The sequence below is a fragment of the Macaca mulatta genome, chromosome 11 (assembly GCF_049350105.2).
Source record: "Macaca mulatta isolate MMU2019108-1 chromosome 11, T2T-MMU8v2.0, whole genome shotgun sequence".
Classification (NCBI taxonomy): Eukaryota; Metazoa; Chordata; class Mammalia; order Primates; family Cercopithecidae; genus Macaca; species Macaca mulatta.
The window spans coordinates 54,126,536-54,198,624 of record NC_133416.1 but is presented as its reverse complement, the minus strand read 5'-3'; the positions used below and the strand labels follow the sequence as shown (position 1 = coordinate 54,198,624).

The 72,089-nt window shown below is 39.2% G+C and overlaps 2 protein-coding genes across 4 annotated transcripts; one reads left to right on the top strand and one right to left on the bottom strand.

Annotated features, from left to right (window-relative positions):
• Nucleotides 1–13,009: 13,009 nt before the first annotated feature.
• LOC144332655 (uncharacterized) lies at nt 13,010–44,238 on the bottom strand. Its single transcript, XM_077953092.1, has 4 exons — nt 44,214–44,238; nt 42,541–43,634; nt 19,229–19,311; nt 13,010–13,265 (listed from the first exon to the last, which is right to left on the bottom strand). The coding sequence occupies exons 1-2, from the start codon at nt 44,236–44,238 to the stop codon at nt 42,973–42,975; spliced, it is 687 nt and encodes a 228-aa protein (XP_077809218.1). The 3' UTR covers nt 13,010–13,265; nt 19,229–19,311; nt 42,541–42,972.
• Nucleotides 42,598–46,689, top strand: AMIGO2 (adhesion molecule with Ig like domain 2). 3 transcript variants are annotated; one of them, XM_015151531.3, is made up of 3 exons: nt 42,598–43,797; nt 43,994–44,100; nt 44,177–46,689. In XM_015151531.3, exon 3 carries the CDS (start codon nt 44,240–44,242, stop codon nt 45,803–45,805), a length of 1,566 nt encoding a protein of 521 aa, XP_015007017.2. In that variant the 5' UTR covers nt 42,598–43,797; nt 43,994–44,100; nt 44,177–44,239; the 3' UTR covers nt 45,806–46,689. The 3 variants fall into 3 exon arrangements, with proteins under 3 accessions (XP_015007017.2, XP_001093749.3, XP_077809317.1); XM_077953191.1 differs by having other exon boundaries at nt 42,821–42,958; nt 43,853–44,100; XM_001093749.5 differs by lacking the exon at nt 43,994–44,100 and having other exon boundaries at nt 42,757–43,797.
• Nucleotides 46,690–72,089: the final 25,400 nt, after the last annotated feature.

Below are 72,089 nucleotides of genomic sequence, written 5' to 3'. Positions count from 1 at the left end.
TCACATTAAGCTAGGAATAGAAGGAAAAGTCCTCAACCTGAAAAAATTTTTTTTTCTTTATAGAAAAGCCTTACAGTTACCATCATACCTAATTATGAAAGGCAGACTGAATGTTTTCTTTGTAAGATTGACAAGGCAAGAAAAGTCTACTCTTACCACTTCTATTCAACATTATACTAGAGTATCAAGCAATGCAATAAGAAAAAAAAATGTCATTTTTGAAAGAAATTTTTGAAATCATTGAAAAGGAAGAAATAAAATTGTCTTTATCTGCAGATGTCTTTATAAGTAGAAAATCCTTTGAAATATATTTTTAAAAATGACTTGAACTAGTAAATGAGTTAAGCAAAATTGTGGGATACAAGAACAAAATGTAAACTCAATTGTATTTCTATGCACTAGCAGTGAACAATCAGAAATTAAAATATAAAACATAATTCCATTTATAATAGCATCAAAAATATGAAATACTTAGGAATGAATCTGACAAAAACTATTCAAGACTTGTACACTGAAAACTACAAAACACTGCTGAGAAAAGTTAAAGATCTAAATAAGTGTAAAGATATACCATGTTTATGGCTCAGAAGACTCAATATTATTAAGATGTCAATTAAACTCAAATTGATGTATAGACTGAACACAATCTCAATCATGTACCCAACAGGCCTTTTGTCAAAGTTGACAAGCTAATCATAAACTTCATATGAAAATTCAAAAGACCTAAAGTAGTCAAGAAAAGCAAAAGAACAAAAGTGGAGGGCTAATACTACTTGACATTAAGATGTATTAAAAAGCAACAGTACTCAAAAGAGTATGGTATTGCCATCAGATAGACAAATAAATCAATAGAACAGAATAGTAACACCAGAAAGTCTAGATCTCCACACATATATAGTCAATTGGTTTTTTGCAGGGGTACAAAGGGAATTTACCAGACAAAGGGCAGTTTTTTCCAACAAATGGTAATGGAACAGTGTGCAATCAATACACAAACAAAAAAGGGAACCTCCATACCTTGGGCAGTGTAAGAAAATTAACAAAAAATGAATCATTGACCAAAATGTAAAACACAGGGATATAAAACTTCTAAAAGAAAACATGGGAGAAATGCTTTATGAACTTGAGTTAGGCAAAGATTTCTCAGGTTTGACACCAAAAATACCCTCCACACAACAAAACTTGGTATGTTGGACTTCACCAAAATTAAGAATATCTACTATTTAGAAGTCACTGTTAAAAGACTGAAAAGTCAAGCACAGATTGGGAGAGAATATTTGCTCATCACTTACCTGTTAAGAACCCATATTGAGAATATGTAAAGAACTCCCACAACTCTATCATACAAACCAATTCAATGTTTTAAAAAAGGGAAACAGATTTGGACAGACACATCACCAAAGACAAATACAGATGGCAAATAAGGATATGAAAGTTTGCTTATAATCATTAGTAAAATACAAATTAAAAACACAATATGATATTACCACACTCTGTTTAGAATGCCTAAATTTAAAGACTGATCATAACAAGTGTTGGTAAGCATGTGGAGCAACTGGAATGCTCATATACTGCTAATTTGTTTCTTAAAAAGTCATACAACTATCACATGACCCAGCCATTCCACTCCTAGTTATCTTCCCCAAAGAAATAAAAGCAGGATACAAGAACAAAGTGTAAACTCAATTGTATACCAAAAAAACTTCATGTATATACAGAGACTTGCATATGAATGTTTATAGGAACTTTATTTGTAACAGCAAAAAACTAGAAAAACACAAATGCTTGTCAACAGGTGAATGAATAAACACATTTTGGTATGTCCATGCAATGGAATAGTGTCAGCAATAAAAAGGAATAACTACTCATACATAAAACAACATGCATGAATCTCAAAGTAATTATGTTGAGTGAAAAAAATAGACACAAGAGTACATATTATGAGATTCCAATATGTAAAATTATAAAAAATTGAAACTAATCTATAGTGGTAAAAAGCAGCTAATGATTTCCTGGAGATGAGGGTGAAAAGCAAGGAGGGACTGTTAGGGACATGAGATAAGTTTTTGGGATGATAGATATGTGCATTATCATGATTGTAGTGATAGCCTTGTGGGCCGTACACATGTATGAAAACTTGTCAAGTTACACACTTTACGTGCAGTTGATTGTATGTCAATTATGCATCAGTGAAGTTGTTAAAAATGTAAGTACAAAAATGTTCATTCCACTGTTTTTATAGTAGCCCAAAATAGAAACAAAAGAATTTCTAAAAATAGAGAGTAGATAAGTAAATAATGAAATAAATATCAATTAGCCACTAAAGTTTTTTCAGAGGATACTCAATAACACGAGAGAAGGGTCAAGTTACAATGAAAATTTGAATGAAAGAGAGAATTCAAAATTGTAGATAAGCATGATACTGATTTTGTAAAATAAAATATAATAGATACAAAAAGAGAAGAAAAAAGTTACTTAAGGCTTGTGATGCCCTGGCTCTATCACCTGTGTTTAGAACACTCATTGTAACAATTATGTATATTCAACTTTTGTTCTTGCCTTCTTATATCCACTGAGTTTTTACTTGAATATAAAATACATTAAGTAAAGGGAAAATAAACTGTTATTAATTTTTTTGGTATACTGGTGGACTTACTATAGAATTTTGGTACATTGTTTTGTTGATTTTATGAAAGTGTATATGTCTTAACCATATATCAAATTTTTAAAGGAAAATGTCTGCGCAATCTCTATTCTCTATAGATAATTGATGTCATAAAAAATTGAGCACATCTGTTTGAACTCTGCATGGATAAAAGACAACTAACTATGCTTGGGTAGAGTTGGATTTATATGAGACTATGTTCACACACTGGCTAGAAGGGGCAATTAGAGCTCAAGTAATGTCTGTTATATCTTACAGAACAATTTTTAGTGTTCAGTAACGTGAAAGCACTTTTTTACGTAACAAAATTTGAAAGAAATGTTTTTTGACCACTAGTTGTAACTGAATGTGGATCTCTTCAACATAACTGCTATCAAAGATATTAATTACCTTGTTTTGTAACTAACATTATTTTATTTTGTCAAATAATCTCAGCTGTGACATAACCATGTAATTATGCTAGAAAGTAGAATTTCTACATTAAGCAGATGATAAATAATTCTGAATTCTAACCTAAAAGCCTTATTTTCTGCATTCTGCTTCCTACCCTATGGTACGCTTCCCATGAAACTCAGATATCTCTGCTACAATGAGAAAGTAGCAGAAGAAAATGAGATAATGGTTTTTGGTTTTGATTTAGAGGATTATAATCTCCAAGAGGTTGGTGACATTCTTTCATGAGTTCTCAAAAATAGATAGGACATTGCAGAGTGCTTAATAAATCTTTAATCATTGAACAGATTTTTGACAAGATTTGCACTGTATAGCCAAGCTCTGCACATGGGAGCGAGACACACTTGTAAATCACCTAGCATCAGTGCCAAGGTTTGTACCCATCTCCAATTTCTTATTTTCCAGATGTGAAAGACTCAACTATAGCCTACAGAAAAGATGCTCAATGCCTTGGGAAAATGTTGATTTTTTAGGAAAGAATGATAATGGCTAAGAGTAAAGAGTTGAAAGAAGAAAGCCTCCATTACTCTAGTTTTCGATACTAAATATCTTGAGTAAAAGATTAAGCAGCTGCAAGATATTTAATGATTTTCTATTACTGAGGACATAAGAAGACATTTGTTTTTCACACATAACAAAATACAGTTTGAGCAATTATGATGTAAGTCACATCCAGACAATGTGAAATACAAAGTTCTGGATGAAGGGAGTATATGGATCCAGTCGGCTTTCTGCCCATCTTTAGGGAGACACGCTGGCTGCAATGAGTGAAGCAAATTTTCTGTGGTGTAAACCTGTATGTCAGTGGTAAATCTGCTGTGGTGCTTAATAAAACAAAACAAAACAAAACAAAACAAAAAAAGCCAGAGTGAATCACTAGATTGTATACACATTCTCCAACAAAATGTGTAATTAGGCCAAGAGATGAATGCCTAATTTAAAATAACAATGGTAAGCATTTAGAGTGATTACTGTGTATTAAATGTGTCCATTTTATTATTTCAATTAATGTTTTTGATAACTTCATGAGGACCAAACTATAATTATATCAATTTTAGAGAAAAAGAAAGGGAAGTTGAGAGCATCTTTTTTTTTTTTTTCTGAGATGGAGTCTCGCTCTGTCACCTAGACTGGAGTGCAGTGGTATGATCTCAGCTCACTGCAACCTCTCTGGGTTTAAGCGATTGTCCTACCTCAGCCTCTCGAGTAGCTGGGATTACAGGCGCCCACCACCATGCCCAGCTAATTTTTGTATTTTTAGTAGTGACGGGGTTTCACCATGTTGGCCAGGCTGGTCTCGAACTCCTGACCTCAAGTGATCTGCCCACCTCGCCTCCCAAAGTGCTGGGATTACAGGTGTGAGCTCCACCACACCTGGCTCAGAGCATCTTTTGTCACTTATTTTGACAGAGCCAGGAAAGAAGCTTAATTCCATGGTACTCTTAATCACTTCTCTACTACTCCCATCAGCAGGAGCTTCCTAAGGCAGAGTAGCCAACTTAAGTCAACATCTAGAAAATTCTCTTTGGACATTTAATTAGATTAAATTATTGTTCTACTAAAAAATGTATTAGAACATGTTAAAGATGCATTCTTACTTCTACGCATTGGAGAAAAATAGCAAAGGAGATTTCTTTAAAAGCCTCCAACATTTTAAATTAATTAAAATACTTAGTTTGCTTTGGGCTTCATTTTAGTTTTCATTTTTTTAAGATCTGAAGTGGTTTGGTTCTGAATGAGTCAGTGTTTTTAGAGCAGACTCTCTTCTTCAGGGCAATGAGTACCCACTAACGATTCATAACTTTGTAGCAATAAAAGGAACCATGCAAAAACAAGGGAGAAACCCTTGCCTTCTGCCAAAGTCTCATTTATAAACTGTCCCTGACAATATATCACCGGGATTGTTTCTTTCCTAGTGTTTAAAGAATAAGATTTTTTTTCACTCATTTTTAATGCTTCATGGAGAAATAATTCACATAACATACAATTTATCCATTTAAAATGTACAGTTCAATGGTTTTTAGTATTTTCATAGATATGTGGAACCATCACCACAATTTTAGAACATTTTTCATCACCTCTGAAAGCAACCACATACCCTTTAGCTATGTCTCTTTTCCATACCCCCATTTTTCCACCCCTAGGCAGCCACAAATCTACCTTCTGTCTTCATAGATTTTCCTGTTATGAACATTTCACGTAAACTGAATCATATAATGTGTGATCTTTTATGACTGGCTTCTTCCACTTAGCATAATGTTTTCAAGCTTCAATCCATGTTGTAGCATGTATTGTACTTCATTATCATCATTATTATTATCATTATTTGAGATGGAATTTCACTCTGTCACCCAGACTGGAGTGCAGTGACATGATCTCTGCTCACTGCAACCTCTGCCTCCCGGGTTCAAGTGATTCTCCTGCCTCAGCCTCTCGAGTAGCTGGAATTACAGGCACTGGCCACCATGCCTAGCGAATTTTTGTATTTTTAGTAGAAACGGGGTTTCACCATGTTGGCCAAGCTGGCCTTGAACTCCTGACCCCAGGTGATCCGCCCACCTCGGCCTCCCAAAGTGCTGGGATTACAGGCATGAGCCACTGCGTCTGGCCTGTACTTCTTCTCTTTTATGGTCATAACATATTCCACTATATAGATATACCACAGTTTCTTAATCCATTCATCAGTTGATGGACATTTGAGTTGTTTCCACCTTTTTCTATTATAAATAATGCTGTTATAATCATTTGCATACAAAATTTTGTGTGGGCAAATGCTTTCACTTCTCTTGAGTATATACCTAGAAGTAGAATTGCTGGACCATATGGTTACTCCTTGTTTAACTGCTTGAAAAACAGACTATTTTCCAAAGTGGCTGCATCATTTTACATTTCCACTAGCAGCATAGGAGGATTCCAATTTCTCCACACCCATGTCAACATTTGTTATCTGAATTTTTGTTTTTAGCTATCTTAGTGGGTGTGAAGTGGTATCTCATTGTAGCTTTGATTTGCATTTCTCTGATGACTAATAACGTCGAGCATCTTTTCATGTACTTATTGACCATTTGTGTATCTTCCTTGGAGAAATGTCTATTAATATCATTTTTCTATTTTTTTAATTGGGCAATTAATCATTTTATTATTATTATTTTGGAGACAGAGTCTCACTCTGTCCCCCAGGCTGGAGTGCAGTGGTGTGATCTTGGCTCATGTAACCTCTGCCTCCTGGGTTCAAGCGATTCTCATGCCTCAGCCTCCCCTGAGTAGCTGGGATTACAGGCGCCTGCCACCATGCTTGGCTAATTTTTGTATTTTTAGTAGAGATGGGGTTTTGTCATACTTACCAGGCTGGTCTCAAACTTCTGACCTCAGATGATCCACACGCCTCGGCCTCCCAAAGTGCTGGGATTATAGGTGTGAGCCACCGTGCCTGTCCTAATCTTTTTATTATTGAGTTGTAGGAGTTCATATATATTCTGGACACAAGTCTCTTGCCAGATTGCAAATATTGTCTCCCATTTTATGGGTTGTCTTTTCACTTTCCTAATAGTGTTTTTTGAAGTACAAAAGTTTTCTCTCTTTTTTTTTTTTTTTAAGAGATAGGGTTTCACTATGTTGTCCAGGCTGGTCTTGAACTTCTGGGCTCAAGCAATCCTCTCAATTTAGCCTCCCAAAGTGTTGGGATTATAGGTGTGAGCCACCATGCCCAGCCAAAAAGCTTTTAGTTTTGATGAGGTCCAATTTATCTATTTTTTCTTTTGTTGCTTGTTGTCATACCTAACAAATTATTACCAAATCTAAGGTCACAAGTATTTATGATTCTGTTTTCTTCTAGGATTTTTATAGTTTTAGCTCTTAAGTTTAGGCCTTTGATCTATTTAGGATTAATTTTTATATTTGGTGTGAGGTAAATATATTTATTTACTTTATTCTTTTGCATGTGGTTATCCAGTTGTCCTAGCACTATTTGTTGAAAAGACTATTCTTCCCTCATTGAATGTTTTTGCAACACTGTTGAAAATCAGCTGGCTATAGACATGTGGGTTTATTTCTAGACTCTCAACTCTATTCCACTGATCTGTATGACTATCCTTATGCCAATACCAATACTGCTGTTTTGTAAAAATAAGGTTTTAAAAACACTCATGATTAACACTGTCCAGGATCTCACAACTTTGACATTTTCAATAAATGAATAATTAATAGATTGGCAAATAATTTGGCTCAAATGATCTAACTACCTATTAAAACCTTATGCTATACTAGTAATGAATTATTATAAAGTTGGGACAAAATGTGTATGACAAAAACTCATTTTCTTATCTGATGGTGATTTTTGAAAATTAAAATCTCAAAACAAAATATTCAATTTTGTGACTAGAAAACAACGCTATGCCAATCTATTTTTTTAGCAGATCAAAAAACAGACCTTCACTCTTTCCATAGTAACAATGTCACCTTTCCCATACTGTGACCTAGAAAGCATTTGCTCCATTAAATTTATTTGTGAACTAGAAATAATTCAGGTGCTTTGATAGACTATGTACCTTTCCAAAAGGAACAAATAATTATTGGTGAGGACAGAGCTTATCAACATCTTTTTTGTAGTCAAGGCTCATCACACTGAGGGTGTCTCTGCAAATATTTATATGAATTTTGTTTTTGCTTTCCAGTTACTTGACACCATGTAGATATGTTAATAGTAAAGGTCATTTTAAAATAGAAACATGTTGAGAAAGTAACCATCATATTTTGAAACAAAACATCAGTGTAATGTGCTAATAGAAATTATGAAACAATTGAATCAGGAATATTTTCTTGTTCTATATACCTTATTTATTTCAAGTTTTCATTATTCTAATTAGTATAGATTTCTATTGAGCTAATTTAAAGGAACATAGTTTCACTGATATGAAGCAAAGGCTAAAGTGCCCTTAGATGCCAAAAACCAATCCATACAATTTCTTTGGATCAGAGCCTGGCATAGCAGTTCACTTTGTTGTATACAATTCTTTTTCATTGTACATATTAAATGCTTTACACATAAAAGAATTATGGGAAGATGTAAGACATGTTAATTTTACAGGGTGCCTCCAATCTGCTGTAGACCATCATCATGTCATCACCTCGCTTAGAGAATAAATGTTTGTACATTAGGTGAACACAGAACTTAATCTCTAAGATAAGAAGACTACATTATCACCTTTTTAAAACAGCAAAGTAACAAATTATTTTCTAATCTGAAACATTTCTAGAATAAATAGGGGAAGAAGAAAAAGATGAGGGGAAGAAGAAGAGGGAGGAAGGCAAGGAGAATGGAGGGAGGGGAAGAGGTATCAAAGTGTTCATACTGCCTTCCTTTATTGAAGCAGTTTCCGGTTGTACCTCATGAGTGTGGCTACAGCTTTAAGACAAAAAAAAATGAGGGGTCCAGATAGTCCACAGACATTGGGGGAGGGGCAGGGGAGCAAGGAGGAAAGAAACTACACTAGCAGAAGTCAGAGCCCAGTGAAGATACCATGCAAAGGTGGTTTAATATCCTTTGGGCAGAGAATAAGGAGCAGCAGACACTTTCAACGGTTTGCCACCATAACTCCCCCACCCTTAGTATCAGGATTGAAAATTAGGCCTAACTCAAAGAAGGCTGTCACTCTTGGTTTTGGCAAGATCCTAAAATCACTATACATTTATTCATTTATATAAGCATTTACCGATAACCTGTGTGCCAGGCTTTAATATATACCTTTTTATATACTTAAACAGGTAATACCCTGTTTTACTCAGACCATACTGAGTAATTTGCTATATTTGTTATTTATTATTTTTGAAAAAGATACCAACTTTGGAGTAATTCAAACAAATTAAGACCTAATTATGGTTTTAATTTGCATATACTCTAACTTCCCAAATCTACTTCCCACCTGTATTTCCAGACTATGTTATTAAACCTTGTTTAACGGACAGCAGGAAAAATGAAAGTGTAATTTCCTAAAAATGTGCTGTGTCATGAAGCAAGATGATCACGATGGAAAGCCAGATGCTGCCATTAGCTAACTCTTCAAGGCTTACTCTGAGGCCTGTACCTTGTTGGCAGTCTCTGGTGTTGGGGACCTTCATTCCTGCTCCAGCTGGAGGGCTTGGTGCCAGCAACCTTAAGGCTTCTGGGCTAGGAACATCTGCTTTATCTTAAGAAAGCTCTACAGATCAAGCAGTAGCAGAAGTAGTGGGGAGGCAGCCACCTCTAAACCAGGGCAATGTAATTTTGAGCTAGAATTGAGGCATGTGCATATGTGCTAAGAGCCAGACACCGGGCTGTTCCCAGGGTTAACGTTCTCTGTCTCTGGTGCAGGGTGCTAAGGCGACATACCAGAGTGTAGAGAAAGCTGCATGTCCAGCTTTGACAGGCCAGATTTTAATGAAGTGAAAAGCCTCTTTCCAGACTTCAAATATTTCTGCTTTCAAGTCATAAGTTGGACTTGAGGCAGAGGGCCTGAGTTTGAATCTAAACTCTTATCACTTACTTTCTATATGGGCTCAGTTTCCTCATGTGTCAAATGGGAGAGATTAGCATCCAACTCGCAGGTTTGGTGTGAAGATAAAAGTGTAAAAGATAAGCCTCTGAGTGGCACATAGTGGATACTCATGAAGGTGTGCTGAATCTGAATTCTGATGGCTGCTCTCTGTACAAGTGTGCTCCTGTGTTATGGCTTTGCGCCTTTCCCCTATCCCAGTAAATCTGAAGTCAATTATCTAAGTCCTAGATTTCCAACTGGAATCACAAGAAGAAGAAAGAACTATGCAAACATACAAAGGGCTTCCCCACTGCGTGCCTCTAAATAAATTTTGTGATTTTTTTTTTTTAATGGAATCTTGCTCTGTCACTCAGGCTGGAGTGCAGGGGTGCAATCTCGGCTCACTACAAACTCCGCCTGCCACCATGCCCAGCTAATTTTTGTATTTTTAGTAGAGATGGGGTTTCGTCATGTTGGCCAGGCTGATTTCGAACTCCTGACCTCAGGTGATCCACCTGTCTTGGCCTCCCAAAGTGCTGGGATTATAGGCATGAGCCACCGTGCCAGGCCATGTGATTCTTAAAGTTACATCCTTTAAAAAAAAAATTGCATTTTTGCTACACTTTGGACATATATGTTTCTCTGCATACAGGTCCCACAGATTTCTGATGCAAACTAAAAGGCAGTACAAATCTGGTAAAATCTGATGTCTGAAGCCTCTCAATCTTTCTCCTCCTTTTGGGAGGTGAGGATAGAACAGGGGAATAGGATTTGAAGCAGGAGCGTCATCATTTATAATATCCTTTAGAACCAGAGACTGCCATACTGATGATAGTGTAGTCGTATGTGCGAGGGCTGACATGCCCAGGAAGCTGTTACTGCTCTCTGCAGGCTGAGGCTCTCTGCTGTAAAAATGGAACTTTAGTCTCTTAGCTGAAGGGAGGAAGCACTTGAATAATCCCAGTACTCCCTGGAGCCCAGGGAAGAACTGGAGAGTCTTCCAAAGGGCATAAGAGGAAGCCAGGTATCACGTCTATTACAAACACTGGCAAATAATGTGACCTTACAGAGTTTTTAAGAGACCACAACATTGGAAGGCATTATGGTAAAGTAATGTACCTTGGAAGTAGCTTTTTATGACAAACACTCAAATTTCTAATTACTGAGGTCCAACATATAGATTGTGATTAAAATCACAAATAAAGCTTCAGCTAAAATCACGGTTTTGTTAAATAGAAACAGCCAGGGAAATAGTGAGTGGAAGTGGTTGCTTCATTTCCTGCACTAACATCATGGAATATGGAGAGATATATTTTCCTCCAGGATAGAAACTTAATGAAGTATACAGAAATTTGCTGAGACTCTTATTAAAATGGATCTTACTTAAAATTCTAAAGCACAGCTTTTAGTCTTTAAACAATCAAGACTCTGTATTTGGAAGGCATTAGGAAATAAAGCCACTTTTCAGTGGACTGAGAGGAACACCCTGAAGCAAGTTTGGCAGAAGTTTCCCTTGGATAATAGAGAGGGAGTGTATCAAGTAATTCCAGGTTTTATGCTGTGCTTGGTGCAGTATTGGCCATAGAACAAGTGTTAAATAAAATAATAGCAACATATGACATGGAAAGCCTGATTGATTCTCCCATTCTTACTGCTAAACCCACATACCAGATGGTAATATACACCCATAATCAAGCACAGAGCTCGCGTGGGCTGGGGGTTGGCAGCTCTGAGTCAGGTGGGCTGCCTTGTCTCTGGACGTCTTGTGGTGGGGCTGCACAAGCCCCACCAACAGTTTACTAGGGGCAGTGCCGGTGCCTTTGAGCGCTCAGAGAACCCATGAATGGATAATCCATGAATGATACTGAATTCCTTCAAAGATGTACAAAATGACATCGGCTCCCTTTACCATGAGAAGAAGTGACTTTCTAATAAGATCTGTAAATAAACCGAGGCACCTCAGCTAGAACAAGCACAGTTAGTTGCTGATGAGACACTTGGAAGTATTTATTGGCTCTTTTAAAAAAACTTATCTCAAAGACATTATGCTGAGTGAAATAAGCCAACCAAAAGAACAAATACAGAATGATTCCACTTAAAAGGGGTATCTAGAGGAGACAAATTCACAGACAGAAAGTAGAAACGTGGTTGCCAGGGGTTGAGGGCAGGTTGCCAAGAATGGGGAGTTATTTTTTAATGTGTTTGGAGTTTAGGTTTTGCAAGATGGAAAGAGTCTTGTGGGTGGATGGTGGTGACAGTGGCACAGCAAAGTGAATGTACTTAAGGCCCCTAACTGTACATATAAGAATGGTTAAGATGGTAAATTTTATGTTATGTGTATTCTACCACAATTTCAAAATATATAAACAATATAGACATAAAAATCTAGTAAGTACTTATTTCTTCTGATGATCAGTAAAAACCATGGTGATCTTTCTCCCATCATAAAATAATAGCAGATGCATTTTGAAGCATTTAAAGGCAGGCTTCCAACACTCTAATATAGGTGTTGGTTCCCCTAGAAAGTGAGCTCATCTAGGGCAGAGTGATGTCGTCCTGATCTTTATGTCCTTGTGGCTTTGCAAAGGTCCTTGAAGCATGAGAGTCATAGCATCCCTGGGCTTCTATTATTAAGGCAACCCAAATGTTAAATAGACTCTTCAGTTGCACCAAAAATCAATTTTTCAGAAATCAGACCACTTACAAAGCAATTGAATTCAGTGGGAGGAGAAATGTATTTCTCTTTGAGATTTGAAGTTATATACATCAAACTTCAAAGAACACCAGAGCATTCTTTCATGCTGCATATGGTTTTTGAACTGAAGAGCTCAAACCTCTGGTGCTATGACCTCAAGTTTCCCTGCAACTGTGACCTGGGACATCAAACTTCATGTTGGACCAAGCCTTGTGTGTGTTTGTCATTGACTCAGCAGAGAAGAACCTGATCAATAACCACCTGAAAGAAGATACTAGTTACATCTAAAAATGAAGCTCATGTTTGCATGATCAAAGCAGCTTCTCAGGGAACCTCACTCCTTTCATAACCCTATTCAGATTATATTTCTGAATAGGGACACAGATGGCTCCCAAAACATTTCTCACTTGAAATTCTAGATGAGGTTGCTTCTCTTGCATTTATGGATTCCACCATGCAATTAAAGTTTTACGGAGTATCTTTGTGTATTAAGGGTTTTTGTCTCCCCAGTAATGTCTCCTAAGTCACTTTTGCAGTAAAAATGTCATATTTTGCTAGTAAATTTGGACTAGATCCTATGTTGAACACATTGTCTTTGTCAACCACAAACTGTTAGCAAACACTTCCTGGGTGAAATACGTTTGCAATTCATAATTAATTGATTGGCCGAATAGCTACGGATTGCGTAAAAAATTATTTATTGAAGTGGGTCTTATTATAACTGTATTGCATTTTCCTCTTTGTTGACAAAAGCTCACATTATGGCCTCCAAACACAGCATTTTTGTTTTTAACCTCAAAGTGGGGACAGAAGAAGTGGTTGCTGGCTGTCCTCTGGGTTAGTGATTTATAGGATTAATTGTCCATTCATTTTACACCCTCAGTTCATCCAGTTTTCAGCTCAACAAAAGCACATCTTGTTTCATTTAGAGACATGTTCACTATAGGAGGAGAGGAAAAAGCAAGAAGATTCATGAATGATTCTGGCCATTAACAAACATCTTCCAAGCCAACCATTCAGGCCAATTCTAAACTCCGTTGCTGTGTGTGGGAACATGAAGTAGAGTCTCCATTTTACTAACTTAAAAATCACTAAAGAGTTTGATATATTGCCCAAATTTCAACATGTTATAGAATCATAGAGGTGTTTACTACAAGGGATATCAGAGATCATCACGTTCAGTGATTCCCATTCTTGGTGTCATATGAAAATCACCTGAGGCACTTTTTAGCACTTTTAAAATGTGCTAATGCATAGATCCTACTCCCAGAGATTCTTATTTAACTGACCTTAGGATGCATTATTTAAAAGTTTTTTTATTTAATTTCTTAAATAGCCTTTAAAGAAGTTTTTCAGGTAATTCTATTGCATTCCCTTCTCTCCTTGCACAGGTCTGGCACATAATTAGTTTTCAATGAATATGTATTAAATGCATGACTGAATAGAGATAAATATGAGGCAACACATTATTTCCACATATGGAATTTTATAGAGATGGAATAAAATAAAGAGCCAGAAACAACCATGACAATTTTTGAAGTTTGAAAATTTCTGAAATTCCAGAAATTTCCCATTTTCTTCCTAAAATGTCAAATCTCCTCATCATCACTCTAAGTCTCTTTTTCCCAGAATCCTCAACTAAAACCACCAGGCAGGGTGTAAGATAGAGACAAGGAGGGATGGCTTTGCCTGTGAAGACTTTTAAAGACAATAATAAACCAACCAAAACTAACAACAACAACAAAAAAAGTTTTTCAAGTACTTGTACTATGTAGCCAGGGTTGAGAATCACTGATATAGCTCAACCTGCTGCCTGCCTCATTTACAGAGAGAGGAAGGAAAGTGATTTGCTGAAAGCTGCAAGGAGACTGGCAGCAGTATGCAAGCAGGGACTTCTACATCCTAAATCTAGTACTTGAATCTTCTTGAAAATTTCTTCTACAGTATTCTGCCTCCAATTCTGTTCTATAGAAAGTGCAAAAACACAAGTAGAGTACTGTCAAGTAGGTGATTTTCATTCAACCTAGAATAATTCCAAATTGGGATTAAAGGTCAACTAGCAAGTTTATTTTAGTTTTCATTTCAAGACCTGAATCATGATTAATCCAAAAAATGAAAAAATTCTATCTATGGTGAGGACTCTGCCAAAGGAAGACAAACAAAAGTCGGTGTGTGCCCTGAAGTATTATATACTCGTAAAATTATTATTATTATTTTTTGTAGAGACAGGGTCTCACTATATTGCCCAGACTGCTCTCAAGCAATCTTCTTGCCTCAGTTTCCCAAGGTGCTAGGAGTACAGATGTAAGCTGCCATGCCTAGCCATTAAAATTAAACAGATTAATCAGAGGCATGAAGTTTAAAGAAGAGAAGAAAACAAAATGAAATAATAGGAGTGGTTGTAATGAATGCTGGCCTTGGACTGATTCTAAAGATGATGCCCTTCTGTTGTAAAACTCAAGTAATGAAAGCTTAGGAGAAAATGTAAAGGGCCAATAAATATGTGAAAAGATGGTAGGTCTCACCAGTGGTCAGAAAAATAAAAATTAAATTGCAATTTAATAAAAAAGATTAAGAAAAAGTAAAAAGATGATCACACAAGCCTGGCGAAGATGTGGGGAAAAACACAATCTGATGTACATTTGGGAACTGTGTTGCTTCCAGAAAGAATCTGAACAACAGGAACGTGTAGGGTGCAAAAGATTCTGGGAGAGGAAGTCGTTGGGAAACATCTGTCATCAACTGTCATTGCCATTTAGATAGCTGAGCCAGCATATTTAGGTCCTTGTGTAGTGAGCATGGACATTTTCTAAAACAGCACCTGAGAAGCTCAGCAGCACTCGGGCTACGTTCCCTGTGTTTTGCCTCCTGCTCACATCCAGAGTCCACTCCAGCAGCAGATCTCAGGGTTATCCAACTGGAAAAAGCAATGCTTACTCAGCCGGGTCTATCTGGAAATCCTCATCATCTTGCAAGTCAACAAGCCCTACCCTCCTGGATAGCAGACTTCCCACCAGGTTGGTTGCTGCCTACTGTTTACTGAGGGCATAGTACTAGGTATAGCATTTCACTTGCTCATATTGTCATTTTGTCCTCCAACAATCCTACAAAATAATAATTGTTTACATCCTTATTTTATATACGAGAAAGCTGAGGTCCAGAAAGTTTAAATGTCTCTCCTAAGGATACCCAGCATGTAATTAGCAATAAAGATCCTCATTTTTCTGGTTTAGGAGTCTTACCCAGATGTAAATGAGTAGTTTGGGGAATTAAGGCGTATTTACTTTCCTACCACTTTCCTCCTTAGGCGGACATTGTATCTGAACAGATTCTTGTGGAACTGGCTAGTGGGTGGGAGGCTAGCCCAGGTCTAGTGACACCTGCACCTGAGCCTGAGTCCCCAGCTGGCATCCTCTTATCCCTGAGGCAGTGCATCCTTCCCTGCCAGGGTCACTGCCAGCCCCTTCTGCATGTTGGTGCCTGTGCCACCTCCACTGCCATTGCTGCCACCTGCTGGAGTCTGGCCTCTCTGTCCAAGTTGGTGTCGGGGGCCATACCAAGGCCCTTCTAGTGCTCTAACTTTGATGCATTATACCCTCTGCTTCTTCTGGGAAAATGGTCACAATTTCAACATGTTCACCCCACTTTACTCTCTTAAATTTGGGCCCTTAGGGCTGCCATCTATCAGTTCCCTCCCTGTGTCCCATGGAGAAGAAGAGAGAAGCTTTCCTCCTCCTATGGCAGAGTTTATGCTGTCCCTTCTCTCATAGACTTGCCAGGAGAGGCAATACAATAGTTCATGGATACAGGAGACACTTTGACCCCACCAAGATTCCCAGTCTCTTGATATGGATGTGGCACAGTGCACCTAGGCTTATGGTGCTTGGCCCGGGCATTCACCAATCAAACTTTAGGAGAATCTTTCATGAACATGAATCAACAGTGAAAAATATCAAGGTTGATACTGGCCCACCCCTAACTTTGAACAAAGAATCAGGGCACTTGGTATCATGAAGAATTGCTTCAAGGAGATTAACCAAGAAAATCAGAACTTCAGGACTTCCCACGCCTGAGCCCAGGCCAGGTAACTGGGATGGGGGTAGGGGACCATCCACAGGAGCCCTCTGACATTATTGGGGCATCCCCTGTCCAGAATGGGCTCCTAGGAGGCAGGAGAAGGTGCCACAAAGGGAAGGCTGCGGGCCCCGGAAGCAGAGGAAGCAAAGCCCTAATGTGTGTTTGCATGAGGTGGAGGAAAGCAAGTTCACCTGCACGAGAGGCAGAGGCTGAGAAATTAAAAAAAAAAGGTTGGAGGTAAAAGAAAAGGAACATGCTCTAACAGGAGAGATTTATTTTTTCTTTTAAACATTTTACAGAAAAGATAGAGAAGTGGGGAGGAGGGAGAACAGAGAAGTGAGGCCGATGGGTCCCTTGTGGGAAGGGGCCCCCTCCGAGGAGATGGGCACCCAGGGACCCTGTGAGGAGGCTCGACGCCTCCACTCTGGGGCCTGGGATGACGGTCATCATGGGCAAGGCAGGTTGAGAGGCACGTTTGCTGATGCTTTTCCGTGACTTCACCTTATCCTGAGCACCAGGTCAGAGGGCTGTTCCGAGGGAGCTGGGGAACGCCTAGAAGTCTGTACTTTCCCTTAGGCACCCACTTTTCTTCCCATTAAGCAACTTGCACCCCTAGGCTAAGGTGTCTTCAACACAAAGATTACCTCAAGGTTAATTATTTAATTCTACAAACAAGAAAATTACCGTAGTAAAGGGAAATGTGAATAATCTATCTGAGAAAACAGCTCTTGACTTTAAAAAGAGAAAATGGAAAACACCAAGTCTTACTTCAGCTATAAAAATGGCCCTTTTTTGATAAAATTTTGTATTTTGAAAAAGAAATAAATAAAATGGTCTTTGTGGACTCCTGTGGCCAAGCAGAAAGGGCACTGGACCAGGAGCAAAGCATTTACCTTCTGGCAATGGACCTGTCACACACCTGCTGGGTGACCGTGTGTAAGCTGTTTACTCTCTGGTCTTGTGAACTCCTCTGTAAAATGATGAAAGGATATTGAAGTTCCCCTCTGGATTTAACTTTCTATTTGTGTTATAAGTTTTTAAATTAAAAATTGTACAATGCTAATGGCATCATTATTAGAATATCTAGAAAGTATTTCCCAACATTGACAAGAAAATGAAGTGGCTGTAAGATTGCGTTTGTCATAATACGTGTTAATTCACCTGCATTCTTTTGAAAGCCACTGTCACTTTCCATCACTCCTTTGATCATGCACTGTATTCACTCTTTCTCCTGGTAACTTTTTCCTTCCACAAATAGCATTAAAGCTGCTTCTTACTAGAATCTTTTTAAAAGGGGCAAAATATTTTCTCCACAAAAATCCAACTAGGATCGACTATTTTGGGTAAAGCAATGACAAAACAAATTTTAAGATACAGTTTTGAGCAACAGTTTCCACCCCCTCTGCACATAATCATATAGTCACCCTCGTGCATTTTACTTTCCTTTGCATAGGTCTCCATGACCTCAGGCCTTAGTCCGCTAAGTAATTTTCCTCCCATCAAGCCCATTTCTACCAATGCTGCATGCACAGCATTACACACTTTTTCTTTTCTAAAACACTGCTTCCACCCTTCACCATCTGTATTTACGCAGAATAAAGTCCAATACCTTGATGAACCCTCAGACCTTTCTTTCCGCGCTGGTCTGTGTCTCTCTGAGCAGCTTGAGCAACCTGCACTCCCTTACACAGCTTGTTTCAGCCTCTCAGAAGATTCCCTGTTCTAGGCACATTCCAGACCCTCCCCACTTACTTGAAATATCTCCCCCACCCCGCCCCCCGTTCACTCTGTCAATCAAACCCTAGTCATCTTTCCAAACTCAGGGGAGACCCCCACTCCCCTCTGTATAGGAGCTTTCCCTGAACTCTGCATCTTGAAGGGTGCTATCTATCTCTGCTTTGTAAGGTCCACAGCCTGAAGCGGCAAAAGAAATGATCAAATTAGACTCAGCGATATTTCCCAATGGGGCTTGGATTTCCTTAGCAGGGTGAGTCCATTTTTAGTCGGCATGAGCATAAGGTCTGCCTAAAACATGGTCAGATGAGACAGGAGTCAGAGTACAAAAGGAGTCCCTGCCCAGTCTCCGCGGTACAGGGCTGGGGAAGCCTAGGGCAAGCCAGCTTCCTGGGAGTTGGAGAACGTGAGGAAGGGGCAGAGGCTGTGGGGCCTGGGATTGAAGGCAGGAATTCAGATTGCACGAGTGGAGGCTGCTGTGGGTGGCTTCACCTTCACTCACCAAGTGTGGTCATCTGGGTCCCAACTCTTGTGGCTTTCTACCTTCTACCACCTCCACCCTTCAAAAAATCTTTTTAGAGTAATTAGAAGAAGTCTGGTGAAAGCTGAATTCCCTAAGGCCCTAAAGGTATGGCTACTTGGGTTTTTTCCCTCCAGGGTACAACATAATTTACTCTTAATCCTTGTTCTAATAGGCAAAAGGGAGCTTTTTGACACTCTGCAAGTGGTTGTTTGGCTGAGGCCTGATACCCACAGCATTCAGGTGACTTGCCTGGGTGATAACGAAAATGATAATATAATTAACACATTACAGAGCTCTTACCATCTGGTAGACACTGTTGTAAGTACTGTCACTCATTCATGTTTTTAAAGCTCATAAACCTTCAATATAATGTTTACCATTATCATTCCAGTTATATAATTGAGAACACTTTTAGTGTCAAAAGATTAGCTGCTTTTCCCCAAGTCACACAGCTACTAAGTGTTAGAGTACAGCCCAATAACTAAGGTTTTCACTTTCTTTTGTTTCAACTTAGAGGAAGAGCCTTCGCCAAACCTTTTCTACCATGAAGCCAGGGGAGAGAAACTCACATATTTATAGGAAGCAGAGTCTTCAACACTCCCCTGACTTTTCCTCTTACGGCATCCTCTGGGATCTTAGGGCCTCTCATTACCTGAAATGCAAAAATGGCATGTTTAATTATTCATTTTCCATCTCTCTTAATGAGGGGATTAACTGTCTAGTGAAACAAAAGGAAATAATTCGACCTTCAGGCTGCATGGAAGTGATAATCACTAAAACCTCCACTCAGTTTAAGCAGACAAGTGAAAGGATTTTACTGATCTGGATGCCAAGGGGCCATCGGGGTCACTAACTGAAGTCACATAATGGAGCAATGACAATGAGAAAATAAACATGTGCTAAAAATAATATTTCCTTAATTATGTGCACAGGTGCTCTACAGGAGTTTTCAAAGCTCCTTTAACTTACCTGATGTCTTAGGGCTTTGAGCTTGGGTGGAGAAAGGGTAACAGGGCTGTGGCTTGCCGGGAGGACAGAGGAGGAGAGTCTGTGGGCATGGGGCAGGAGTCAATTCTGTCTCAGGTATGGAAGAGCATGAGGAAAGTAGAGGCTAATATAGAGATCTATTAATCACAACCTCAAGAACAACTGGTTCATTTTTCATTACTTGGTTGATTGGTTTGACCAAACGCTGCTGTGGGAATGATTCATGAACTATTCTGCTGCACGGCATGTAAACACAGCCTTCTGTTCTAGACCTTTGCTATTAAAATGGTCATAAATAGCTGTGAATTACTACTGTTGTGCAACTCGTGACTTCATCGTGGCTTCTGGCAGAGCAGATGGGAGCCACATTCCAGGCCCTGCTGCAGTGCCCGTCTTTCCCGTAATATTTAATGAGCACAGGGTGGTTGGTGCTGCACAGATGACAAAATGGCATCCTCCTTGCCCTGTTCTCTTCCAAGATAAGACATTTTTAAAAGGCCATAAAGCCTTGAAAGTCTCCCCACACAGATACTGCGTGACCTATAAATATGCATCTGCTCAAAATATGGCAAAATGCGTCACTATTAATAACTCCAAAGAGTCATGGGGATTCAGACAGTCCAATTCCTCTGCCAAAAGTTCAGAATGTTTGCTTAGTGCTTTGATTTTTTTCTTAAAACTCTGTTCTTGGTTTGCATCAGTACATTTTCTATTTAGATACTCCACCGAGTATGTGTCAAACTTTATCTGTGCCGTTACTAGGACATAAGAGAGCATACAAGACAGGAGTGGAAGGCCTTTAACGTTATTGGGGTTTTAAAAACTGTGCTTGCTTCACAAATATTTTCCATTTCTCTCTACCATAGCAACCATTACCTTCACCATATACGCAAGAATGGCTAAAGGGAAAGTGAGGAAACTCTTCTAAGTTACTTATACCGATAATTATATTGTATTATTACCTATTTCTTGAACAATAACTGTTTCCAGGCATGGTGCTCCTGTATGTCATTGCTAAGCCTCAATGTTAAGTTAATAATCAATCCTATGCACTAGGTGTTACTACCATTTCACACACCAAGACTCAGCAGTTAAGTGACTGGCCCATTGGACACACAAGTGACTCTCAGGACTGTAACCCAAACCCAAGGAAGGCTCTTTAGCTTGTGCCATATGAAACCACCAGTAGTCAATCATCCTGACAAAAAATGGCAATTTTATGGTTCAACCTAATACCAAAATATGTTGCCCTGGAAGGAAATCTAGACTCTCCTCCTGATGTCACAAAGACTATTTGTAGACTGCCACCATGTTGCAGGGAAAACTGTAGATACAGTACTGGGGGTAGAGGGATAGCAGAATGGGAATGTAGTTTATTATCTTTGCAGCAATTATTGTTATTATTACAAGTAAAGACATGATGTGAAACTGCAAAAAAGTGGCAAAGCCTGTCAATATATCTACATTTTTGGATACATGCTATCTGAAATATATTTACATTTTTAATATACTTCCTTTTTTGGATACATTCTATCTGAAAGTTTCCACATGTAATCATGCTCACCAGAGTTTTCTAAGCATTGAAATGACTTCTAGTATTTAAAAGCTAATGATGTTAAAATATAATTTTGGTAGGCCATGTGTTTTAATGAACAGGTAGTTGATGAGTCTATAACATGGATGTATTAAAAGGATAATTTGGTAAGAGCAATTTAGTTTCTTGGGAACTACTTGGGAGTCAATAGATAGAAGCTATTGTTTAGGACAAATGATTTTTCGAGTTCTCTCTTAGAAATAATACATAATAAATTCAAATCTTCCTCTTTTTTTTTTTTTGAGATGGAGTTTCGCTCTTGTTGCCCAGGCTGGAATGCAATGGCGCCATCTCGGCTCACTGCAACCTCCGCCTCCTGGGTCTAAACGATTCTCCTGCCTCAGCCTCCCGAGTAGCTGGGATTACAGGCATGCACTGCCACGCCCAGCTAATTTTGTATTTTTAGGAGAGACGAGGTTTCTCCATGTTGATCAGGCTGGCCTTGAGCTCCCAGCCTCAACTGATCTGCCTGTCTTGGCCTCCCAAAGTGCTGGGATTACAGGCGTGAGCCACCATGCCCAGACCAAATCTTCCTTTTAATTCAGTTTTTTCCATGTGATCCATATTATAGTTTTCCCTATATAATCTCCACATCGTCAGAATGGGAAAGGGGGCTCATGATAATAATTGTATGTAATATAGAATGGTTACTGAACAGTGGGTTGTTAAGTACGTAAAAATTGGGGAGACTTTGTGCTACAAGTTTTGGGGCAAAAGATAAACAATAGGAAAAGGCTCAGTCATTGAGTCTTAGAATGAGATTTCAGGCACTGAAGGAATCTCATTTTACTGAAAAAGAAACTAATGAACAAGAAAGCCCAATAAGTGACAGCTTCACTCACTGGTGGTATCACAGTGACTAGCATTTGGTTCTCTTGACTCCTGGACCAGTGCTCCTACCCACCGCCCAGCCCCACCCCAAACCATAGGTTGGCTCCAAGTAAACATGTCTTCTCCTTGAAACCATCTGGTATAGATAATAATAATAAAAGATGTGCCTAACAAATAATTATATTACAATACCAAGTATCCTAGGTGATATATTTAAGATGGAATGGAATAAAATAGATTCTTCATATTTGAAACAAGATGATCAAATAACTTTTTTTTTTCTTTTTTTGAGATGGATCTCACTGTCACCCAGGCTAGAGTCCAGTGGCGCGATCTCGGCTCACTGCAACCTCCACCTGCTGGGTTCAGGCGATTCTCCTGCCTCAACTTCCTGAATAGCTGGGATTATAAGGCATGTGCCACCAAGCCCGGCTAATTTTTTTTTATTTTTAGTAGACACGGGGTTTCACCGTGCTGGCCAGGCTGGTCTCAAAATCCTGACTTCAGATGATCTGCCCACCTCGGCCTCCCAAAGTACTGGGATGACAAGCGTGAGCCATCTTGCCTGGCCAATCAAATAACTTTTAAAGTCAACTTTTAAAGGCCAAGTGAAGAAGACATAGACTTATTACCACAATCCAGTCTGATTGGTCTTTCTTAGGGCCAGAAACTATGAAAATATTTCTTTTCTATACTACTTTTTCTAGACTTTATGTTTACCTCCTGTATGGAAGACATCAGATTTGAGATACTTAAGAGTACACTTGATTTCAGTTTCTGACTCAATATTTTGAATGGAAATCTGAACCAACACAAAGTTAATGATAGCTTTACTATATTACCTGTGAACCAAGCAAAATAAGTGAAAGGGAGAAGAAGTGCTTTAAATGCAAGAATTCCTAGTATCTTTTTTAGTATAATGATAAGCACATATAAGAAAAAAGAAGACAAGAATATTCATTGATGGATGGATGGATGATTCAGTTGGTTTCTACATTAGCAATGACTCATGCTGTAAAATTGGAATGTTTAGAAAATAAATCCTACAATTGTACCAGAAGAGACAAGAACATAATATGATAGAGATCCAAGCATGTCAAAAACATCATTTTATTTTCTTTCTGTATATGTCTTTTGAGTGCTCTGAATACTACCCTTGCCTTTAATGATATAGGAAAAGGAAATAAAACGTTAATCACAGTCTGCCAGGAACTGTGGTCCTTTCTGAATCAAAATAAATTCTTCTAAAACAGTATTTATGAATAGTCCTAGATTCAAGAATTTCTATTATCCTCATTGGCCTTAAATAGAATCTGTGAGAATGGCCCTTTTTCCAAGTAAGTGAACATTGTTCAGTGCAGCCACTTGGAGCCACTGAGTTTATATACCTGTACCTGCATTGATGCAAATGTGCTCTCTTCCTTCTGTGTCTTCATCGGAAAGTCAGCTTAATGAATGGCAAGGAATGGATTGGAGCCTGAGAAATTGTGGGCTGATGCTGGAGGTGCCCAGATGGAATGGGAAGCAGGGCTAAACTAGAAAGTCCTTTCCAATTGCTGATACTGGCTTCTTTAATCAACACTTTATGAATATGACGGAGCCATCTCTAAGTCTTTTTTTCCTGGACTAAGGAAAAGCTAATAGTAATTTCCTGTCTTCCTCATGCTCTTCAGTTTTAGGAGATCTCATAGAAGTGCAAGGACACACGGAAGTGCAGAGGGAGTGGCAAAAAGGAAAAGGAAGGTTTTTGAGGAGATGTTATCTGAATATTAGCCCCACAAGTTTTCAAAATATTCATTCTGAGAGAGGGAGAAGGAATATCCATTAAAATTATATGTAGAACGTGTATCCATTCAAATGAATGCTGTCACTGCTAGTGTGAGAGCAGTGAGTATAACATCACAGTGGAGACAATCCCCGCTTTCAAGGCATTTACAATGGACAGAAGAACTTATGTAGCATCTGGTGTATGGAGTGTGAGAGCAAGGAAAAGCTTTATGTGTGACGGTAAGTAGCCCTCAAAAAGGGGATAGTAAGTGATCTGCTACTGAGGTAATAGCAGATGTTCCGGTGCTCCTCCTGAAATAGATTACGACTGATGCCCAAAATGGTATCGTGAATTGTTATCCCTTGCTGTCTTATGTGGCCTTCTCACTGCTGTGCTCTTCTAAAGTGTTACTGGAAAAGTCAGCAAACTCAGTATTTGACAGTGTGAAAGTTTTTCAGATCCCATTCTTTCTTGATGGGAGAGAGAAGGGCCAAACTGAAGCACCTTGTTCCCAGGGGAGAAGGGGACGGGGAAGTTCATTGGTCAGAGATGATTGGTTGCTGGCAATCGAATCTCACTCAGATTAACTCAAATTAAAAACAGGAGTTAACTGGAAAGATTAAGCCAGCAATTTTGCAGACATCCACCAGCAGGAAACAAAGTCCAGCTAGACTTCCTAGCGACCAAAGCTGGGAAAGAGAGAGTCAGAAACTTAAGTCGATTGGTCTCTAGTCTCTGACTCTTTCTTTCTCTCCTTTGTTTTTTGACTCTTTCTCTTTTGACTCTCTTTGCTTTTAAAAAATATTATGGCCGGGTGCAGTGGCTCACGCCTGTAATCCCAGCACTTTGGGAGGCCGGGGTGGGTGGATCACAAGGTCAGGAGATCGAGACCATCCTGGCTAACATGGTAAAACCCTGTCTTTACTAAAAATACAAAAAAATTAGTCAGGCATGGTGACAGGCCCCTGTAGTCCCAGCAACTGGGGAGGCTGAGGGAGGAGAATGATGTGAACCCGGGGACGTGGAGCTTGCTGAGATTGCACCACTGCACTCCAGCCTGGGCGACAGAGCGAGACTCTGTCTCAAAAATAAAAAAATAAATAAAAAAAATTAAAAAATAAAATAAATAAATAAATAAAATTATTAATTTCCTGTGAGTGCTGCATACTCTTTGCTTTTTAAAAGCTGGTCTGATTTCCTTTGTCCACAGACTTTGGCTTCGTCTGTTTATTTAAAATCTTGCTCTTAAGTAGCTTTGGTTGTCCTTGGCATTGGCTTGCATTGGCACCAACCTCAGCCCTGGCTGGATGGGAGCTCTCAGCTGCAGTCCACAGTCACTGACTGTAGTTTCTGTAGCTTGGCTCAGAATCATAAGAGAGAGTCTGATTGCTGTGGTCCACGAGTCTACCCCTGGTCTCATCGGGGTGGGCAAGGCAGACATGGGGTGGGGACAGGGCCACTTAGGCCTGTCCTTTCCAGCAGTGACTGTGAATAGCAGGAATTCTCTGAGATGGGAGCTGGGGAGGCAGCATAAACTCCCCAAAGCATGTCAACTACTACCCAAAAGCAAATGCCTCCTGTTCACAGACTGGTATGGGGCAAGACTTACTTGGAAATGGCAATACCTTATTTGCTATGGCATAAAACCAAGGATAGTCTTTGGAGCATGGATAACAATTTGGAGCATGGGTGACAATTTGGTTTCTGGTTTTTCTTCTACAAATTGCACAGAAAATAAACTGCTGCTCTAATGGTGGCACAGCCATCACAGGTAATCTTTGGGTGAACTGAGGAGACAATGCTAGGGATTAAGGTACTTTTCATTCATTCATCCGATTAACTGTAGCAAGCACCTACTCTGTGCTTTGTGCTAGAAGAGCAGAAGAGTCGTATATCCTCCAAAAGTTTACTGTGCCAATTGCTCTTTGCAGTTTGTGTTTGTTGGCTCTTCACTGAACCACAATTTAGATTTCACCACTGAGAAGTTCCCAAAATACTCTTGGAATCCATTGTACATAAAAATTTCTAAAAGCGGAGTATTAACAAATTTAGATACACAAACAATGACAATTTCTGGCTCTGAAAACTAAGTTCAGTCCAGTGCCTGCAAACCAAAACTAAGCAGAAGGACTAAAATAAACAAAATATTATCAGCCCTGCCTTCCCTTCTTCCCTTAGGCGTGGCCTTAATGTGGGCTTCCAGTCATGAGGAAACTCCGTGTGTTTGCTCTAGGCAGATGTTTATATGTGTTTTGATTCTTTAAAATCTAGGGATAAGGAGCTGTAAGAAAAAGGAAGAGGGTGTTCATTTAAGAAGTTGTAATTAAATGTGTGTTTTGAGGGATGTATTTTCTACAGGTACATTTATCTTTATAGACATAAGAGTTATTTTAGGTATTTCTAGTTGATACAGATAGCGAATCAAATTAGGCCTCAGGAGACTTCAGTTCAAGTCCTGACTCTGCCAATATAAATGTAAATGTGGGTAAATCCCTTGCTGCCCGTGATCCTCTCCTTCTTTGCTTTTTTTGCCTAATTTACCAAGTTATTAAGGGAATCAACTGAGGGGCTAAATGTCAGGGCTTTTTGAAAGTTGCAAAATGTCATTTAGTAAGTGTTTGAATTTGACTGGGTATATTCAGTACTTAATTGAAAAAATCAATATTGCTGCCTGATCTTCTACTAAAGAAATCATATACAGTCTTACATATCTATTTTTGGTAATTATTTAATCAAATTCCATCTCAAATATATTTTGAACCAGCATAGTTAACTTACATAGTGGCACTATTCCAAGATTGTTTTCTAATATATATAATAGAAGCTAATTAAAGCATTCACATCTCCATTTGTTAAAAATACAAACACATCTCCAAAGCAGGTAATTATTAAACAAAGCAAGTAGTATCTGTAATATCTTTTTAATGAAAAGTCTACTTTTAAATATTGGCTTCTCTTAAAGCAATAGATAGATTTTGCAAGTGAATCCAATCCACAGACTTGCTAAGCTAAGCCCAGATTATGTTTATGAAAGGTATTGTGTTAGGTGCTGCAGAGTGACAAGATACAAGAAAACTGCCTCTGCCCTCAATGAGCTTAAGAGGACAGGATACAGGGGAAGCTAAATATAGTTGAATTAATTTATGTGAACAACTGTACACATTACATTATTATTATTATATCTATATATCTATATATAATATATACAATATATAACGTGTATTATATATAAAGAAGATAAGTAATCCTTTAGTCCTAAGATAAAGCTACATCAGTTTTAAAGATGAACAATTATTGAAATCAAAGTTTATCTAATTAGCTCAAATAACATTTATATTATCAGAGCATGTTTATCTAATGTGTAACATAAGATACAGATAATCTCTAAATAGCAATGACACTAAAATATTCCTAAAAATCTAAAAGTATGACTAACTATGGGATATGATGCTGTACAGAAATGGGTTTTTCATGGGGCTGGAACACTGAAGCACAGGCGTAGTGCTAGGAATGCTTAGACACCGACTCTCCTCGCTCTTCTCCCCAAGATGAGAATGTGGTCTTCTGATATAAAACTTGGTTCAGAAACAAGGAGAACTCGATTATTGTAAGCATTTTCTTAAACTGAATCATTAAATATAGAGAGTGTTTATATAAATGCTTCTCTGGCTAGGAATGTATACACTAAATATAAAGTATCTGAGACAGAGTGAAAAAACCAAGCTTCTCAGATCTGTCTGACCCACAAATGGGCCAAAAATTGGAGTTACCAGAACAAGAATTTATAATACTTATGATTAATACGAAAAATAAATAGTGAAATGATGAATAAAAAGGAAAAGTTCGCTAGAAAGTTGGAAACTGTGAAAAAATTACATATATATTTTAGAACTCTAAACATTGAAAAAATATTTGAAATTCGGAATTCAAATGGATAAGTTTACAGCAGATGACACACAGCATAATTAGTGAATAATGGGCTGGATCAGTGAGCTGGAACCTAGATAAATAGAAAGTATCTACTTTTGAAGCAGGAAGAGAAAAAAGAATGGAAACAATGGCAAGAACAAGATACATATGAAACTTTTCACATATATATGATTGGAGTTCCAAAAAGGAGAGAGAGAATAGAGGAGAAGCAATATTCAAAGAGATAATGCATAAGATTATCTATGTATTGATGTAAGAACAAGGAGCAAGATAAACAAAGAAAACTGTAGCTAACCACATCATAGTCAAACTGTTGAAAACCAAAGATGAAGAGAAAAATCAAAAAACAGCCAGAAGAAAAAAAAGAAATTAGCTTCAAAGAAGCAACAATAAGATTCACAGTTGATTTATCAACATGTAGATGTAAGAAGAAAATACTATCAACTTTAAGTGCTTAAAGAAAATAATTGCCAACCTGGAATTATATCTTGCAATCATATCCTTCAAATATGAAAGTAGAATAAAGATGTTTTCAGGAAAACTAAAGGATGTTCTTCAGGCAGAAGGAAAATAATCTCAGCTTAGGCAACAAAGCAAGACCTTGTCTCAAAAAAAAAAAAAAAAAAATTGGGCACAGTAGCACACACCAGTAGTCCCAGCTACTCAGGAAGCTGAGGTGGGAGGATTGCTTGAGCCCAGGAGGTTGAGACTGCAGTGAGCCATGATTTTGCCACTCCATTCCAGCCTGTGTGACAAAGAGTGAGACACCTGCCTCAAAAAAAAAGAAGAAAAAAAAAAAAAGAGAGAGAGAGAGAAAGAGAGAAAGAAAAGAGAATCTCAGACAGAAAAATATGGAAATGAAGGAAGGAATAAAAAACACTGGTGAGGGTAAACATGGATATTTGCAAGTTACTATTGATTACAAAAGGCAGTAATTATAACGTACTTTGTAGTATAAAATATATGTAGAACTAAGATATGTGGCAAGAAGAACAAAATCAGGAGGGATAAATCATTTAAAAGGTCTAAGGGTCTAATAGTATCAGAAGAGTGGCAAAAATAATTTGTATAATTCTGTAATAAATCAAGGACATATATTGCAATCTCTGGGATAGCCACTATTAGAATTAAAGAAGTAAAACTTGCAAGTTTTTAGAATGAAATCACTGAATAATAAAAAAAAGTAGAGGAAAGAGGGCAAAAAAAGAGCATGAAATGACAACAAAAGGAATATAAAAGAAAAGAGCTCAACAGAAAATGAAAAATAAGATGGTAGCTATAAACCCAGTGATGTCAGTGATTACACTGAATGTAAATAAGCTAAATTTGAAGTAAAATACTGTCACATTAGATAAAAAACAAACCCAAATCTTCAAATCTAATAAAAAGAAATGTTTAATGTGAAAGGAAAGCCAAACATACCATGCAAACACAAACCTGCCCCTGCTCCTAAAGTTGTCTAGCTATACTAATATCAGACAATGTGAACTTTAAGGCAAGAAACATTATTAGAGATAAAGTGAGACAGCTCATAATTATAAATAAATAAGTCCAATAGGAAATGAGTACAATCCTAAATCTTTGTGCACCTAATAATACAGCTTCAAAATAAATTAAACAAAAATGGACAGAATGAGAAAAAATGTACAAATCAGCAATCACAGTGGCAGGCACTAGTGCATCTCTTTCAAACATGTAGCAGAAAAAGTGAAAAATAAAAAATTCATAAGGATATAGAAAATATAAACAGTATAGTTAACATATGTAATCTAATGCCATGTATGCAAAATTGCACCTAATGACCACTTCATATTCACTTCAAGTATACAAGAACATTTATTAGAATCAACATGTCAGAACATGAAAAAAGTCTCAACAATTTCAAAATATTGAAATCCTTCAGAACGTCTTCTCTGACCACAATGGAAGTTAAGCTAAACATCAGTAACAACAATAGGAAAAACCCAAGTGCTCAGAATTAAGCAATATACTCTAAATAATCCATGGGATAAAGAAAAAAACCAAAAATTAGTTTTTAAACTTAAATAATAAAAATTACATTGGAAAAATCATGTGAAAAAACTAAAATTGGTGCTTAGAAGGAAATATATAGTCTTATATTCCATATTAGAAAGGAAAAAGCCTGAAAATCAATGATTTAAGTGTTAATTTCAAGAAAGTAGAGAAAGCAGGAATCAAACTTACAAAAAGAAATGGTAAAGATAAAAGCAAAAACCAAGGAAATAAAAATCAAACATATAAGAAAGACAATAAAGCCAATGTCAGTTGTTTAAAAACATCAAAATCTAAAGAAGACTGATACAAAAAAAATACAGAAAACAAATTTGCAACAACAGCAATGAAAAAGGAGATATCACTATAGATCATACAAGCGTCAAACGGACAATAAAAGGAAACTTAAAATAACTTTATGCTGATAAATTTGACAATTTGGATGAAAGAGACAAACTCTTTGAAAACACAATTTACCAAGACTGACAGGAGAAGAGATGAAAATATCAATAATTTAGGATGTATTTTTTTAAAATTAAGCCATTATTTTAAAAAAGAAAAGCCCGGGCCTAGAGAGTTTATCAGTGAATTCTTCCAAACACTTAAGGAAAAATTAACAGCTGTCTTGTATAATTCTTCCAGAACACAGAAACAGAAGGTGAGCTTTCCAGACTTAAAAAAAAATTATAATAGCATAAGCTTGATTTTTAAACCCTGACAAGCATTGTGAGAAAGAAAATTGCAAGCCCATATTTCTCATAAACATTACTTAAAAATTCTTAACAAAATATTAGGTGGAGTACAAGTTTAGTCCCAGTGTGCAAGTGTGGCTTACCATTCAAAAATCATAAACGTAATTCACAGAAAAAGGAGTAAAATCATATGATCATCTCAAATGCAGAAAAAGCATTTGATAAATTCAATATCCATTTGTGATGAAAACATGTAATCAATTAAGAGCAGAACTTCCTTAATCTCATAAAGAATATCTACAAAATATCCACAGCAAACATCATTCTTAATGGTAGCACATTGAAAACTTCCCCTTAAGATTGGAACTGGGTCAAGAATGACCACTGTCATCATTTCAATCCAACATTGTAGAAGGAGGTCTAGCCAATGCAAAAGGCCAGAGAAAGAAATAAATGTCATGGAGACTGGTGAGCAAGAAATAAAATTGTCATTTCCAGACAATAAGATCATGCACATTCAAAATTTCTAGAGAATATAAAGATAAATTCTTAGAATTAATAAGAGAATATAGGAAGGGAACTGGATATACAGTCAACATATAAGTCTAGTTGTATTTGTCTATACTGGCAATAAACAAATAGAAAATAAAACATATTTACAATAGCATCAAAAAACTCAAACACCTAGATATAAATCTAATTACAGATGTGCAAGATCTCCAACTGAAAACTAAAAAATATTATTGAGAAAAATTAAAGGAGAGATAAATAAATGGAAGCATATGCATCATTATAATTGGAAGACTCAATATTGTAAAGATGTTAGTTCTCTCCAAATTAGTACATTCATCCATGCAATTTTGGTCAAAGTCTAAGCTATAGGTTCTTCTTTTTCCAGAAATTGACAAGTTTTCCTAAAATTCATATAAAATGTAAAAGCTGGAAATCACCAAGACATTCTTGAAGAATAAATATAGAGAACTTACACTATGATATATCAGAAACTATTATTATAAAGTTATGACAATCAAAACTGTGTGGTACTGGTGCAAGAACAGATAACTGTCCAATGAAACACAACAGGGAATCTTGAAGTAGATCCGCACATATATGATGGCATGATTTATGATAAAGGTGATCCTGCAATGCAGTATGGAAAAGGATAATCTTTTAGATAAATTGTGCTGTGTCAATTCAACATTCAAGTGGAAAAAAAGGTATTCTAATGTTTATTTCACATTACACACAAGAGTCAATACCAAATGGGCTGCAGAAATAAATTGAAAGATGAAACAAAATTTCTGGAGTAGAACATCTTCATGACCTTGGAGTCAGCAATGCTTTATTAAATGGAAAATAAGCAAATGAAAAAGCATTAATCATAAAAGGAAAAAATGTGATAACTTGGCTACATTAAAACTAAAAACTTCTGTTCCCCCAAATTGAGTGAAATGGCAACCCACAAGGTAAGAGAAAAATATTAATATATATTAATTTATATCCAATGCAAACACACACATATATGATTAAAAAACACAAATCTAGAATGTACAAAGAACACCTACAAGTCAATAAGAAAAAGCTGAACAACTCAACAGCATAATGGGAAAAGTCTCATAAAAGAGGATGTGTAACTAAACATACAGAAAATTGTTTATTAATTCTCAGGGAAATGCAAATTAAAACCATAATAAAATAACACTTGCTATCCACCAAAATGGCTCAGATGAAAAAGATGGAAAATAATAGGTGTTGGCAAGGATGTGAAGGAGTAAGAATTATCATATACCACTTGTGGGATAATACACTGATACAACCACTTTGGAGAAGTGGGAGTTACTACTAAAGTTGAACATGTGCATATCCTGTAACCCAGCAAACAGATTTCAAGGCATACACCCCCTAGAAATGTATGCATATGTTCATCAAAAGACATGTATTAGAATGTTCACGGCAAAAGTACTTGTTAGTAGACAAAAATTGGACCAACCATTTGTTGGACGGTTGGAACAATGTTCCAAATATTCCAATATTGTGCCAACAAAATGGCCCATGAACAACAAAATAGTTAAACCAATTGTGATATAGTCACAGAATTTGGGCTGTATCGATGGCAGTGAGAATGATTTACAACTACATACGAAAGTATGGATGAATCTCTCCAACATAAAGATGAGCAGTAGAAACCAGACACCAAAGAGTATATACTCCATTTATACAAAGTATAAAAATAGGTGAGCTAATCTATGTTGTTAGATGTCAGCAGAATGGGTACCACTGGGAAATGAGTGACTAGAAGGGAACAGAGGGAAATTTTTGGAGAGCTAGTAATGTCCTGTTTCTTGATTTGGGTGATGGTTACAAGGGTGTGGTTGCCTTTGCTCTGCTACTCCGCTTCTATGCATGGTACATGATTCTTGCCTCATGATTGTCTTTGCTGGATTTTTTTTTTCCATCAGAAGGATTGGACAGAACTTAATTTCTGCTTATGTAATTGTTCAGTTCACTTTCAATATACATATTTATGTTGATTTTATTGAGGCTCTGCAAAATGCCTGCATCTCATGACATTCTTCTGCACACTGGCTTTTTTCTCCACGTGGCTCCTCAGCTGTCTGATAATGTCTTTCTGATAGGAGTTCTCTGTTCTTTGTCCATTTGCCTCTCTTGTGTGTGATCACCATTCTACCATATTTATGATGTGTTGTCTTTGCATTCTCTGTTAGTGGGCTGATAAACGAATAGAGAGAGATTATCTTTAATAGAATGGGCAATTTTCTGATTTGGGCAGAATCATGGGGCCATTGTATTTCCTGTTTATTAAGACTTCAGGCCCAGCACTGTGGCTCACGCCTGTAATCCCAGCACTTTGGGAAGCAGAGGTGGCTGGATCACTTGAGATCAGGGGTTCGAGACCAGTCTGGCCAACATGGTGAAACCCTGTCTCTACCAAATATACAAAATCAGCTGGGCATGGTGTGTGTGCCTGTAATCCCAGCTACTCAGGAGGCTGAGGTGGGAGAACTACTTGAACCCAGGAGGCAGAGGTTGTAGTGAGCCAAGATCACGCCATTGCACTCCAACCTGGGCGACAGAGCAAGACTCTGTCTCAAAAAAAAGAGAGACTTCACTGATTAACTGCTTCATGCCTTCTGCCTGGGAATGACAGTGTCTTATCCAGCCCATCCAAATATTTGGTCTTATTGGCAAATGTATCTCTTTTGTGACAATGGATTTGTCATGCACAGTAGCTTGATACCACTAAATATTCAAGTCATCAAATGAATTACTCTTCTTTATTATTTCACATTCACCAAACATACTTGGCTTCCCAAAGCTTTCTTGCAGCCAGAGAATAAATGCCAGATAGGTAGGTATGGTTTTTGGTGTGTGTGTGTGTGTGTGTGTGTGTGTATATATATATATATATATATATATATATATATATACTTTTTTTTTTTTTGAGACAGAGTCTCACTCTGTTGCCCAGGCTGGAGTTCAGTGGCGTGATCTTGGCTCACTGCAAGCCCCGCCACCCGGGTTCACGCCATTCTTCTGGCTCAGCCTCCCAAGTAGCTGGGACTACAGGCACCTGCCACGATGCCCTGCTAATTTTTTGTTTTCATATTTTTAGTAGAGATGGGTTTCACCTTGTTAGCCAGGATGGTCTCCATCTCTTGACCTCATGATCTGCTCACCTTGGCCTCCCAAAGCGCTGGGATTACAGGCGTGAGCCACCGTGCCTGGCCTTTTGGTTTATATTTTAAGTCCCTCTCCATTTACAAAATTAGCCCTGGGACACCAAAAATACCAAGTTTCTGGACCTGTCAAGCTGGGCTAAGTCAATGTTATAAAGGTGGCCCTGTCTGAAGATCCTATTGCCTATCTTTCACCCAGATACGCCCTACAAACAAACACATTAATGTTCATTGGGGCAATGCATATTCTGTTTCTAAAAATGCAGCCAAGGAGCCAAGGTTCCCAGAGCCTTCCCAGGAAAGGAAATTGAGACAAGAGGAATTTAGACATCTAGGAGTTTTAATAAATATTGAGTGAATGGAAAATTTTACTTTGAGATATACATGGACAATCGTCATATTAAGCATGTTTTCTATCATCTGGCTGTTTCCATGAAGCAGGAAATGTCTGTGAGCAGACTCATCCTTCAGCAACTTGTTCAGATTTGCACCTGACCTCTTCTATACAACAGCTGCCAAGGAAACCTACATTGATTTCCTACCATGTATTTTTATCACAATGCAAGAGACAAGTAGCAGCATGTCAAAACTGCTCTCTGGAGGAAGTGATTATTATTATTTTTTATTTATTTTGCTTTCCCTGTAGTTCAAAACCCTTTTGGGTACTCTCCAGTGTGTTTTGAGATTGCTGACCCTTACTCTCTACTAAAGGTCACTGAGGTTGCTCCCCACAACATGCCACCTTCAAGTCCCTAGGGGTTTTGAGAATCCTAGGCATGCAGACCCGTGAACTCATTCCAGTCTGCAGCAGCTGAGAGAGAGCACCATGGAGAGTAAGGCAGAGCTGAGCAAAATGAGGACCTGCTGGACTCTGGTACAGCCAGGCTCGGGGGAGCCACATAATTAGTACAAACATTGTGTTGAGACACCTCTCCAGCTCTGTTTATTTTGCACATAAACCTAGCCATTAGGTTCAACAAACATTTGTTAAACATCTGTGCTGTGTCAGACCACATCCAAGGCATAAGGGCAATAAGGCAGTACTCTTTTACAGCTTTATAATTCACCAAAGCACTTTTTACATGTTTCATCTCAGTCAACTTTGTGAAATTAAACAGTGCACATATTAGTACTGTGTTTCCATCTTACAAATGGGAAGCTGAGAATCCAAAAGGTTGAGTCATTTACCTAGGGTTATACAGTTAATAATAAATGGCTGTTCTGGAACAAAATCCAGGAATCTGATTTTTTATTAAATACTCTATTTGGCATTTAATTAAGTGTTTCAGTTCCTTGGTATGTGCAGGACAGAGACACTACTTCCCTTGCTTATAATTGTTTATTGTGAGTGCCACAGAAAAGATGACCGATAGGGATTCATGTTAGTATTGCTTAATTCTAAGAGATAATTTTCATCTCTGACCATTTAATGGGTTTCCCCAGATTATATTTTTATTTGCATACAATTTACTTTGTTGAATCAGATTCTTTTCCAACAAAGTGAGTAAGATCTAAAATTTTGAATTGGAATATTTGGAATTTTTGAATGCCCAAAGTAGATATTTTCTGTTGCAAATACTTTGGCTCATGGTTTTATCCAATTTGGAAATGAATTCTACACTACCTTATATCCTATAATTATTTCTAATAATACTACAAATTCCTAGAGGAGAGTAACCATATCATGGCTCTGGGAGTGTGGCCAGGACTAACAATATTTGCTGAATGGAATTTAAATTATGGTTGACCTTGCTACTCCCTAAATGGGAAGCATTAGAACTAATTGTTAAGCATCAATCCAGAGCAAGGCAGACTTCTGTGAGAAATCTGCTTCTACCACTAATCTTGGGCAGGTTATATAAACCAACTAAGCCCCATGGCCCTCATTAGAAAATGGGGATGCTAATGCCCATCTCTAAAGCCCTTTATAAGAATTAAATGAGAAGCCTGGTATATGGTGAGAATATAATAAGTGGTAGGTCTTATTATCAAGACCACTTTCTTGGGTCTTTCGTGACGTCCTTCTGTCTTCTCCTATATTAATGTGATGTTTCTTTTCACTGTCACAAACTGAAAGATCAGAGTTCCAGAGCAAATTGCCCATGGAGCAGCCACCACAGAGGGCCTTGTGTTTGCTGAAAATAATTGAATAAGTATTTGCAATAGTGCTGACTGTATAATGGAGAGAGTTGATTCTTTTCTCAATTTTATTTTGTTTAGTGTTAACGTTGGTTGGTGAATAATGGCTACTTCAAATTAGATATTACTTTGAATAATTAGATTCCCTTTATAAAGCTATGATAAATTAATTACTGCTACAGGAAATCAAACTTTTTAAAGGGCATAAAATAGGACTCTGAATGCTTCAGATAGTTCTCTAAACTGGGTTTGTTAAATATTACCCGTATTTATCAGAGAGGCAAAATTAACCCCGGTTTTGAGGGATATAATAGCATTTAAGAATTCAATCAGATGATCTCTTCAGGCTAACAATGAGCAAAATAAAAACTAGAACACCTGCCATTTATGACCAAAATCTCAAGAGATAACTGTAATGCTAGATGCATAGTTTTGACACACTGAGTTTTTTAAAGCAAATTTTCATCTGCTTATGTTATTCCTAAAGCTGAGAATATTAAAGTATTTAAAAAGAGGTCTGCTTGTTTCTCTCATTATATAATTATGACAAAGAAAAAAGACCATCCTTTTGTAAACTTCTCAGCTTCCTCACTTCAATGGGTTTATTATTTGAGCAGAAATTGTAACTTACCAGGGAGATTGTAAACAGCATTCTCTGATTCTTTTTCCTATAACTTCCTTTTTTTTTTTTTTTTCCGTAAGCACATAGTACAGAACTTTTAGAAAAAAAATTTTTAGTTGTTATTTTTCTTTTTGTTTCTCATTGAAAAACCAAAAGCAGTGTGGGCAGGGGGCCATGCCACCTTCACCAAGGCTGGACTAAGAATGTGCCATCAGGGAGGACTCATAGCTATTGGAAGTTGGTCACACCCAAGGTTGTTGAACCCTAAACATGGGAATGTGGACAACTGGGCAATAAGAAATACGTAAATGTCTATTATGTGCCTAATTTTAGTCAGACTTGTATGGCTATTGCAGCATTTATGCATGGCGGTAATTCTCAGTCTAAAGAATAGCACCTGGCACACAGTGGGTGCTCAGTAAATATCCGCCAAATAAACAATGCAGAGCTAAAGCAGGACAGCAATTATCATGCCTCAAAACAGGGGAGGTCTGAGTCACTTCCTGCCTGAGAAGCCAGAAGAGGGTTTTTCTCTCTGAAAGTACAGTAGTTGATTCCGAAGTAGGAACCAAATTAAGCAGAAACATTGATGCACATGACTTTAAAAACTGTTAAGTTTTCATTGTACTTTTTCTTCTCACAAAGGACTCTAGAATAATAGAATGTACAGATAAGGAAAGAGAAGAAATATGTTAAAAGAAACACTGCTATGGCACAGGTACATAATTTTTCAGATGATTATCTATGCATACCATATAATTAACATACTTTTTTTTCTTTTACAAAAACTGGAACCATACCATTTTGTAATTTTTTTGCTTTATCACCAGATAGTCCCTTGCCACATTATTTCAATAAGAATGTATATACCAGATGTATGTACACGAATTTATTTACTCACATCCCTGTTGCATGTTAAGAAAATACTGCAATGAACATGTGATACCCATCACAATAGAATACTTAATAGATTAAAGTGATCTCTCAACTATAAAGAACTTGCCTTAAGTTACTTTTCCTGAAGTAGCAATGGGACTGACCGTCATTCACTGGAGAGAGAAGAGGAGTCTGTGTCTGCCCAGGGCAGTGCTAACTGGCGGGTGAAGAAACAAAACCCAGGGTTCCCGGTACTTGAGCAACAGAGGACACATTGTTATCAGAAAATCAAGTTAATTTTTCGAAGCTGAAAAGAACTTTAGAAATAGGCAATTGTTATATCCTCAACTAACTCTTAAGGTTCCTGGAGAGGTTAAATGGGTTTTTTGTTTTGTGTTTTGAGACAGAGTCTTGCTCTGTCACCCAGGCTGGAGTGCAATGGTGTGATCTCGGCTCGCTGCAACCTCTGCCTCCCAGGTTCAAGCGATTCTCGTGCCTCAGCCTTCTGTGTAACTGGGATTACAGGCGTGTGCTGCCACGCCTGGCTAATTTTTGTAACTTTAGTAGAGACGGGGATTCTCCAGTAGAGATGTTGGCCAGGCTGGTCTCCAACTCCTGACCTCAAGTGATTCACTATCCTCGGCCTCCCAAAGTGCTGGGATTACAGGCATGAGCCACCGAGCCCAATCTAAATGTTTTTTGCTGAAGCTAAATTTTAGATGGCCTCTTAAATCTCCTCACCTTGTAATTTTGGTAGGTTTCTGCAACCACACAGAGGTTTAACACTTTTATAATTCAAGACTCTGGATAAATGGAACTTTGGTCCCCACAACCACATTCCAAGTTCAAGTGTGGCTAACCTATGCAAGTCTTTCAACAGCGTGCTCCTAACAGATTCTGCAGTCTTTAGCTCAAAATCCCCGTCCAAACCTAGAAAACATGCCAAGTGAAAGAAGCCAGACACAAAAAAACACATATTGAATGATTCCATTTATATAAAATGTCCAGAATAGGCAAATCCATAGAAACAGAATGTACATTAGTGGTTGCCAGGGGCTGAGAGAAAGGAAAATAGGAGTAACTGCTTAATAGGCATAGGGCTTCTTTTTGGGGTGATGAAAATACACAGTCCCTGACTTATGATGATTCAGTTTGCCTTAGGATGTTTCAACTTTACAATGATGCGAAAGTGATACACATTCAGTAGAAACCATACTTCAAGTACCCATGCAATCACTCTGTTTTTCACATCCAGTACAGTATTCAATAAATTCCATGAGCAATTCAACACTTTTTTTTTAATATAAAATGGACTTTGTATTAGACGATTTTGCTCAACTGTAGGCTAATGTAAATGTTTTACGCACATTTAAGGTACGCTAGGCTAAACTACGATGTTCAGTAGATTAGGTGTAATAAATGATTTTTAACTTATTTATTGAGTTTTTTTTTTTTTAATGTAATCCCGTTGTAAATTGAGGAGCATCTGTATTCTATAATTAGATAGTGGTTGATGGTTGCACAGTATTGTGATTAAACAATTGCTGAACTGCACACTTTAAAATGGTGAATTTTATGTCATGTGGATTTTATCTCAAGTGAATTAAAAAACAAAAAACTGTCCAGCCTATGTCAATGAAGATAAGAGACCGAACCACCAGATGGGTGAGTGGAGATTGCTTAAAGAGTAGCCCCATTGTGAGCTCTTCCTGGGGAGGACACACAGTACCTCCTGCAGAATACTCCCATTCTATACCTCCATTTCCAGCCAAGTAGAGGGAGCGTCCAGAGAAACATGCCACAAGTTGACACATGCCTCCTGGAGTTCAGAAAGCACAGGAGCTGGAGTCTGAGTTTTCCCTGAAAATATATCTCCATATAACGAAACACACAGGATTGGGTGAGAGATCTGGTTCTATAAAAAATCTTAGGCAATTTACAAAAACCAACTGGAGGAGGCCAAGAGAACAGGATGCTGTAGGAGCTGAGTGCACTTCCATAGTTGCTGGGCAAAGGTATGTTTTTCTTGTGGGTTCAAGCTAAGTCACACTGTAAACATCCTAAGAGTGCTGCCCGCCAGAGTGAGGAGACGCCACAGGAAGCTCCTTATGCAGCAATCAGTGACCCAGTAAGCTCCATCTCCAAAGAACACTCAGCGTGCCTCACGCCAAAAACAGAGGCAACAAGGTATCTGCCAGTGCATCAATTCCACCTGATTACAGGGCGCAGGGTAGAATCAAAGGAGATAAAGAATGTGAAAGTCCTTCTTAGGACATAAAGTGCTATTGAAGTGTTAATTATTAGTAAAAATGACTTAGAATCATCAAACATGTGCTATCTCATGTCTCTAATTCCTTAAATCTTTGATTATAACCTGAGAAATTATGGAAATCACAGGGCTAGAACTCCTGTGATTTCATCACCTCAAATTACTGCCTCAGGCAGAAGGTATTTCCAAACCCAGTTAGACACTCACATGACCACACACCCTTCTCAGTACACTAGATTCAGAATTATGTCAAGTGTCAAGCCACATTCTACTATCCCTTGGAGTCTTTACTGAATGGTCAAAACTACCAATGTATTATGTCATGTGGAAGAGGCCAGAGGAATATCTATCGCATCCTATTTTAAACTCCTAAGAAGGCAACTCAACCATCTGTCTTGGCAACCCATTCCAGGTTGAAACCACCCTGGCAGAAACGTCTCTCTTCTGTTCAATCTAAATCCTTCAAATAGAACCTCGAGATAATTGCATCCCATTTCATTTTCAAATAATTTGGAACACAGTTGTTTACCATCTGGGTTATAGGATTATATAATGTCACAGGGCTGTGGTGAGCAATAAATGAAATAATGCATGTAAAACGCATAGCTCAGTGTCTGGCATATAATAATGGCTCAGTACATATTTATTATCACCATCATTACATGTGTTAGTAGTCTGTCCGTCACAAGCGACATACTCACAAGTCAAAATAATTTAAGCTAAAAAGGGGGGTGGGGTGGAAAATATAATTAAAAAGGAAGTAAAAGTATGCAGTGGCCTTCAGGTACTACCAGATCCAGGACTCAAATAACATTTACAGGCTTCCTCTTTCTCTTTCTTCCCCTTCATTTTTAAGACAAGCTTTCAAAGCGTAAAAGGCAGGATAGCAACCAGCAGATTCAGGTGGCGTAAACCGTTATCTTAACCACTTTGAATAGGCTCCCTGTTCATCAGTTCATTTATCAAAAATTTATTGAATGTGTTAAGCAGGGTTCTAGGAGCTGAGAATACAGTAATACCCAAAACAGATAAAACTGCTATCCTCTTGGAATTTATCTTCTAGTGAAAAGAGGGAATCTGTTAGAAGAAGGAGAAAGGATGCTAGAAAGATAAAAATGCTATCCTCCACAAAATAAGGTCACATCTTATACCTTAAGATCAACTATTACCTTTCTTTTCTCCCAGTTGGTAAACTCAATCTTTTTACAACCTTCTTCCCCCTCACAAACATGTGAAACCCCCCCAATCAGGTCTTCAAATGGATAAATAGCCTTGTCTATGGATTTTGAGTGCATTTAGTTTACTTTTGCTGTGTAATCTCCGCATAATGTTTTTACAGTATGCCTGTAGTTATAACTTTCTTGTTTCAATTTTTTTGAATCACTTATTTTTTTTAGACTATTTTTGCATTAAATACAGGTCTTTCTTCTGCCTTCATGGTTTCCTTAAAATACTATGTTAATTAATTAGTAAAATCCTGCAAAAACCTGGTCATTTATTAGTCATTTAAAAAATATTCCTCCGAGCAATTTTAATTCTATTCCTCTGTATTAACTATCCAAACTCTATAAAATTGAAGGCCTGGAGACCAAGTTTTTTTGAGAACCCCAGGAAGTGTGGCCTAATACTAGAAAATCTCAACTTCTGCCTCTCCCCTTGAAGTGCACAGTGAGAAAGGCTTGCATGAAGCATTTTAGGCTGTGTTCTTATGATAAAATTCAACTTTTCATGAAATAAATTAATCTGCATCAAGTTGTTTTCATCTGAAAATGTCTAGATTTATTAGTGCTAGCCCGGCTTTAATCCACAAACAATTCCATTTAAATTAGGCGTTGTTCTAACAGATCTGCCTGACCACAACAATGACTCATGGACCGTGTAGGAAACAACTTTCACTAAGTTCCAGATTGCTCAAGTGAAAAGGTGAGCAGGGGAGGGGAGGAAGAGTTGGTTGTACTCATCATTTTTATCTATCCTGCCCCAACTGTTCTCTCAATTTGGTTGCTTTTCATTCCACTGTGGTTGGCATCTTTTGTCAGGGCAGTAATTTATTTCTTTTAATCCGGATATAATGGCCAAGAGGGCCATTTGGCTCACTCAAATCCCATCGTTAAAACTTATCTTGGAATTAAACAAAAATGGATTTTTAATCGTAGAGCTCATCAGCCTCATAGCCTCCACCTCATTTCTGAATGGCCTTGTTCGGCTTGCACCTTCTGTGCTTGCCAAACCAAAGCGCCCTGGTCGGCTGCAGCATCTCTGGAAGGGATGAAGAGCCTCCGCGCACACGCCCCTTACGTCCCTGTCCCGCACGCGCCACAAGCACGCTTGCAAAAGACGCGGAGGTGGCGGAGACAAAGACAGAGGAAATGAGAGAGAGAGAGAAGAGGGAAAGGAAAAGAGAAAAAAGAAAAAGAAAAAAAGGTCTGCTCTGGGATTATTATTATTATTTGGGTTAATACCCTTATCTTTGCATTCCAGCCGGAAGGTCGGCTCCAAGCCTTCTTTCCTGCCCTCCTCCTTCTTGAATTGGACACCATCCCTGTTGCCGCCTCCTGAGTTAGGAAAGGGATAGAACTTTCCCAGGGAGGTGAGGGGTGTCCCCGAGGCGATTTCTCCGGTTACTTCTTCCCGGCAGAGATCCCTGTGGAGAGGAAACGTCCCCGACTTCCCTCCCCGCGACCTCCTCCCCAGATGCGAGCGGAGACGTCAGGCTGCTTCTGGGTTTATTTTGTAAACCCAGACAGTCAACTGCACTGGGCGCCGGGAAAGCCTCCTTGGCCCTCGCCCCAAAGCAAAGCTCTAAGAGGTCCGGGGACTCTGGCCTGGGTGGGGAGAGAGACGTGACCTGTGCGGCCGCCGCGAAATGGGTCTCCAAAGGTGAGACCCCTCCCTCAGTGGTTGGGCGTGTCCCCTTTAGCCTTCCTGGACCCCGTTACTGCCCGGCTTGGAGCTGGAGGAAGGCACGTAATTGGTAGGCGAGTGGGTTGGGGCGTCTTGACCCTAGGACGAGAGTCTGGGCCTCTGGTGTGGACCCCTGCCTCCTTCCCGCTCTGCGCGGCCGTTCTAGAGGTCCGGGTGGGCGCTGGAGGAGGAAGGCGGGTGCAGGCGGCGGGGCCGCGGGGCGGTATGAGGGGGCGCCGGCCGCCTCTCGGATTGGCTGCGCCGCCGCCCCCTCTGCACCGCGCGCCCCCCACCACGCGCCCAGCCGGCTCCCTCCCGCAGGCTGCGAGCTGCTGCCCGCAGGAGGCAGGACGCGCAGGGGTGGGACCGGCCCCCCAGCCCCTCTCCCGGACCCGGGCGCGCGGGAACCCCGGGTCCTGCAGCCTCCCGAGTGCGGAGAGGCGGGGCCGCCCGCTGCCGCCCAGCTGTCTGCGCCCCCTCCCGCGGCCCCGGCTCCGGGAGCGGGGCGCCCCGCGCACGGGCACACGGCGGCCAGAGCGCCGAGGCGGTACCTTCAGCCTGCAATGAGAGGAGCCCGGGAGAGCCCCCGGGAGCCAGCGAAGAGCTTGGCTGCTGCGTCCAGGGCTGCTGCTGCCGCTGCGGCTGCTTGAAACTCCTCAAAGTTGAGAGCCGGCGAGAGGCTGCCGCCCGCCGGGAGCCGGAGGGAAAGGAAGTCGGAAGGTGCAAGAGTGACGGACACGGACAGACGGACGCGCAGACCTTCGGAAGGCACCGCGTAGGCAGCCTCCCCGGAGCCCGCGAGGCTCCCCAGCTCCGTGAGTTGTTTTATGGATGGGTGGTTGCTAAGTATTTCCGTTTAATTGTTTGTAGGCTACGTTTGCGTATAGTTGTGTTTGTTGGAGGGAGTTAAAAAACAACAACAACGCAGGATGCACCTTAGGAAAAAATTGAGTTTCTGATGGTGGGTGAGACGGCGGTATGGAGAGAATGTGACTAAATTTTTACAAGCAGGACTAACCCAGGAAAGACGAAAGAATACATTTAACAGTGAAGAGGCAACACAGAGCTCCCTATTGTGAAATAAAATCCATTTCAAAAGTTATTGGAAAGAAAGTAAGGTATGGCTCTTATGGGTTAACTAGTGGTAGTCAGTTTCTGCTTTTTACCCCCTCTGAAATATTAATTGTTTGCCAGGTTCACTGGTGGGAGTCTGAGCCGGTGGAAAAGACACCGGGAAGAGACTCAGAGGCGACCATAATGTCGTTACGTGTACACACTCTGCCCACCCTGCTTGGAGCCGTCAGACCGGGCTGCAGGGAGCTGCTGTGTTTGCTGATGATCACAGTGACTGTGGGCCCTGGCGCCTCTGGAGTGTGCCCCACCGCTTGCATCTGTGCCACTGACATCGTCAGCTGCACCAACAAAAACCTGTCCAAGGTGCCTGGGAACCTTTTCAGACTGATTAAGAGACTGGACCTGAGTTATAACAGAATTGGGCTTCTGGATTCTGAGTGGATTCCAGTATCATTTGCAAAGCTGAACACCCTAATTCTTCGTCATAACAACATCACCAGCATTTCCACGGGCAGTTTTTCCACAACTCCAAATTTGAAGTGTCTTGACTTATCGTCCAATAAACTGAAGACAGTGAAAAATGCTGTATTCCAAGAGTTGAAGGTTCTGGAAGTGCTTCTGCTTTACAACAATCACATATCCTATCTCGATCCTTCAGCATTTGGAGGGCTGTCCCAGTTGCAGAAACTCTACTTAAGTGGAAATTTTCTCACACAGTTTCCAATGGATTTGTATGTTGGAAGGTTCAAGCTGCCAGAACTGATGTTTTTAGATGTTTCTTATAACCGAATTCCTTCCATGCCAATGCACCATATAAATTTAGTGCCAGGAAAACAACTGAGAGGTATCTACCTTCATGGAAACCCATTTGTCTGTGACTGTTCCCTGTATTCCTTGCTGGTCTTTTGGTATCGTAGGCACTTTAGCTCAGTGATGGATTTTAAGAACGATTACACCTGTCGCCTGTGGTCTGACTCTAGGCGCTCGCGTCAGGTACTTCTGCTCCAGGATAGCTTTATGAATTGCTCTGACAGCATCATCAATGGTTCCTTTCGTGCGCTTGGCTTTATTCATGAGGCTCAGGTCGGGGAGAGACTGATTGTCCACTGTGACAGCAAGACAGGTAATGCAAATACCGATTTCATCTGGATGGGTCCAGATAACAGACTGCTAGAGCCAGATAAAGAGATGGAAAACTTTCACGTGTTTCACAATGGAAGTCTGGTTATAGAAAGCCCTCGTTTTGAGGATGCTGGAGTGTATTCTTGTATCGCAATGAATAAGCAACGCCTGTTAAATGAAACTGTGGACGTCACAATAAATGTGAGCAATTTCACTGTAAGCAGATCCCATGCTCATGAGGCATTTAACACAGCTTTTACCACTCTTGCTGCTTGCGTGGCCAGTATCGTTTTGGTACTTTTGTACCTCTATCTGACTCCATGTCCCTGCAAGTGTAAAACCAAGAGACAGAAAAATATGCTACACCAAAGCAATGCCCATTCATCGATTCTCAGTCCTGGCCCTGCTGGTGATGCCTCCGCTGATGAACGGAAGGCAGGTGCAGGTAAAAGAGTGGTGTTTTTGGAACCCCTGAAGGATACTGCAGCAGGTCAGAACGGGAAAGTGAGGCTCTTTCCCAGCGAGGCAGTGATAGCTGAGGGCATCCTAAAGTCCACGAGGGGGAAATCTGACTCAGATTCAGTCAATTCAGTGTTTTCTGACACACCTTTTGTGGCGTCCACTTAATTTGTGCCTATATTTGTATGATGTCATAATTTAATCTCTTCATATTTAACTTTGTGTGTGGTCTGCAAAATAAACAACAGGACAGAAATTGTGTTGTTTTGTTCTTTGAAATACAACCAAATGGTCTCTTAAAATGATTGGTAGGAAATGAGGTAAAGCACTTTAGTTCCTCAGTCTGCCAGAGAAAGATGGGGTTGTTTTCCAAAGTTTCAGTTCTAGATAACAATATCTTAGTCTTTAGCACTATTGATAATTTCAGAGCAGGCCCAGATGTGATATGACTCCCATTGTCCCTTTATTTAGGATATTGAAAGAAAAAATAAACTTTATGTATTAGTGTCCTTTAAAAATAGACTTTGCTAACTTACTAGTACCAAAGTTGAGTTATTTTAAAGAAAAACACTAGTGTTCAATTTCATTTTTAAAAGATGTAGAAAGAAGCATCAAGCATCAATTATAAAGCCTAAAGCAAAGTTAGATTTGGGGATTATTCAGCCAAAATTACCATTTCAGACCACAATGAATAGACTACACTGATAAAATGTACTGGATAATGCCATATCCTATATGATGTTATAGAAATAGTGCAAGGAAAGTACATTTGTTCGCCTGTCTTTTCATTTTGTACATTCTTTCCATTCTGTATCCTTGTACAAAAGATCTCATTGAAAATTTAAAGTCATCATAATTTGTTGCCATAAATATGTAAGTGTCAATACCAAAATGTCTGAGTGACTTCTTAAATCCCTGTTCTAGCAAACTAATATTGGTTCATGTGGCTTGTGTATATGTAAATCTTAAATTATGTGAACTATTAAATAGACACTACTGTACTGTGCTTTGGACATTTGAATTAATGTAAATATATGTAATCTGTGACTTGATGTTTTGTTTTATTTGGCTATTTAAAAACAAATCTAAAGTGTTTTATGTTATCAGATTATGCTATTTTGTATAAAGCACCACCGACAGCAAATCTCTCCAAAATTCTAATAGTAAAGTTGATTTTTTTAAAGGGGGAGGGGAAGGCTTGAATGTGTTCTAGATCAATTTACACCTTGTGTATGACGTTTTACTCTGATATCATTACGCACTTTAACCAGATCCAGAAAACACTTAAACTCTTAATTTGCAACAAGTGAGAGCCCAGGGGACCTCCTTATTATCCTGTCTCTGCTTTGAGGCAATCAAGTGCCCCCTCTCTGAACCTAGGTTCCCTCAACTGTAAAACAAAGGTTTCAGACCAGATGGTGTTTAAGGTTTCTCCCCATACACCCCATCACTCCCCATACTGGAATGAATGATCTCTTGGTGGTCTTAGCATCATCACAGGCCTATACTTGCTTTCTGAAACTATCACATACTGAAGGAATGCAGAATGGGATTAAGATGACTAGCACAGCAGTGTATAGCTTAAAGGGATGTTCCACATCATCCCTCCAGCTCCTCCTCTTTTCTCGGGGACAAATGAGGCCCAGAGAGAATACTTTGTAAGGTCAAACAGTGGCAGGGATAGAAGGAGAGCTAGAGTTTAGCATTCTCCCTGGTGAAGATCAGAGGTCCAAAGAAACTTTCGACTCCTTTTCAAGGGATGGGCATAAAAAGTGATCAAAACATGGCAAAGGAGAATCAAAGATTGATTCTCCTGGGGCTAAGAAAGAAGATAATTTTTAAAGGATGGGAGTGGGCGCAGTGAAAAATATTGCAGATAAGTAGATAAGGATGGAAGATCAACCACTGACTTTGGCAGTAATGGTTTTCTGTGAACAAATCAGTAATAATAATAGTAATAACGATAATAATGGATGCATGGTGAGGGTTCCCTAAGTGCCATGTGGGGCTTTCAGTGGCAGACTAGGGAGCGGGAAGTTAAGGAACAAGTAGCCAGGAGGTGTCCTTTTAGGGAACAGTATGTAGACCTGCTGCTCGGTAGCATTGAAAAGTCCTTATTGGATGGTGTTAAAAATTACTGGCCTTGCCCCTTAAACACCAGCCTCACCCTTTAGACAATATCCTTCAGAGTCAAAGATGTTACAAGCAAGCATTTTATTCTGCTTACTGCCATTAAAATAATTAGGAAGAATTCTGTGATTTGTGTGACCTTGGAAATCATCACCTCTTCTTACTGTATAGAAACATAGACTCAAGAGATGCTGTGATTTGTTTAGGATCATACAGCTAGTCTGGACACAAGGAAAACCTCTTGATCCATGAAAGCTCTCCAGCAATGGAAAGGGCTGCCACAAGGGGCCATGAATACTCCAGGAATGTTTTATAGAGCTGGGACCATCCTCTGACAAAGAAGTTGGAGAGAGGATCCCTGAATTAAATCTTTTTCAGAAGGGATCTCTAAGGTTCTTCCATTCTTCAAATCCTTGATCCAATGAAAGTAAGTGTTGCATTTGGCAGGGAAATATGGACAGTGCTAGGAGTAGGGAATGGCTTTCTGGCAAAAGGATAGGATGAGCTGAGATAGAAACTAAGTTACTTATAACCAAAACAAACAAACAAAAAACGAAAGAAAATCCCAAATACTGAAAAGCAAAGCTGTGTTTTGAGCAAAAGTAGGAAGGAATGTTGATTTAAAAAAGTAAGAAACTGAATGTTATAATGTAGACTTTTAAGTTCTTGGATGTATCAATTTTTTGATAGGAGCCTGATCACATATATTTTAAATATAGGAACAAAAGTAATTTATCCTTTTACAATTTATCTCACTGAGACCTTTTATATAATTTTCTTTCCAAGTAATAATCTAGATTTATGTAACTGAGTTTTTTTTTTAAGCCACTTAGTATTTTTTATTATATAGTTGTGAGAGGTGGAAACTCACTGGGTAAATCAATCAAAGTTATAGAAGTGAAATTTTCCAAGGCTTAGGGTATTTTTTATTTTAATAAAGACATTGGGTCCACTATTCCCTATACACATATGATAATATATTCTATAGTTGTGAGTTAAAATTTTAAAGACACTTTCAAGATCTAGAATCTGAAAGAAGCACCTAAAAGATTTTCTTATTTATAATTAATTTCTGCATTAGTCCTCACTGTTCAGTCTAGAGACATTAAAATATATTCATTTTTTAGCTTTAATTGCTTGAATTATTTGCACAGAAAAATGTTTTTATGTTTTTAAATAAACATTTTCCTAACATTAATCAAAAGGGACGTAGATGAAACTTATGGGGATGGAAACATAAGAAGAACAGGAAGACACATTACCAGTTCAAATTCTGAAAAGATATTTGATTTGGGATCATCCTGCGAAGCACTATTTAAACAGGATACAGCCAAAGCATCCTACAGCATCATCGCTTTTCCTTTGCCATAACTGCTACTAGCTTGGTGTCGCCTTCCAGTGGCATCTAGTTTACCAAATGATCTAGCAGTAAGTTCAAAACTGGGTTTCTCAGTAGACTCTCAGGGAAAAGTTAAAGAAGCAGGAGTTTCCAGCAGCTACCACCTGCACACTTCTCAACCAGAGATTCGGATTCAAGATGTTTGGGATAAGGTCTGCCCAACTGCTTTTTTTTTTTTTTTTTTCTAATTTACTGTGCCATTCTGATTCTACCTATTCTGATTCTACCTATTGTGATGAAACATCCTGAAATGGCACCATAGCAAATTGTGTATTTGAGGCTTTGTCAAAATACATTCCTCTTACTTGCTAATGCATTTATTAATAAAAAGAAGAATCTTAGCCCTCTAAAAATATTCTCACATACTAGAAAAACAGAAGAGTTTGATTCATGGACACTAAATGAAACATAGAGTAAACTGGTTGTAATTTATGACTTATATTTTTCTAAACTGGGGAACATGGAATAATTACTTTGAGATGACTGTATCCCTGATTCTTTCATCTGTTAAAACTGTTTCTAGTTTGAAGCAGCTAAAACAGATTGGGTTCCTAACAATGAGCTTTGGAGCTTTCAAACTTGATTAGATTATAGTAACATGAGGACATAGTCCATGGATGTTTGAGTGCAGATTTCGTCTACAGAGAAGCAAACTCTTTGCTTCTCCAAAGTATTAGAAGAATAGTTTTTAAAGAAAGCACAAGATTCTTTTCATGATTCTCTTATTCCTCCCTGCCCAAGAGCCAGCCCCCTGATTCATGACTATAATATGAAAGTTAGTGTGGAAAATGATGATTAATTTGCCCTTGCAAGTATTATTGGATGGTAATATATAAAAAGTAGAACTAAAAAGTATTATAATAACCTCTTGAATAATTTAGAGGACTGCTTAAGCGGCCATTGTTGCTTGTGGATAGATGCCAGGGAAAGAAGCTCTTTTACAATAAGGACCAGAGTATAGAAAAATAGGCATTTTGTCAATTGTAAAATGTGCATATGACATTTATACTGGTTTTAATTTATTAAGCACCTACTAAATACCAGGGACACTGTGTGAGATAGTTTTTATTTATTATCATTCCTTGTTATAGTAGCCTTAAAAGATGGGAAATATTACTCTGTTACAGATGGCAGAAAACAACTCAGAAAGGATAAATCGTTTTCCCAGGTGACTGAGTTAATAAGCTGTTTTTATCATGATAATTATTTTAAAAATATCTCTCCATAGTACTCACATAGACGTTTAACCAATAGAATGACTTTGTAAAGCATGGGTGAGAAGCAAGTTCTCTATAAATGTAAGAGTTGAATGAACTAATGCTCGCAGCAAGTCTGGGGAGAACAGAAATGGAAGGTCAGGGGATTATAAATCATAATAAAGGTGAACATGTTTTTTTCCCCTATAAAATACAATGTGTTACTAGTAGCAAAATTTGAAATCTACCTAAGAAGATACGAGCTTGGTAAACTATTGGCTCCAGCCTATTGGCTCTTTGTAGTCCAGTTGCACTTCACACATGAAATTGCCTAATATGCAAAACAAATATCTGCTTTATCATTATAAACAATATGTCAAAATATTGAAATGAATAAGTGTTTAATTTCAGTATTTTTAAATTCAAAAATGACCCGAATTTATGGGTAAACGTTCTATTTGAGGGAATATCAGAGAATTTGTTTTCAATTTCTAGGAAAGTGGCAGAGACAAGTCAGACCCCATGGGAGAATTTTCCAACTAATTTAAAAAATAGATTTCTCAAGATAATTTTAAAATTATTTCACAAGGTAGCCTCACTAGCTTACTTGATTAAACTTCCCTATGAGATCAGCAGAGTGTCAAATATATTTGTAGAAAATTTTTGTTGTGTCCACATGATCTTAGGGTCATGGAGTCAAGAATCTAGGATCAAGGGTGATCACTTTGGTGATGAATGGCTAGTAGTAACCCAGAGAAGATTATTGGGCATTGCTAGACACTGCCATAAATGATGTATAATAACCACTTTCTCCTCTTAAAGGAGATTACAGTACAACTGAGAGTAAACAAATAAACCTATTAAGAAATCAGAGTTAATCTATTTGTAACTATAATGGCCAGTAGGAGGTGAGAAGGGAATATGCTCAGAGATCTGGTTTTAACCAACTGGGCTAATGTGGTACAGGTTTACATACTACATAACCATCCCACAAATGCCGCAAATATTACCTTAGCTAGGATCTTGACTTGCAGCTAGCTGATGTTTTAGGGTTATACATTATCATTCTTAATCAAATCCAGAGGAGACAGGGACCTTAAAATTTTGCACTGGTCCTCTATCTATACGCACAGCCCTCACCTCCATACAGTTAGGCTGAAGCGTTTTAAATGTGTGTGTCCTAGCCATGCCATACAAAATATGAATAAAACCGATAATAACATTTCTTATGTGTAAGCTCCATGCTAATGGCTTTTTATATTTTATCTCCTATCTGTGAGGAGGATATTGTTTTTATGTCCATTTTACTAATGGAGACACTGAGGCTTAGTAATATTACGTGATTTGCCCAAAGAGCATGTAGTAAAGGAGTCAGGATTTAAACCCAGTTGTCTGGATTCAGAACCCAGTCTTTTCATGTCTATCATCTAATAAATTAAACTGCAATTCTTCTCAGCTCCACAAGAGGGCCTTGCTCATTATGTCCACTTTGCCCTCCTGCCTCCTTTTGTGTGGCTTGAGGCTACCTTTCCTTCAGTGGGCTGACTGTTTCCAGGATTCTACTCTGCCTTTCCGTGCTGCAGCTCCCTTAGTCCTAGCAGCTCACTGCTTTGGTCCTTAAGAAATGCTGGCTTATATTCTTCTGCCTCTCTTTACATTCCCCTCTTCCTGACCCAGATCCTCAACTTCTAGAGGATAAGTCTTCTATCTCTTTATCCAGTACCTAGCACATGGAATGTGTTTCCATGTCTTAGCTTTTTAATTCTATTCATTCGTTCATTCATTCATGCATTCCATAAATAATATTGAATACCTAATATGTGCCAGTCCCTGTGCTTGACGTAGAGATCAATGATGATCAAGCTGCTCCCAGGTTTCAAAGAGAGGCAGAAATATAGTTTTATCATGAGGCCAGTGCCCTGATATAGAAATGCCCAAATACAGGGAGGTCTGGGAAAGATTCCTGGAACAAATTATGCCCAAGTGGAGGCTTCAAGGAAGACTGTGTTTAGAGAATCTGCACAGCTGAAAATGCAGGAGATGGAAGGCAAGACTGTGAATTCCCAGGACCATGGGAATTCAACTAAAGCGACTGTCAGGAGACCTAGAGTGCCAGCATCCCAGTAACTGTCTTATAATGAGTCCCTTCAATAGTTTGATTACTAGACTCTTTGGATGGGGTCCAATGTGAAGCTTCCTTATTTCACATTCCTCTGTCTACACTGAAAATGTACCTGCCATGTATTCCTATTTCATAGCTCTTCAAGGAGGAAACATACTAAATCGGCTCATGTAAATGCTTACAGCATATTTTCCTAAGCTAAAAAGGGTTAGAAATATTAGCTTCTCTTGTGTAACATTGTGGGCTTAATACTGTAATGATGAAATAATCCTACTTAATTTAGTTATCACTCTATAGACCAAGAAATGTCTTAGAGCTAATGTTTACCCAGGCCTCACTGTAATTAAATTTACATTGCTAGCTCAGATATTGATCTGACTAAGCTAGTTTTATAAGAGTGAATGATTTGGGTGGGAAGAGGCAGAAAGATGTGATTTTCAAGGGGGGAAAAACATCAGACTGTCCTGAAGAATTAAATCACAATAGTTCAGGCTGCTTTTTGAGCATTTGTGTGCATTTTTGCCCGACTCTACCTGGTTAAATACTTCTCCAAAGCATTTTTGTTTGCACAAATCTTTCTCAAAGTCTAGGCTTGTAGAGCTATTGCATTTTTCTAAAATCTATTTTTTTAACTGTATTCCTTTTTCCAAAGAAAGTGTCTTGCCTGAGGTGAAAACACAATGCAAGGTCTGTGATGTGAAAGCCTAAAGAAGTTGTATTTTTTTATTTGTTCTCAGTTTTTTAATATTCATACTTAATTACAACCTTAGGGAAGCATTCAGCTCTCAATATGACCTACTTCAAATCAGCGGAGAAAATAGCAAATATCTCCCTTAAGCAACCATTTATAATAACTTTGACTTTTTCCCAAAACCCAGAGGAAATATAGTGCTTGTTCCTGGGCCAAGTTTGTCAGGAGCTATTTGTGTTAATAAATCTAACTCATATAAGGATTCAATTGAAAAAGCATATAATTGACTATTGTATATAATTTGTAATAAGGACCTTAATTAGGTCCTTATTACATAGTGATTTGAATGACAAATATATTATTACATTTTTTCTTGTTTAATTGGTCAATATTAAGCATCTTAGGAATTTGGCAAGGTTGTTGAAAATGAAATTATATACAGCCCCATACAAGGGCTGAGGTTTTCCTAAAGAACTGGAGCAGGTACTGCTCTGTAGGTATTTTCTACATATAGTGGCAAGGTGACTGGCTAATTCCCCTGCTATTTGTCACTCAGGGTATTCAGCTTTAAGTACCACACACTGGGGGAGATGGGAGTGTCATCTACCAGTATTAAGCATATCTCATACTTTCCTTGAATGTAGGGGCAGTTGCCAGAATTTCTGCCAGGCAATGAAGCCTCTTCCCACATTATCTAAAGATTTAGAGGAGATGGAGGCAGAGACATTTATGGGAAGTTTTTCCTGGCTGCATCTTCATCTCCTCTACTTATCTCTGGAAAAATGCTTGGAACACATGTTTATTATTTGTTACCAAACCACCTTAAAGATACTCAGCTGCAGATACTTGCCCTTCAGCCTCACCACACATACTGTCTTTTAAAAGCGTAGTGAGTCCTTTACGTGCCAGGTACTGAGCATTTTACTATCTATGGGCATTTCCATACAAAGTGTTCATATATGATGTAGAAATGCCTTCTAGGTTCTTCCCATGACCTTTCTCGTTTCAGTAAAATGGCAATTCCATTCTTCCGGTTGCTCAGCCCCAAAACCTCGGTGTCATCTATGCCTGATCTGCAGGAACATTCTCTTGGCTCTGCCTTCAGAATATACCTGGAGTCTGAGCTCTTCTCATCATCTCCACTTGATCCCACATCCTAGTCACCAGCTCCTCCCTGGATGATTGCAGCACCTGACTGGCCTCCCTGCATCCACCCGTCCCCTCCTGGGGTCTGTTCTTAAAGCTCAGGATCCCTCTGAGCAGAAGGCAGCTCATGTCCTTTCTCTGACTACTCACTGGAGGGACATGTGGAGATTTCAAAAACATCCCCAGGCCTGGGCTCCACCTCAGGATATTCTGATTCACTTGCTTTAAAAGCTCCACAGGGGGCCAGGCGCGGTGGCTCAAGCCTGTAATCCCAGCACTTTGGGAGGCCGAGACGGGCGGATCACGAGGTCAGGAAATCGAGACCATCCTGGCTAACCCGGCGAAACCCCGTTTCTACTAAAAAAAACACAAAAAACTAGCCGGGCGAGGTGGCGGGCGCCTGTAGTCCCAGCCACTCGGGAGGCTGAGGCAGGAGAATGGCGTGAACCCGGGAGGCGGAGCTTGCAGTGAGCTGAGATCCGGCCACTGCACTCCAGCCCGGGCGACAGAGCCAGACTCCGTCTCAAAAAAAAAAAAAAAAAAAAAAAAAAGTGCTCCACAGGGGATTCTAAAGTGCAGCGGTGGTTGAGCCCTTCCAAAGGTCTGCCTGTATCCACCTCCAGCCAGTTCTCCAGCTGCAGTTCCCGCCGCTCTGTCCCACCTCTCTTCTGCCAATCTCTGTGTGCACCAAGCTGGCTGCCCCTCAGGCTTCTGCCCCTCCTCTAAAACACTCCTATTCTGACCTGACTGGCTCGGCCTCCTTCAGGTCTGTGCTCAGCCTGGCCTCTGACCAGGTTAATTAAAGTCGATTCCCCAACTCTGTCCCAAGCCCACCCCACCCCACCCCATCCCATCTCACCCCATCCCATCTCCATCACATTCATCTCCATGTGACATCCTACATCTTTTATTACTATGTAAGTTCTACGAGGACAGGCATTTTTTATCTGTTTTGTTTGGTGGTGTATTCCCAGTGCTCAGAACAGAACCTGGCCCAGCAATGATAAATATTTGTCAGAAGAATGAAAGCCCAGGAAGGAGCTGTAAGAGCTCGCATCGTACTAAACTCTAAGGTGTGGAAAGGCCACAATAGGCATGTACTGTTTACAATATTGTTGATTTCCATGTGGCACATTTTCTGCTTTGCTCCATCGCTTGTGACATTCTTTACCTCCCCAAAAGAGCACACAAAGAGTTTTGCCATATTCAGTGATGAATAAGCTGTCTAAATACATCTAAGTACCCATTTAGCACGTATTTCCCAGTCGTTTGAGGCATCCCATTTGGTATTTATGAGAGGATGTCATGCTGAGTACAGAGAAGCAGGAAGCCTGATGCCTGTCTCCTCTCAGCATCTGCTAACAGAGTAATGCCAATTAGCACGTGTCAAGGGCCTAAAAGAAATCAGACTGGGCTGAAAAGGTATCAGGCAGTAGGCCTGACACAAATTTAATAAGCTGTCTCTTACCTTTGGAGCAGGTTTTTGTGGTTTTTTTTTTTTTTTTGAATCCAGTTCTGTCAAGAGGAATTTTGACTGCTTTAGTGAGTAAATGGCAGAGATGCAGTGTTTACCCAGCCAGAGATGACCTCTGTGGAGGTTGTGTAGTCTGACAGGCCAATTAACTGTTCTCCTGTTGATACTCAGAAACTTTCAGCAACTTCCATGGCAACGGTTTTTTTTTTTTTTTTTTTAAATTCCTGATATGAGGGGAAACCTCCATCACTAGAGAGAAAACCAAGCAAAAAAGAAACCTGAGTGGAGTGGGGTATGCAGTATGGGGACTGGCCACTCAGCATATCCAGCTACTGCAAAGGGGAGCATGGGGAGAATAAGTGTGTGATGGTGGATATGAAATGTTTTGTGAACTGTGAAATGCAAGGTGAAGACAACTATGAAAGTTGACACTGGGCCAGTTTCAGTGGCTCAGAAGTGGCTCACCACAGCTGAGTGGCCCTCTTACTTCCATCAGTGTTTCCAGAGCAACTACTTCTCCTCTGCCCCACCTCAACTCCTCTTTGTTTTCCATTCAGAGTCCATGTAATATTAAATCCAAAAGAGCGGCCGGCAGCATACCATTTCTAGTAGGTTAATCCTCTTGGCATGTTATGCTCTAAAGTGTTAAAGCAGTTTTTTCAGCTCTATGCCATTGTTATCTCATCAACCTAATTTCTGGCTATTAACAATAAAACCAATGAAGAAGAAGAGACCATGAAAAATGAGTAGCGTTATAACATTTATTGAGTACTTACCATGTGCCAGTCATTGTTTTAGGTGCATTCTCTGAGCTAACCCATGTAATCCTCCTAACAACCTCTGTGTTAGGATGACTGTGAAATCCACCTGACCTATGAGCAAACTGCACACCCGGAGATTTAGAAACTTGCCCAAGATCACACAGCTGGTAAATGGCACAGCCAGAATTCATACACATTGTTTCATTTCATCTAGACGACAACACCATGAAGTAAGTACTGTTGCCCATTTTACATATGAGAAAATTGAAAGAAATGAATTACTCACCCAAGGCCACGTGACTAGTACGTAGGAAGTTAAGATTAGAAACTGATTTATCTGGCTTCAAAACACTTGGCTGTCTTTCTTGGTTAAGATCCACTGTTTTTGATTTATTATTAACATTCTAATTTTGGAATAACCAGAACTTTTGTGGGAAGAAGGCATTCGGATATCATTGGGTGTTAGGTAAAGATCCTATAATTTTTGGCTTCATTTAAAAAAAAATAACCAGTACATGAAAATCTGAGCAGCAACATGTTAGAGCTGCCAAAAGTGACTGCTGTCGGCCCTGGTGACTGTATTCTGTGTTTGGCACAGTGCTAAATTCTTTGCTTACATAATTGTGAAGAGGTAAGCTATCCCTGTGAAGTAGACATTATTAGACCCATTTTCAGATGGGAAAATTGCCAGAAGTTATATAACATAGCTAGTGGGTAGCCAGGATGGGATCTGACCCCACATCTCTCGATCCCAAAGCCTGTGATCATTGCATGGCCACACAGTCCTCTCTTTACCAGTGATCAGTGCAAAGGCCACATGCTGATGGCCAGAAAACCTAACCACTCCATTAAAAAAAAATTGCAATGGAGAAATTAAGAATGCTTGTCATTGTGTTGGGGAACGTTTGAATATGAGCTCAAGAGCCAAATCCTTACCTGAGCTTGTCTGAATCAGTTTATCACACACAGCAGACTGGTTCTGTGGTCCCCACCAGCCATCTCAGGAAAGGATGCTGCTATTGGCCATGAGAAAGACCCTTTAAGATTGAAAATACTCATTGCAAATCTAACATTTCTGTTGGAAAAACAATTCCAAGAGCATATCCTACATGTACCACCTTGATACCTGTGCCAAAAAGTAAACAGTGAAGCCATTTGGTGCACGAGCTCTATTTTACACTCACAGACGTGTTAAGATTATTTTATTCATTTTTTTAAATGTTCACATTCATTCACTTTCTGGCAAGTTCCAGAATGCATACTGACAGCTGGATAAAATTAACTAATGTATACAGTAAAAATATTTCTAAAAATAGGAGCAGCATTATCATTTTGACAGCAGCCACAAAATTTATGTTCCTTTGCATTATTCATGTTTATAGTCTTATGATTGTTTTTATTCTCGTGGAAAAATGTCCACTGAATTTGGCACCAAGTATTGTTTGTTCTATTTAATTTTATCTCTTCTCCTTCCGTATCTGTCCTTCCTTCCTTCCTTCCTTCCTTCCTTCCTTCCTTCCTTCCTTCCTTCCTTCCTTCCTTCCTTCCTTCCCTCCTTCCTTCCTTCCTCCGTCCCTCCCTCCCTCTCTTCCTCCCTTCTTTTCTCCTTCCTTCCTTCCCTCCTTCCTTCCTTCCTCCGTCCCTCCCTCCCTCTCTTCCTCCCTTCTTTTCTCCTTCCTCCCTTCCTTTCTCCTTTCTCCCTTCCTTTCTCTCTCTCTCTCTCCCTCTCTGTTTCTTTCTCTCTCTCTGTCTTTTTCCTCTCTCTCTTTTCTTTCTTTTTTTATTAAAATACTAGTTTCAAAATAATTTAGTTCTAGTCTAAAAAAGTCTAGTCCTCCTCTCCCAGGCTAGTATATTTTTCAGAATCTCACAATTTGGAGTCTGCTAATATATGCCATTTGCAGTCTAAAAACACATTATGTTTTATCATTCAGCTCAATTTCTAACATTAGGTTTAAATCATTGCTATCACCAGTATTTCTTAAATGGTATGTAACCAGGAGAGATTACCCTTCTGTGTTACTCCTAAAGCTGTTGCCATTTCAGTAAATGCCAGGTTAATGGAGGGAGGGGGATAACCATATGCAATCCACCATGACTCCATTTCACCTACTCTTAAATGTTACTTTAAGATGTCATAAAATATCCCATAATATTATCAAAACTGACATTCTGAATCATGATAACTAATATGTTTCTGAGAAATACGTAACTTTAAGTTTGCAAAATAGGTATCTCGTTAATGTCCAGATTTTTTTTTAATGATAAGACAAATTTGTTGACAAAATGGGGCAACATAAAGCTCTACAATCATTGCAGGTCAAAGAATTTAATTCAGGTGTTTCTATTATCAATCTATTTTTTAAAAGCCTTTAAAAATAATAACAGAAGGCTGGGTGTGATGGCTCATGCCTGAAATCCTAGCAGTTTGGGAGGCCAAGGCGAGTGAATTCCTTAAGGTCAGGAGTTCGAGTCCAGCCTAGCCAACATGGTGAAACCCTGTCTCTACTAAAAATACAAAAATTAGCTGGGCATAGTGGCTCATGTCAGTAATCCCAGCTACTCAGGAGGCTGAGGCAGGAAAATCGCTTGAATCTGGGAGGCCGAGGTTGCAGTGAGCCGAGATTGCGCCATTGCACCCCAGCCTGGGGGACAAGAGTGAAACTTCATCTGAAAACAAAAATAATAGTTATAATAATAACTGAAACTACATTAATTCACCCTTTCCTAGTCTTCAAGCAGATTAACAGGTCAAAAATCAATGGTTTCACTCTTAGCTAGTTAAAGATGGCTCATATCATTAAGCAGAAACTTTTCCTAATGCAGAACTATTTACTTTTTATAAACAGAGAATACAACATCTTCCTCTGAGCACTTGAATTTGATAACCAAGCTTCTACACACCAGAGCATAATCTTAAACAACCTATCACTTTCTCTGGAGACAAATAATTTTTGTAGTGTTTTTTCTTTTTAAATTATGGCACCCTTTTTTCTAATTTTATTGTAGTTGTTGCCTATTCTCACTGATTAGATTGTAGTCACGAGAATTGATTATTTTAGAATAGCCATGGGCTTCAGAACATGCTATCCCAAAATATGGAAGCTTGGAATTTGAGAAAACAGGGGAAGCAGAGGCTATGCTCAACCTTCCCCAACCCTTCTCTCTTGAGAAAATATCCTCATTCAAGAAGCATCCTTCCTATACCTGGAGGGAAGGAACATTCTTATCTCTGAAGAGAGGTTCACAGGAAAGAATGTGAACAAACAGACCTTGCCAAATTCCCCCCTTTATTGCCATTAGATCATACTCTCTTTGTCTAATCATACCTCTCTATGACTATCTACCTCTTCATTAAACCTAAGCGTAAAAATACACAAGTTTACCTGTTTCTTTTTGTCTTAATTTCTGAAGGCCCCTGTGTCACAAAAAAAATTAAGTAATGTATATACTCTTCTCTTGTTAATCTGTGTTTTGTTTTAGGGACTTCTGCCATGAACCTAGGGATGGATGAGGAAAAGATATTTGTCATCCCCTGCAATGTGTTAAATTAAACAATGGGAAGCCATTGCTTTGGACTGAGCTTCTTCACCAGGCCCCAACAGACCAAACCAAAATGGAATCACTAATGCTAAAGTTCCATACCACCAAGCAAAAACTAAGTTGTTTTTCTGATCTTCCAAGAGAGAGCAATAATAGCCCAATTCCCAAACAGGCCAGTTTTAGCAGCATAATAGGGAAGTCCCCTCTGGTCTAATCTTTACAAGGAAAGTAGCTTTGAAACAATCTATCTGCTTTTTGTTCCTTCTTTCTGTCCGAAATACTGCCAGGTTGCCAAGTGGAGTTTTAGGAACCCTTCTGATTCTGAGGGCTGCTTTGATTTGGGAATTGTTCTTTGCTCACATGAACTCTATTAAATTTGTTTTAACTAAAGTTTTTAAAAAAATAAAATAGCATTAATATATATTTAAGTATTAGTATTTAAACAAATACTGGCTTTGGTCAAATACTACAGTAAGTAATAATTTTCTTTGAAATTTTTTTTTCTAGGTCAGTATACATCTTAGTTATTTTCACATCAAGACATTCAAATTGTAACTCTTAAATTTTATCTCTCTGCCCCCTCAGGTGTCTCCCAACAGCTCTCCTGTATTCTTCTGACATTGCTGTGACAGAGTGTCTTTTGAGACCCTGAATATGACCTGCCACCTAATAAACACTCATTTCCTATTTAATGTTCTTCAGCTATGTTAGTTCCAAGTAGGGAAATTAGATGCAGAACTAAATTTTGTCTTGCATAAAGCACTTATAATGGTGCAACTCTTCAGGATTGCAATCAAAATTCTCCTTGCAGCGTTGGGCAGCATTTCCAGTGTTATGCCCCATAATTCCTCCATCTAAGCAACCCATTCTAATCTGGCCTACTCAGATTCCTTAAAGAAAATGTAGCAGGATTTTTAAGGAATCAGCGAGACTGATGGGCTTCAGGAAGGTATTTATTAATTATTTTGGTGCACCAACCCAGTTGGATTAACATCCAAAGGACTGAACAAAGAGTTAGGTGACCTTTTAAGCATTTCATGGGGTAGGGGTGTTGGGGGGCCAGAGGTCTGTGCAGGGAGAAGCATACTACAGAAGTGACAAACAAAGGCAGTTATTCAGTTGAGACAGGCATTACATCACTTCTTACTTTTCAAGGAAAAACATGTTTTGCGACTTGAGTTTATCTGTCTAGTGACCTTGCAGCTCCACAGCTAGAGAAGCAGGGTATTCACAATGCCTGGGAAGGGAGGACAGAAAAATAGGTAGTTAATTTTTAAAGGACTCCAGCTCTTTCTCTTTCTCAGGGGAAACTGGGTTTTCTTACATACAACTGAGTTTCTGCTTACACACTCTTTAATTTGTTTTAATTCCTATTCCAAATCCTTAAAGAATGTACTCTTCAGCATTTTCCATTGACCAATAGTTTATTAATCCTGAAAGACCTAACAGATTCCACTTCCATGAAGCCATTTTTGACCTCATTCACATACTCACATGTTAAAGCAACATTTTCCAAATATCTACTGGTTCTGATTTCAACCCTCCTTAAAGGATCCTTTTGAAGCAAGGAAGGGATATTCGATTTGCATTTGAAACAGACCCCTCTGTTGCTAATTTTGAAATGGCTGGGGGACAGAAATGAAAGCAGGAAAACCAGGTAGAGGACCTTTACACTGGCCCAGGTTCAAGAAGAAGGCAGGATTTTGGAGATATTGAAGAGGCACAACTTTTAGGACTTCATAATTGATTGAAATTAGACAAATCATTTCATAATCACATGACTGCACTAATAAAGTATGTGCAAGGTGCTATAGGAGAACAAAGAAGGGTGGTGGTACTGAATGTCTAGAGAAGCCTTCCTAAGGATATAATATCCCAGGGCAAGCCCTGAAGAAACAGTTTGTAATGTGAAGTGGCATGGGAAGATGGGGATATCAGTCCAGTCTGAGAGAATAGTATGGTTAAAGGCTACGGGACTGGAGAGAATGAAGTGCATTCAGGAAATTGAAAATAGTTTGCTTTTGCCAGACCACAGTTGAAGATGGGCAGAGGGAGGGGCTCTGCAGAGGGGAAGCCTGGAAAGTAGGCAGATGTCACTATGAAAGGTGCCATGCCCATCATTTCCACCTTGTTCTGAAAGCTATGGGGTCGGCCTGTGAAGGGTTTGTTAAATTAAACTTCATCTAAAGCTCCCTCCTTGCGTATTTTAAGTTCAGCCTAAAGATTTCTCCTACATAGTGAGCTGTAACCTAACCGAATATATAAACAGGCTGTAACCTATAATTGTGCCAATCTCCAAGTTTTGGCTAATCAAAGGTGGCCAACTGCTCAAATTATATGCAAATAAGGGAAATGCCAAGCTGTAACCAATCCAGCCATTTCTGTACCTCACTTCTGTTTCTGTGCAACACTTTCCTTTCTCTTTTTCTATCACAAAGCAGTGCTGGAGACTCTTTCAGCCTATTCTGGTTCAGGAGGCTGCCTGATTCTTGAATCATTCTTTGCTCAGTTAGACTCTATTAAATTAAATTTGTCTAATTTTTCTTTGAACAGATGTTAGCAGCTGGAGTGATATGAGTAGGTTTGTAATTTAGTAAGAGCTTTCTGACTGCAATAAAGAGGAAGAGGCAGATGAGTTAAGGCATTACAAAACTAATTGGGAAAAAATTATGCAGGCCTAATTGAGAAGGAGTGATGGAGATGGACAGGGGGATATATTTGAGAGTTATTTCAACCCTAGGATTAGACAAGATCAGTGAGTAATTAGATGGAAGAGGGTAAAAGAGAGCAGAGAGCCTGACTTTATGATTCATGGCTTAGGTGGTGCAGAAAAAGATGCAATTCTCTAAGATGTTTGAAGGAGAAGAAAGTTTGTTTTGTTTTGGTCATGTTGAATTTAAGCAGCCTGTAGGGCATCAAAAAAGGAAGATTAGTATAAAGATGGATGAAGATGCCTAGAGCTCCGAAGATAAAGCTGAGCCAGAGATTTAGATTCTGGTCATCAGCATTTAGTTAGGCATTCAAGACATGGGAGTGGATGAAATAAATCAGAGAATATGTGACAAGAGAACAGAAGTGGATGGAATAGTGGAGACAGCAATGTTTAAGCAGTTGGAAGAGCAGGAGCCAGAAAAGGAGGGACCAACGAGATGAGAGCAAATCCAGAGGATAAGATAGTATCACTAAAGCCAAATGAGGAGAAAGGGAGACAGTGTTCAGTAGGGCCAAATACTTCAGAGGTCAAGGGAGAGAAAACCTGGAAATATCTGCTAGATTTAGAAACAGATGATCTTGGCACAAATCATTAAGTGGAGGAGGGAGACAAATGGCAGTGGGGAGTTGAGGAATGCATGAAAAATAAGAAAGTGCAGGCATCTCTTTCCAGAAGTTTGGATGGGAAGATGGTAAACAAAAAGTAGAGCCTTGACTATGCAGAAGGATGCAGAATAAAGAGAGAGCTGTGAAGTTCAAGTTTGGGCATATCTAAAGGCCAGGGTGGAGAAACCAGTAGAGGGGAGAACGAAGATCTAGCTGAGACAGGGCACAAAGAGTGGAGCAAAGTCATGACACAGCAGGAAGGAAGGCAGTGAGTACATGGGAAGGGAGGAGGAACAGCTCTTTTTTTTCAGAGAAGAGGAATGGAGAAGAGGATGGGTGTGGACGCAAACAAGATTTGGAGGACTATGTAGAGAGTGAGGGAACTCTTTGCCTGAAGATCACATCTTCTTTGTGAAATAGAGAAGGTCATTTAATGAGAGTGAAGGGGAAGTGATAGATTAGCCCAAGAATAAGTGAGCTAATGGCCATTGAGAATAAGATGGGTGGGAAGGAATTGAGGGCAGGAAATGCCTAACAGAAAAGCAGATAAGAGAACCACATGAGGGTGAAGAATAGATGTGATTGGGAAGCTCTAGGGGATGACAAGCTCTAGGATGCTGGCTAAATGGCAGTAGAGGAAATGAAGTTACAAAGGTTAATGAGGTTAAGAGGAATGGCTAAGGTTTTGGAAAGGCCATTGATGTGGACACAGAAGTCACCTATGATGATGGCAGGACCTGAGATGACAAGACAAACTTACCACAATATGACTTATCATAATAAAGTCACTCCTGTCACAATCCAATTTGAGCCAGACAGCTCTCCTGGCAATTGTCTGTCAAGAAAAGACTCAGGGAAACAAACAAACAAAAACTGCTGGGGGCGCACCCAAGATGGCTGAATAGGAACAGCTCCAGCCTCCAGCTCCCAGTGTGAGTGACACAGAAGACCAGTGATTTCTGCATTTTCAACTGAGGTACCGGGTTGACCTCACTGGGGTGTGTCAGAAAGTTGGTGCTGGTCCGCGGGTGCAGCCTGACCAACGAGTGCTGAAGTAGGGTGAGGCATCTTCTCACCTGCGAAGCACAAGGGGGAAGGGTATTCCTTTTCCTGGCCAAAGGAAATTGGAGACACAACACCTGGAAAATCGGGTAACTCCTACCCTAATAATGCACTTTACCAAGGGATCTTCACAAACAGCACACCAGGAGATTATATTCCACACCTGGCCTGGAGGGTCCCACGCCCACGGAGCCTCCCTCATTGCTAGCACAGCAGTCTGAGATCTAACTGCAAGGTGGCAATGAGGCTGGGGGAGGGGCACCCGCCATTGCTGAGGCTTAAGTAGGTGAAAAAAGCTGTTGGGAAACTCGAATTGGGTGGAGCCCAACACAGCTCAAGGAGGCCTGCCTGCCTCTGTAGACTCCTTCTCTGGGGACAGGGCATAGCTAAACAAAAAGCAGCAGAAACCTCGGCAGAGGTAAATGTCGCTGTCTGACAGCTTTGAAGAGAGCAGTGGATCTCCCAGCATGGAGGTTGAGATCTGAGAACGGACAGACTGCCTGCTCAAGTGGGTCCCTAATCCCTGAGTAGCCTAACTGGGAGTCATCCCCTACTAGGTGCAGACCGACACTCACACCTCACGTGGCTGGGTACACCCCTGAGACGAAGCTTCCAGAGAAAGAATCAGACAGCAACACTCGCTGTTCAGCAATATTCTATCTTCTGCAGCCTCCAATGCTGATACCCAGGCAAACAGGGTCTGGAGTGGACCTCAAGCAAACTCCAACATACTTGCAGCTGAGGGTCCTGACTGATAGAAGGAAAACCAACAAACAGAAAGGACACCCACACCAAAACCCCATCAGTACATCACCATCATCAAAGATCAAAGGCAGACAAAACCACAAAGATGGGGGAAAAGCAGTGCAGAAAAGCTGGAAATTCAAAAAAATCAGAGTGCATCTTCCCCTCCAAAGGAACGCACCTCATCTCCAGCAACGGAACAAAGCTGGATGGAGAATGACTTTGACAAGTTGAGAGAAAGGCTTCAGTCTATCAAACTTCTCAGAGCTAAAGGAGGAACTATATAACCAGTGCAAAGAACCTAAAAACCTTGAAAAAAGATTTGATGAATGGCTAACCAGAATAACCAATGTAGAGAAGTCCTTAAAAGAACTGATAGAGATGAAAACCATAACACGAAAACTACATGACAAATGCACAAGCTTCAGTAACCAACTCAATCAAGTGGAAGAAAGAGTATCAGCGATTGAAGATCAAATAAATGAAATGAAAGAAGATAAGTGTAGAGAAAAAAGAGTAAAAAGAAATGAACAAAGCCTCCAAGAAATATGGGATTATGTGAAAAGACCAAATCTATGTCTGATGGGTGTGCCTGAAAGTGACAGGGAAAATGGAACCAAGTTGGAAAACACTCTGCGGGATATCATTCAGGAGAACTTCCCCAACCTAGTAAGGCAGGCCAACATTCAAATTGAGGAAATACAGAGAACATCACAAAAATACTCCTCGAGAAGAGCAACTCCAAGACACATAATTGTCAGATTCACCAAAGTTGAAATGAAGGAAAAAATGTTAACAGCAGCCAGAGAGAAAGGTCAGATTACCCACAAAGGGAAACCCATCAGACTAACAGCAGATCTCGCAGCAGAAACTCTCCAAGCCAGAAGAGAGTAGGGGCCAATATTCAACATTCTTAAAGAAAAGAATTTTCAACCCAGAATTTCATATCCAGCCAAACTAAGCTTCATAAGTGAAGGAGAAATAAAATCCTTTACAGACAAGCAAATGCTGAGAGATTTTGTCACCACCAGGCCTGCCTTACAAGAGATCCTGAAGGAAGCACTAAACATGGAAAGGAACAACAGTTACCAGCCATTGCAAAAACATGCCAAAATGTAAAGTCCATTGATGCTAGGAAGAAACTGCATCAACTAATGAGCAAAATAACCAGCTAATATCATAATGACAGGATCAAGTTCACACATAACAATATTAACCTTAAATGTAAATGGACTAAATGGTCCAATTAAAAGACACTGACAGGCAAATTGGATAAAGAGTCAAGACCCATCAGTTTGCAGTATTCAGGAGACCCATCTCACATGCAGAGACACTCATAGGCTCAAAATAAAGGGATGGAGGAAGATCTACCAAGCAAATGGAAAACAAAAAAAGCAGGGATTGCAATCCTAGTCTCTGATGAAACAGACCTTAAACCATCAAAGATCAAAAGAGACAAAGCAGGCCATTACAAAATTGTAAAGGGATCAATTCATCAGGAAGAGCTAACTATCCTAAATATATATGCACTCAATACAGGAGCACCCAGATTCATAAAGCAAGTCCTTAGAGACACACAAAGAGACTTAGATTCCCATAAAATGATGATGAGAGACTTTAACACCCCACTGTCAACATTAGACAGATCAACGAGACAGAAAGTTAACAAGGATATCCAGGAATTGAACTCAACTCTGCACCAAATGGACCTAATAGACATCTACAGAACTCTCCACCCCAAATCAACAGAATATACATTCTTCTCAGCACCACATTGCACTTATTCCAAAATTGACCACATAGTTGGAAGTAAAGCACTCCTCGGCAAATGTAAAAGAGCAGAAATTATAACAAACTCTCTCTCAGACCACAGTGCAATCAAACTAGAACTCAGGACTAAGAAACTTAATCAAAACCACTCAACTACATGGAAACTGAACAACCTGCTCCTGAATGACTACTGGGTACATAACGAAATGAAGGCAGAAATAAAGATGTTCTTTGAAACCAATGAGAACAAAGATACAACGTACCAGAATCTCTGGGACACATTTAAAACAGTGTGTAGAGGGTAATTTATAATTACTAAATTATAAATTTTTTTATAATAACTAAATTATAAATTTACTATAATTATTATTTAGTAATTAAATTATAAATTACTAAATTATAATTTTTTTCTCTTGTGGGCACTAAATGCCCACAAGAGAAAGCAGGAAAGATCTAAAATTGACACCCTAATATCACAATTAAAAGAACTACAGAGGCAAGAGCAAACACATTCAAAAGCTGGCAGAGGCAAGAAATAACTAAGATCAGAGCAGAACTGAAGGAGATAGAGACACAAAAAATCCTCCAAAAAATCAGTGAATCCAGGAGCTGGTTTTTTGAAAAGATCAACAAAATTGATAGACTGCTAGCAAGACTAATAAAGAAGAAAACAGAGAAGAATCAAATAGATGCAATAAAAAAGGATAAAGGGGATATCACCACCAACCCCACAGAAATACAAACTAGCATCAGAGAATACTATAAACACCTCTATGCAAATAAACTAGAAAACCTAGAAGAAATGGATAATTTCCTGGACACTTACACTCTCCCAAGACTAAACCAGGAAGAAGTTGAATCCCTGAATAGGCCAATAGCAGGCTCTGAAATAGAGGCAATAATTAATAGCCCACCAACCAAAAAAAGGCCAGGACCAGACGGATTCACAGCCGAATTCTACCAGAGGTACGAGGAGGGGTTGGTACCATTCCTTCTGAAACTATTCCAATCAATATAAAAAGAGGGAATCCTCCCTAACTCGTTTTACGAGGCCAACATCATCCTGATACCAAAGCCTGGCAGAGATACAACAAAAAAAGAGAATTTTAGACCAATATTCCTGATGAACATCGATGCAAAAATCCTCAGTAAAATACTGGCAAACCGGATCCAGCAGCACATCAAAAAGCATATCCACCATGATTAAGTGGGCTTCATCCCTGGGATGCAAGGCTGGTTCAACATATGCAAATCAATAAACATAATCCAGCATATAAACAGAACCAAAGACAAAAACCACATGATTATCTCAACAGATGCAGAAATGGCCTTTGACAAAATTCAACAGCCTTCATGCTAAAAACTCTCAATAAATTCGGTATTGATGGAACATATCTCAAAGTAATAAGAGCTATTTATGACAAACCCACAGCCAATATCATACTGAATGGGCAAAAACTGGAAGCATTCCCTTTGAAAACTGGCACAAGACAGGGATGCCCTCTCTCACCACTCCTATTCAACATAGTGTTGGAAGTTCTGGCTAGGGCAATCAGGCAAGAGAAAGAAATCAAGGGTATTCAGTTAGGAAAAGAAAAAGTCAAATTGTCCCTCTTTGCAGATGACATGATTGTATATTTAGAAAACCCCATTGTCTCAGCCCCAAATCTCCTTAAGCTGACAAACAACTTCAGCAAAGTCTCAGGATATAAAATCAATGTGCAAAAATCACAAGCATTCTTACACACCAGTAACAGACAAACAGAGAGCCAAATCATGAATGAACTTCCATTCACAATAGCTTCAAAGAGAATAAAATACCTAGGAATCCAACTTATAAGGGATGTAAAGGACCTCTTCAAGGAGAACTACAAACCACTGCTCAGTGAAATAAAAGAGGACATAAACAAATGAAAGAACATATCATGCTCATGGATGGGAAGAATCAATATTGTGAAAATGGCCATACTGCCCAAGGTAATTTATAGATTCAATGCCATCCCCATTAAACTACCAATGACTTTCTTCACAGAATTGGAAAAAACTGCTTTAAAGTTCATATGAAAGCAAAAAAGAGCCCGCATTGCCAAGTAAATCCTAAGCCAAAAGAGCAAAGCTGGAGGCATCACGCTACCTGACTTCAAACTATACTACAAGGCTACAATAACCAAAACAGCATGGTACTTGTACCAAAACAGAGATATAGACCGATGGAACAGAACAGAGCCCTCAGAAATAATACCACACATCTACAGCCATCTGATCTTTGATAAACCTGAGAAAAACAAGAAATGGGGAAAGGATTCCCTATATAATAAATGGTGCTGGGAAAATTGGCTAGCCATAAGTAGAAAGCTGAAACTGGATCCTTTCCTTACTCCTTATATGAAAATTCATTCAAGATGGATTAGAGGCTTAAATGTTAGACCTAAAACCATAAAAACCCTAGAAGAAAACCTAAATAATACCATTAAGGACATAGGCGTGAGCAAGGATTTCATGTCTAAAAGACCAAAAGCTGCGACAACAAAAGCCAAAATTGACAAATGGGATCTAATTCAACTAAAGAGCTTCTGCACAGCAAAAGAAACTACCATCAGAGTGAACAGGCAACCTACAGAATGGGAGAAAATTTTTGCAATCTACTCATCTGACAAAGGGCTAATATCCAGAACCTACAAAGAACCCAAACAAATTTACAAGAAAAAAACAAACAACCCCATCAAAAAGTGGGCAAAGGATATGAACAGACACTTCTCAAAAGAACACATTCATATAGCCAACAGACACATGAAAAAATGCTCATCATCACTGGCCATCAGAGAAATGCAAATCAAAACCACAATGAGATACCATCTCACACCAGTTAGAATGGCAATCATTAGAAAATTCAGGAAACAACAGGTGCTGGAGAGGATGTGGAGAAATAGGAACACTTTTACACTGTTGGTGGGACTGTAAACTAGTTCAACCATTGTGGAAAACAATGTGGCCATTCCTCAAGGATCTAGAACTAGAAATACCATTTGACCCAGCCAGCCCATTACTGGGTATATACTCAAAGGATTATAAGTGATGCTGCTATAAAGACACATGCACATGTATGTTTATTGCAGCACTATTCACAATAGCAAAGACTTGGAATCAACCCAAATTTCCATCAGTGACAGACTGGATTAAGAAAATATGGCACATATACACCATGGAATACTATGCAGTCATAAAAAAGGATGAGTTCATGTCCTTTGTAGGGACATGGATGCAGCTGGAAACCATCATTCTCAGCAAACTATCCCAAGAACAGAAAACCAAATACTGCATGTTCTCACTCTTAGGTGGGAACTGAACAATGAGATCACTTGGACACAGGAAGGGGAACATCACACACAGGGTTCTATTGTGGGTAGGGGGTAGGGAGGAGGGATAGCATCAGGAAGTATACCTAAAGTAAATGACGAGTTAATGAGTGCAGCACACCGACATGGCACATGTATACATATGTAACAAACCTGCACGTTGTGCACATGTACCCTAGAACTTAAAGTATAATAATAATAAAAAAAAAGACTCAGAGATTGGGGCTCCTTCTGTGCATGACTCTGCCATCTTGGAGTTATTACTTTCTAACTAAGATAACTCTGATACAAAACATAGAAAATATCGCACAAAAAAAGGAGATATCATCTCACTTAGGAATATGGATGCAAACGTTTAAATAAAATGCCAGCAGTAATAAAAGAAAAATGCAGCATGAGTCAGTTGAGTTTATTTTAGAGAGAAAGAAAAATGTTATGTCTATGTGACTGAACTAGATGGAATGGAAACATTTGCTTTGCTCAACCTTTTGCAGCTCATCCAAACATTCGTATATCATAAAGTCAGAAATACTGGTCTTCCACTTCAGAAATCAACAAGGAGATAAATCTGTGAAGACACTCTGTAAATTGAAATGCACTCTGTAGGAGTGAGCAGTTTTTGAGCACACAGAGCCCCATGCTGGGCGTTGTTTATGACAAGAAATTTAGGTTATGACATGATTTCTCTTCTCATGGACCTTACCATCTGGTTGGGAAAGATAAGCTGTGAAAAAATGCACACAATCTCAAGTGGTAAAGGCCTAACAGAGCTACAGACAAGGAACACGATTAGAGGTGAAAGGGAAATGATGTGGTTTGAATTTTCTGTCCTCACCCCAATCTCATGTCAATTGTAGTTCCCAGTGGGGATTGGTCGGAAGTGACTGGATCATGGGGGTGGGTTTCCCACTTGGTGCTGATTTCGTGATAGTGAGTGAATACTGCTGAGATCAGGTTGTTTAAAAGTGTGTGGCATCTCTCCTGTCTCTCTCTTCCTCCTTCTCTGGCCATGTAAGACGTGTCTGCTTCTCCTTCACCTTCTACCATGATTGAAAGTTTCCTGAGGGGAAACTGATCCAGGTTTAGATTGTTGGATCCCCAGAAGCTATAATGTTTCCTGTACAGCCTGTGGAACTCTGAGCCAATTAAACTTCTTTTCTTTATAGTTACCCAGTCTCCGGTATTTCTTTATAGTAGTGAGAGAATGGACTAGCACAGAAAATGGGTACTGAGGAGTGGGGCATTGCTATAAATACCTGAAAATCTGAAAACGACTGTGGAATTGGGTAATGGGCCGAGGTTGGAATAGTGTGGAGGGCTCAGAAGAAGACAGGAAAATGAGGGAAAATTTGGAACTCCTTAGGGACTGCTTGACTTGTGACTGAAATGCTGATAGTGACATGGACAATAAAGTACAAGCTGATGAGGTCTCAGATGGAGATGAAGAACTTGTTGGGAACTGGAACAAAGGTCACTTTTGTTATGCATTAGCAAAGAACCTGGCAGCATTGTGCCCCTGCTCTAGAAATCTGTGTAACTTTGAACTTGAGAGTGATGATTTGCGGTATCTGGTGGAAGAAATTTTTATTTTTTTTGAGATGGAATTTCGCTCTTGTTGCCCAGGCCAGAGTGCAATGGTGTAATCTTGCCTCACCGCAACCTTGTAGAAGAAATTACTAAGCAGCAAAGCATTCAAGCTTGACCTGGCTGCTTCTAACAGCATATGCTCCTATGCATGAG

Excerpts from the sequence above, each read along its gene's own strand:
- LOC144332655 (XM_077953092.1), bottom strand. The coding sequence starts at position 44,238 with ATGGTCGCCTCTGAGTCTCTTCCCG. Across the intron at positions 43,635-44,213 it reads CGCCTCTGAGTCTCTTCCCG|TTTCAAGCAGCCGCAGCGGC; the intron begins GTGTCTTTTCCA and ends AACTTTGAGGAG.
- AMIGO2 (XM_015151531.3), top strand. The coding sequence starts at position 44,240 with ATGTCGTTACGTGTACACACTCTGCCCACCCTGCTTGGAGCCGTCAGA.